Below are 71,363 nucleotides of genomic sequence, written 5' to 3'. Positions count from 1 at the left end.
ATTTTATTTATTTATAATATTACGTATTAGTTTACCTCATGACCTTAAGACGATGTTATTATCTGTTATTTCCTTCTTTTTAAACTTTTCTAATCATTATTTCCTAACGAATGTTTCTAAATACGAGCAAAGGCAACGAAGGTTTCTGTCGTGCCACTGTCAACTCGACTACTTCCTGAATCTTATTTCGTTTTTATTTTTATTTCATTCCACCAAAGATCCCATGAGCTAATTCTCGTGCTAGGAACATTACATTAAAAAGTTGGCACAGTTTAAATTAGATTATTGTTCGTACAAAGCTTAGAATACTATAAACAAAATTTAAAAATGATATACAACATATTTTAAGGAATCAATTATACGTAAAAATACATAAAAAGAAGCATAAACAGCTAAAAATAAAACCTGGTGACAATTTCATCTACATAAACTAAAAATCCAAGAGCATTACGTTGTATCAATAAGTTTTCCTGTTTTTTTTTTTGCAATATTTTGCTTTGCGTCGCACCGACATAGATAGATCTTATTGCGACGATGGGATAGGAAAGCCCTAGGAATGGGAAGGAAGCGGCCGTGGCTTTGATTAAGGTACAGTCCAAGCATTTGCCTGATGTGAAAATGGGAACTTACGGAAAACTATCTTCAGGGCTGCCAACAGAGGGTTTCGAATCCATTATCTCCCGAATGCAAGCTCACAGCTGTGTGATCCGCATCGCACGGCCAACTCGCTCAGTAATTGTTTTCTTAATATATCTTCTGAATTTATTGAAATTCTGGCAAGGATTTAGCGATTCTTTAGTAAGTTCATGAAGCAATACGCAATTCACCCTGATATTGTCAGCTATATATAACACATAATGTTTTCAATCCACATTCTTGTTATGCAGCTTTACAGGCTGTTCTAAAATTTGAATTTGTATATTTTTTAGCCACGAAAGTCTTATTACCTGTTCGAAATGACCAAACGCAGCAGGAACTAAAAATGTTGTTTTGTTCCCTACAAACCCAAATAATCGTCCATATTATACTTTACAGCTCCTTTTATACGATGTCACCAAATTGAAAATGCACGACCTTTTCTTTCTCAAAAAGTTTAAAAACATGCTTAAAGAAATATGCATTCCCATTCCTTGAAGGCGATATACTACAGCTGTGGCGAATGATCTGCTCTAATATCCTCCAGGGCGCGTAAATGACAAAATATTATTACTTAATCTTAAGACATCGTAGCACAGAGAATTTCAACGTGTACGAAGTTACACTGACATCCGACCATTTCTTGTGGGTGCTTCAAATATTTTGCCAGGCGGTGCATAACATGTTACCTCACGAGCAACGCTACTCTTCTGCTTGCTGTATAGATTTGATAACATCAACCATACCCAATACCCTCATACCCTTCTATGTAACCTACGTCACACCGATTATGCAATTCGCGCCTTCCATTAGTTCTACATGTTTACCCACTAAACTGAATCACATTGGCCGCGTGCAGTCATTCTTCTGCGCCATAATTAGAGCCAGAGTATATAGTTGTCGAAATTTGAGCATCAGTCGGATACTAGAAAAGTTAAACCTTCTGCCGATATCTACTCGCAGGAAAATAGCCGATCTTAAATTCCTATATATGGTTGTTAACGGTGAATTTCGTTCTCCTGAACCTGTATCCTTTTCCCCACATGTCCAAAACTGCAAACTGAAGACAAATCCACCCTTTCATATTTCCTATTCCTACCCCTCTTTTGTTCAAAGAACTTCATTTATCCGCAATCCAATCCTTCGTAACTATGTACCTCAGGGCCTCTCAGGGTGCATGCGCGTGGTGCATGCACTGTGCACGGTGCAAAAGACGACTTGGCTTGGTTGACCAGAGTGCAGACCCCCCACTCCTCGATTTGGAGCAATAGCGCTAACTCTCTCTTTCCTCACGCCTGTCTCGCTCGCTCCAGCTGTCTCCCTCTCCCCCACTTGCGCCGTAGCGCACCAAATCCGGGCTGAGTTGAGCCGAGTATAGCCGAGTAGAGTCGAGCATAGCCGAGTAGCCCAGAGACGAAGCGTTGATCCGAGCCATACCGAGCGGCACCGATGCACAGTGCACGGAGCTCTTGCGCCTCGCCCTGCACGCGTGAGATTTTGGGCGTTTGAGAGGCCCTGATGTACCTTCTGAAAGGAACTTGAACTTTTTTTCCTTCGTATGCCTCCTTTAATCGAATCCTCCTTAACTTAACCTAATTTCTTTCCTTCACATTCCTTTTTCCTATTCTCACTGCTGTCCCCTCTATTGTACATAATATAATATTTATTTACTTATGTATTTATTAGTGCACAGTACCGTTACATTTAGCCATTATTTTTATTGTTAACTAGCAAATGTTCCCGTGCTTCGCTACAGTATTCTACATTGTATACGGATTTCTCCGTAAATTACTGTAAAGGCAGTGAGTAAGTCTAATATATTAAATTGCACCTACAAACGGACTTCACCATCAGACGACTCGTTCAGTGTTCTACATGGTTGGTCCTATGACATTTTCTTGTATCTCCTATATTTATGGGTTAGATTCAGTTATTCATGGAATGGGGTGAAATTTGGTACAGTTTCATGAAATTCTGCGAACATATGGCCACTGCTCATGTGAACGTGCGTGCCCAATGTCATGATTGCATCTTTCCTATAAGTGTGCCAAATGATAACATAAGTTACACGTGTAAAAAGTACAAAATTAACTTGAACTCCAGAAATGCAATACTATTTAACGAATAAGGGATAGAGATACGACAAAATGCCATACGCCCAAAGTTGTAGATCTCTCGAAATTGAAACACGATCTGTTGTGATACGACTTATTACGGTTTAGCCACCAATTATTCCGAAAGGAAGGTCTGCACCGTCGTTAAAATTGCATCCACATTCCGTTAATTTCCGGGGCCAAAAGTTATACATTTGTATAGCCTGGAAGACGTATTTCCTCCAAGAAAAGATTGTCCAGATTTCGGGATTAGCATTCACATACATACGGAGTAATTAAAGAAGAAATTAATACAGTTGAGAAAGTTGAAATTAATAGGAAATAGGATTATAACTGAGGACAGCGGGATGAGTACAAATATGTAAATTCCAGGTGAATGTATTTGAAAATCAAATGCCCCTCAATAAATTATGCTGGTATGAGTTATGGATATAAGAAAGCGGTAACAGGAGAAATTTAGGCGCAGGGATACTTAGATAAACAGATAAGAAGATGAATAATGGTGTTATTATTTGAGTTATTCGAGGACGGTTATAGCCTAACCTCCAACGATATTCCGCCAATATCCCGCAGAATGTCCGATTGACCCCTCTCTTGCTTTCTACTCAAAGAACAACCATGAATTTACAGGAATTATGACGAAAATGGCAATACATTACTTCCCTTCTGGCATGCATGCAGTCAGAGACGTAGCCATGGTAACCTGTAGGTTCGTTATCGGTCTGTCGGTCACTCAATGCAGAGCATGATACACGCAGAAAATAGTAAATTTCTCCGTCATTTGGAGAGTAAGTTCAATTATGAACATAACGAAAGTTGTTTATAATGAAGATGCGATTCACATAGGTCCACGGAGTTTACATAAAATCAATAGTATAAGAGAAAATAGAGGAAAGCCGTCTGGTTTTCCTATAAACACCCCGTCTATTCAAAGATTTTGAAATGATATGCATATCAGAACCTTCCTTGGGATGGGTATAATCTAAGTATGAAGTTTGGTTGAGATCTATTCAGCCGCTTCGCCGTGATGGTGGAACAAACAGACACGAAAAATAAAAACCACCGATTCGGTCTTGAGTTGACCTAAAACGGATAAACATCTGAAAAATTGGCAAAACAAACGAAATTACGGACAGCGGACTCCCTACTACTTTATTTATATAGATTGTTGTTTACCTACATTTCTTCTTCTAGCGTTCCGGCCTTCTAAGGACCACGTTACAATACCAATTGTTCCTCCTTAGTTGTTCTTTCCTTTTCTTCCAGTATTCTTTCATTGTTTCACTGTGTTTATTTTTCCTGTCCTCAGTCCACTTTGTGCCTGTTTTCTTTTCCTTCCTCCCTTGGAATCCTTCCATTTGTAAGACTTTCTTCCTAAAAATCTTTCTTTCCAATAATTCTTCTTCTCGTATATTGTTCCTTTCCAGGTCTTTCTTGACTTCTTGAATCCAGGTTGTAGTTGATTTCTTTTCCCAAAGGTACTTGAAGATTCGTGTAGTTAGTCTATTGTCATCCATTCTGTACCTACATTTAAAATATTTGTAATTTTTTCCGCTACTTATGACATTAGTTTATTTTTTCGTTGTTCTTTCAATTTTTTTTTATTTTGCGTTGTTTTACTCCATTGTAAAATACCTTTTAACACTGCGAATTAACCTTAACAATCGACAACAGAAACTACTGAGAAAAATGTTTCTCTCAAAATATTTACACCTTTGTAATGTTGAAAACATACAACGAAAAAGGTAAAATCAAGCAATTTCCTCAATTGTGCCAAAAGTCCAAGGGATAAAGGGCCCGAAAAGGCTTCAATTTGTGCGTCTGGGATAGCTCTATCAAACTAAAGCAAATTTCGGAAATAACTTCCAGCCTAAAATCGCTTGTTTTTTTACTCGTTATCGTTTTTATTCAACTTTTTAAAACTTATTTATGTAATTCTTTCTGAAATGTGCTCCTTGGGTCAATACCCTCAGGCTTTTTTTGACTTTTCAAAAATGTTCTCACCGAATTTATTTTTAAGGGCTTAAGTGAAACTCTGCATTGACTCACATTAGCACTCGTAGTGGTAGAAAAAAAACGCAAACTGATAATCTAGTTGATCGGATAACGATTATTAAGGAATTGATTGTCATTCATAAGAACAAATATAGAATATTATTCTCATGCTTTATTATATTTTATTTCCCTAAAATTCGTAGCTCATATCCCTAGGATATTTTCAACACTGAGTTACTTGCCGGAAGGGCTAGAACTGTAAATTTTGAATTATGAAGGAGCACATTATATATAGACTAGCTGATGTACCCGTGCTTCACTACGGGATTCTCAGAAAGACTGACTTTGTGGTTTTCCTAACTGAAATCAACATAGGTCATTACAAAAACGTAAGTATGAATGTAGCGATTAAAAGCACTGCTATCATATAAAATACTCGATCAAATGGAAAGCCGCACGTTTTATCACATTTAACGAACAGTGCTGCGGTTAGATTGCGGTGCCAATCTAATAGGCCAAATTTCCAGAGCTGGGATGACCAGGCCGCAGATTGCCATGAACACTCATCTGCCATTATTCAGCTAAATATGCACACTGTCTATTCCAATCAGTGCCTCAGAGTAGGGACTGAATAGCCCGAATGCTATGATAATCCAGTGTGTTACGTACCAGCAGTATCAGAAAATTTATAAACCAGGGGAATGGCATGCTAAAGAAGAAAGTTATCTAACTCCCCAGCTACTTTCCATCAATATTCAGGCAGGCTGTTACACTCTGTACGACTGGGCGAGTTGACCGTGTGGTTAGCGTTGCGCAGCTGTGAGCTTGTATCCGACAGATAGAGGATTCGAACCCCATTGTCGGCAGCACTAAAGATAGTATTCCGTGGTTTCCCACTTTCACACCAAACAAATGCTCGGCCTGTACCTTAATTAAGGCCTAAGGCACTCCTAGCCCTTTCCTATCCCATCGTCGCCATAAAACATATCTATGTCGGTGCGACGTAAATCAAATAAAAATAATCTGTACGCAGCAGTAATCCTATCTACCGGAGATGAGGGGCAACAGAAGACACAAAGCACATCACGACAAACAATGGTCAATGTAATGTTATTGTTGATCAATGTTATGAGCTTTCTATATTGTAGGCCTACACATTTAGTTGTCTTTCGACTCTGTGGTTTGTAAAATATTTTATACCGTAAAGTGTAGTTTCTTATTCTCCGACTTTACATATCGATTTTCATTACTGTTTACCGATTTTCTCGTTACTCGGCGCTGATATGGACTGAGGGACAAAAATCCAAATTCATGAATATCTTTGTGATCATAGCCAGTACGGTAACAATGTATAAGACATGAATAATAGGAAATTTAATACTATATAACCTTACTTATGTAGCATTCATCGATTACACCTCTAATAAGAAATATTTGAGAATTACATTTTAGGCCTTCCCCTAAACTACCATTTCACTCAGCGTGAATAAAATAATTTACAGCCTAGACTATAGCGACTTATTTCCTGACTTTGCATACCGATTTTCATCAAGATAGGACTACTAATAATAACAAAATTTGAGAATTAAATTTTAGGCCTTTCCCTAAACTACAATTTTTCTCAACATTAATACAATTATTGACAGCCTAGATTGTAGCAATTTACTCTCCATCTTTGCATACCCATTTTCTTTAAAATACGACCACTAATAACATAAATAGATGAGAATTCAATTTTAGGCCTTCCCCTAAATTACCATTTCACTCAGCGTGAGTAAAATGATTTATAGCCTATATTGTAGAGGCTCATCCCCCGACTTCACATACCGATTTTCATTAGACCACTAATAACATAAATAGTTGAGAATTCAATTTTAGGCCTTCCCCTAAACTACCATTTCACCCAGCGTGAGTAAAATGATCTATAGCCTAGATTGTAGAGGCTCATCCCCCGACTTCACATACCGATTTTCATTAAATTCTCTTCAACCGTTTTCTCGTGATGCGTGTACATACATACATACAGACAGACAGACAGACAGACAGACAGACAGACAGACAGACAGACAGACAGACAGACAGACAGACAGACATACAGACAGACAGACAGACAGACAGAAATTACGGAAAAGTAAAAAGTGCATTTTCTTGTTACTATGGACATGACCGATACAGAAATACCATTATTTTCAAATTCTGAGCAATGTACAGACAAAACTCTTATTATATATATATAGATGCGTTATCGTCACTATTACAAATAGACCAGGATGTCATTAACTGTATGTCCCTGGAAAAAAGGACCTCATCTGACTGTCTTTGAACTTCCCGTATAAAATATAGTGCTTGTTATGATCCTAGATATTGACCGCCACATTTTATGTTACTCTTGCCAGATCTACTGATTAGATAAGAGTTGACATCACAGAGTATATAATAGACAACCCATGACATCATTAGAGGCATGCGATCCATGATTATAACCCTGTATAAAACTTGATAATCAGCGCTGTCTGAAAGTTTCATTATTTGGAGATTCAATATTCAACCTGACACGAGGCATCTCATGGGGGTTATTTTCCACCCACAACTTTGCAGACAAGCTCGACAAAAGCGTAGACGTCCTGTATTTCGTTTCCACATCCCGGAACATGTAAAAGTATTCATACAAATTATTACTATCAACAAATACATCGCAACTGGGAAATATCCCGCTAGCAACAATCTCTTACAGTAGTGTGATAATAAAGTAAAGTAAAAATACAATTGTCCGCCTCCGTGGTGTAGTGGTTAGTGTGATTAGCTGCCACCCCCGGAGGCCCGGGTTCGATTCCCGGCTCTGGCACGAAATTTGAAAAGTGGTACGAGGGCTGGAACGGGGTCCACTCAGCCTCGGGAGGTCAACTGAGTAGAGGTGGGTTCGATTCCCACCTCAGCCATCCTGGAAGTGGTTTTCCGTCGTTTCCCACTTCTCCTCCAGGCAAATGCCGGGATGGTACCTAACTTAAGGCCACGACCGCTTCCTTCCCTCTTCCTTGCCTATCCCTTCCAATCTTCCCATCCCTCCACAAGGCCCCTGTTCAGCATAGCAGGTGAGGCCGCCTGGGCGAGGTACTGGTCATTCTCCCCAGTTGTATCCCCGACCAAGAGTCTGAAGCTCCAGGACACTGCCCTTGAGGCGGTAGAGGTGGGATCCCTTGCTGAGTCCGAGGGAAAAGCCGAACCTGGAGGGTAAACAGATGATGATGATGATGATGATGAAAAATATAATTACACAACAAGTGTACAGCAAGCAATTTTATGGAAATAAAATATTACAGGAAATATTAATAGTTTTACATTCTAAATATAGAATCTCCATAAACAAATTCACACACAACTTAAGTATTTCCAGTGCTTAACATTACGGCTTACAATACAATAGGTTGACCTTACTACCAAAGTCAAAAAAGGTCATCTCCGTACAGGCCATAAAGGCCCTTGTAGGGGTCGAAGGTAAATGCTTCTACTATCCGTAACCTCGGCACTTGATGGAGTAGAGTGTTTAGCTCTACGCTCGGCCACCTTTGCCCCCAGGAATTAACCTGGTACTCATTCTTGGTGTAGGCTGAGTGAAGCTCAGGGCTATGTGCACCTCCGGAAGTGGAAATCACGATTCTTAAAATTTTACGACTTCCTGACGGGGATACGAAACCCACCTCCTTCCGGGGCCTTACTGCTAGCTTAACATTAAATATACAAATTCACACGCACCTTAAGTATTTTAAAATTTTACACTATGACTTAACAGTAGATTGAGCGGTCCAATACTAACGTATATCTTAGCATTGTAAATACAGCATGTTCATATACAAATTCACACATGCTTTATATAATTCAGATACTTTAATACTAACATTTAGAGTAGATTGAGCATTACTTTAAAGTATGACACCATCACATAGAAATGTACACACACAATTTACAGAATGCTGGAGTCTATTCTTGAAGCACCATACATTTTTGGGAAAAAGGCTCTAAGAGAGCTGCATCATCGAACATCAATTCCACGATTGACAAACGAATATTTACCATAGTTAGTTTTCTGCTGTCCAGCTTATACATTATGCTGATGATCTGTCCTACTTAAGTAACAGTGCTTTTCTAGTCGACTGTTCAACTCTCCCCAAGCTGACTTATTCGTGTAGGTATTATACATGGCACATAACTGTGTTCCTTTCCTTCTAGTCCCCAGTGTCTCCCACCCAAGTACTTTTAATCATACTTGTACACACTAGTTTTAGGATTGAAATCGTTAAGCAAGAATCTTGCAGCCTTTCGTCGTACCATCTCAAGTTCCTTAAAGAGTCCTCTTTTGTATGGATCTCATGCGGCTGTTCCGTATTTCACGCCCGGCCTAATGAGTGTGTGAGTGCACACACCCACCTACATGATCAGATGATCATCTAGTTTTCATTCTCAAATTATTAAAACAATTGCCAAATTTAAGAACTTCCTTGTTTTGAATGCGTATTAAGTCAGTTCATTATCAGTCTACCTCGGAAAGTAAAGCGATCAAAAAATATGATGTTGTTTGTGTCAGCAGTCCATAGACTCATAGACTGGTTTGATGCAGCTCTCCATACCATTACTGTCCGGCTCCATGGCTAAATGTTTAGCGTGCTGGCCTTTGGTCCAGTGGGTCCCGGGTTCGATTCACGGCCGGGTCGGAGATTTTAACCTTAATTGGTTGATTCCAATAGCTCGGGGGCTGGGTGTGTGTGGCGTGTTGGACACTAGAAATCATCCTAGGTAGGGCCCTCATCTTCACAGACATGCAGGTCGCCTACTAGGCCGTCCACGAGAAAAAGACCTGCACCAGGCCTCTCCGGAGGCCATACGCCATTAATTAATTAATGCCATTACTACTGCATCCACTCTAGTTTGCCATATTCATGTCTTGGTTTACCCCTACCATTCTTACCGCCTATACTTCCATCAAAATCTAACTGAACAAGCCCTGGGTGTCTTAAAATGTGTCCTATCATTCTACAGTTTCTTCTGGTCAGATGAGCAATCTCCCACCAATTCGATTCATTATCTCTTCACATTTTATTCGAACCTTAAGCATTCTTATGTAACACCACATTTCAAAACATTGTATTCTCTTTTTTCTGAGGTGGTAGTTATCCATATATCACTTCCGTACGATTCCAATCAATCAATCAATCAATCAATCAATCAATCAATCAATCAATCAATCAATCAATCAATCAATCAATCAATCAATCAATCAATCAATCAATCAATCAATCAATCAATCAATCAATCAATCAATCAATCAATCAATCAATCAATCAATCAATCAATCAATCAATCAATCAATCAATCAATGGGAGTTTGAAATTGAGGTAGAAAATAATGAAACAAACAGGACAGACATCTACGTCATTTTCAATTTACTTTGTAAGAAATAAGTTATGTATTTTGACCGGATACAATGAAGAGTAAGGCCCAGAACCTTAAATATTTGTATAATGTACAAAAAAAAAAAAAAAAAGGAATTACAATTTTGTACACAGAGCCCTTCACCTACTCGTCTGTAATTAAACAGCTTTACGAACGTCAGTGTTTACGAAATGTACCCATCATTATCCTACTCCTCATCGTCATCATAATTTATTTGTAAGTACACCAATTTTTTAGTATCCGGGACTCAGATGACAGCGTGTCGGCTTCTCACCGCTGGGTTTCGTGCTTCAAATCCCGGTCAATCCATGTGACATTTGTGCTGGACAAAGCGGATGCGGGACAGGTTTTTCTCCGGGTACTCCGGTTTTCCCTGTCAGCTTTCATTCCAGCAACACTCTCCACACTCATTTAATTTCACCTGCAGTCATTAATCATTGCCCCAGAGAAGTGCGACAGGCTTCGGCAACCGGCACAATTCCTATCCTCACCGCAAGATGGAGCTTCATTCATTCCCTGCCTAACCCGGTCATTGACTGGAAAACAGGTTGCAGATTTTCTTTTCACCAATTATTTAGTACTTCAGATAGCGTGCACTGGATACCAGTGAATTGCAACAAAAGCATTATCTTTAATATCAGTAAAAAACCCATTTCAAATTTTTCTCCATGTGTTATGCTTGACGTCGCAATTATAATCGGGATCACGAACACAATCAACGCCCATTATTATAAATATCAGCACTTAATATTCTCACGGAAGGTCGTTCTTATCACAGTTTACGAGCTGCAACCGTCATACAGAGAATCGCTATGCAAACGTGTGTTCGTATTCTGGCCTTCTGTGCAGTATGCGTTTACTATGTCACTGCTGGATCAACTAAATTAGCAGTAAGTAGTACAGAAAACCCATGGATGGTTAAATAATTGATAGCTCCAGAACAATATATAATTCATAAAATATTTACTTGCTGTTGATAGGTTTGTTTTTGTACAGGTGTGTCAGTAAAGCCAACAAACAGAGATGAGTGTTAGAGGAAGACTCAGAACTACACATCAATTAATAATGTTCAGTCAGTAATTTTTATTTATTTATCGAATGCTTTTGAGTGCCGGGAGTGTCCGAGGATACGATCAAATACCCTGATCCAGGCCTTTGAGGGATCAGTGGGTCTGAGTGTGGGTGGGTGAAAATGAGGTAGAGGGAGGGTGAAAACCGGTCTCTTACCGAGCTCGATAGCTGCAGTCGCTGAAGTGCGGCCAGTATCCAGTATTCGGGAGATAGTAGGTTCGAACCCCATTGTTGGCAGCCCTGAAAATGGTTTTCCGTGGTTTTCCATTTTCACACCAGGCAAATGCTGGGGCTGTACCTTAATTAAGGCCACGGCCGCTTCCTTCCCAGTCCTAGCCCTTCCCTGTCCCATCGTCGCCATAAGACCTAACTGTTCTCGGCATATAGCCTACTCCTACAAGAAACGGTCTGCTCAAACCTTTACAATACTTCCCTATCCTATGGACGAAACACCGACAACAGCATCATATCCCCTCACTCCATATGAAAACTGCGTTAAAATTTGGAATTGAACCCAGGCTTTCTTTTTAAGTTGCTTTATGTCGCACCGACACAGATAGGTCTTATGAAGACCATGGAGCAGGAAAGGGCTAGGGGTGGAAACGAAGCGTCCTTGGCCTTAATTAAGGTGCATCCCCAGCATTTCCCTCGTGTGTAAATGAGGAACCACGGAAAACCATCTTCAGGGCTGCCGAGAGCGGATTTCGAACCCACTGTCTCCCGAATACAAGATACTGGCCGCACATAAGCGACTGCAGCTACCGACCTCGGTAATCCAGTCTTTTTACACACAATATGGTGATTAGAAATTGCATACCAACAACATTCTGATGGTGAAACTTTTTCCACGTTTTCAACCATGGAGACTTGATGCCTTCCATCAGGCGGGATAGTCAGTGAAATTATACGGTATATTAGTTTAAGGGGACTAGGATATTTTAGCCCGTTATGCCCATGAACTTGAGTCTGCCCAAAGGTGTCTGAGAACACAGGTGTGTAACCAAAACACTATATAGAAATTTTTCAACTATTTGTGTGATACTTGTGAATGCTGAATGCGAAAATAACGTTAAAATATCCATTACGTAAGGTTTCCTTGTGAAATTTGTGTTTTGGGTGCACACTTTCTATGCAATGAACAAAAAATTGTGGATTATTACCGATTTTAAAATCCTTATTAAAAATGATTTCCAAAATGATGATGGGTAACTACTGCTGGATGCTAAACCGGTGAACTGGAAATGCTGGAAAACGAAAGTTCACCAGGAGAGGTATAAAAGAGAACAACAATTGGTTTCACAGGCCAACAAAGTGAATACTTAACATTGATCTATCAGTTGTATTTCATGGATGACAAATTTAACTGTGATTCACTTCATCACAAAATGACGATTTTGTTACAGATCAGTGTTGATTGAATATCTGTACCTCGGAGGTACAGGACATTCAATATATTTTATTTTTTCTCCCTAAATTTTTTTGCGTGTTTTTAGCATTTTCGTAACAGAATTCAAATTGTTACCAGCTAACTCTTTGTATGTTGTGCATGGTGGTGTTTCAAATCTAATGTTATTTGTTTCTTATATATTTATTGAACGAATCAACGACTTCCTACAATAACGGGTTGGCACAATGGACCAGAATACAGAAAATTTTATCATGTAGAAATATAGCGTAATAAAGGTTTTATAATTATGTTGTTTATGGACATGGTGTTGTATACCTGTCATGAATCTGTTGAATTATATGACGAAGTGTTGTTGATATTTAATAAATAAGCAGAAACATATTTCTCAACCAAAACTAATTTCATCTTTTTTAAATATTACATGAACAGAACATTTCAGACGATCGTATGACTTGTTGTAAGAACATAAATGTTTCATCTGGTCGCAAACCTCATCTATGTCATCTGCTGGATGGTCGCTTCTTTGTATTATTTGTAAGTTCTGAATGTTCATAAAACGCATGGAAAACTGAATTGACATAGATCAATAGTGTCAATAAATCATTATATTTCTACGAGGTATAAGGACACTTGAGAGCTGTTTCAAATTTATTGGAAATTTATTTCCATGTCTGTGAACCTAACGAAGTCAACCTCTTCGTTCTCACGATCAAGAGATGTTTCTAAATACAGAGTCCACATATTTTCCTGTTTCACTTCACATTTTGCCATTTGTCAGCATCATGTGAAGGGTTTGCAGAGTCTTTGTTTGACGTACACTTAGATGAAACTTTTAAAATCTTGAAGTTTCATATTATGAACAGGTATTTGCTGTGAGTTTATCTTATCAGTTGTTGCCACAAGGATGGGAAAGCGTTAGGATTGGTGTAAAAATAGGAAAGCACAGAAAACCACATTCGAAATGCTGACGGTGGGATTCGAACCCACCCTTCTCCGAGTGCAAGGTCACAACTATGTGATCCGAACCGTTTACCCAATTCGTCATTATTATTATTATTATTATTATTATTATTATTATTATTATTATTATTATTATTATTATTATTATTATCACGTACAAGTGTTTTCATTAGATAGCTTGGCCGAGGTGATAAGGCCGTGTTTGGTTCACGTGGAAGGACGTGGGTTCAGTTTACTGTTATAAATTCAAGTAATTTATAAAAGAGACTTCCCCTCTTGGTGACGTCGTAGATTATTCTGAGGTCCAATCAGGCTCCACCAGAAATGAGGAAGCAAAATCTGCTGGCATAGCGCTGACCATTGTATCCCTCTTGGCGTCGAGATTACGAACAACAGAAGTCTTCTTCTTCATTTTCTCAACAGGAGTTCATCACCGGTGTGGAAATGGCTTTACCCTTCTGCGTCACTTTAGTACGGGACACAAAGTTTGCCGGTAGCATTAAATCGTTCTGCGGTCGAGTTACCTACAGTGCCAATATTTTATTCCCTATGATTGAATCTTTATTACTTCTAAAGTGAAGTATAATGAGAACTTAATCATTCAGAGATTCGAAATTTATAAACTATATATTCCGAGGAAAAACTTAGTGCATGTATATTAACAACTGGCCTCAATTAACGGAGGCATTGTCGAAAACTTTAAAAGTAATTAGTGGAACGTAAAACCACTAACTTGCTCATATTATTCAGTTTCTTTCATTCCCCCTCTGTCAAGGCATGAACAGTGTCAGCCTCCATATGGACATAACCTTTTAGTAACAACTTCTGAGTTATGATCTGCAGAAATCCCAGTGCGTAACAGTTTAGGTTATATTTGCATCCTTAGTAAATATTCACTAATATAAGGACCGTAGAGAAAATAGCTTATCTACTGAACTAGTAATGGTGTATTACTGCCTTGAAGTAAGTTAATAAAAAATATCAATGAGAATTTTATTCACTTTTCTCAAGTCTTGTCACACACAAATTTGAGTTAACGACGTCAAATTACATGCAAATCTGACTGGACTGCAACTGTGTTTCCTTAGATCACAGAAAATCCACCGAACTCTGCAGAAGTATACAACACTATGTCCAGACGGTGTTAAATAAAAGTGGACTTGGATGTTCCCTTAAATACATGTGACAACCGTGCGAGTTGGCCGTGCTTGCATCTTGCACCTAGCTTGCATCTAGGAGATAGTGGGTTCGAACCCCACTGTCGGCCGCCCCGAAGATGGTTTTCCGTGGTTTCCCATTTTGTCACGAGGCAAATGCTGGTGCTCTACCTTAACTAAGACCTCGGCCGCATCCTTCCCACTCCTATCCCTTTCATATCCCATCGTCGCCATAAGACGTATATGTATCGGTGCGACGTAAAGCCATATGTAATAAATAATAATAAAACATAACTTGAGTAGGTCATCGTGTTGTATGTTAGAAGACAAGAATCCCATTTCAGTTAAAAAATGCACCTGCTGTAGTGTCCTATATAGATGAGGTGCAGATATAATCTCTCTTGTATTACAAGGTAACCGTTGACACTGTTTCCACGATAAAGCATTGGTATGACTGCATCAACAAATAAAATTATTTGGAGTTTTGATTGTGACAGATATTTCAAACAGTTCTTTGCAGTTGTTCCCTGTCCTGCTTGTTTTAGATCGGTTATCTTGTGTCCCGCCTTCTTTCTTTGTTTATGTTTTGTCCTGTTATGCATATCTTTTTTGGATAGGCAACTATTATTTAAATGACACTTAGGTTTATCTTCCTCACCTATTGGAAGTGCTGTACATCTCAAATAGATCGATTTTAGAGAAAACATTGGCACCTTACAGAACATGATGAAAAGTCCCCGGTCTTCTGGTTGTGATATATGTCAAGAATTCTTTCATCGTTCAGCCATCTGTAGTTCCCACATAGTGTTCTTAATCAGCATGTGAAGTGGACTAGCCCATTCTGACTGTGACGTCTGATGATTACAAGATTCAATCAAAGCCGGTCTAAATGTTTTGCCCTCGAATAATTTGGGTATCCTAATGTGTTAATACGATTAATTTTTGATGTTATGAGTGACAATTGTAGGTAGGAAATTTACCTTTGTTATTTAGGGAAAAGATTTGAACAACCAGAGAATTCTTTTTTTGCTGTACCGAATATGCCTTTTTCTGAAATGGACATAATCACCTTAATTACTCAGTTTGGTTATGCCACCAATCAATAATTATTTTTGTGAATATCAAACCATATATTAAATTCATTCAGAAAGTATACTATTAAAATTCCGTTTGCATTTTTTCAGTTATAAATTGCCTCTGAAATTTTCTGCGTAATCCTAAATGCAGTTTTAAGATTCTAACGCCATAAACTGGAATTTCGGTTCCATCGACAGCCAGGAGTTCACCTCAAGCACATCTGGCAAGTTTCAGAAAGCAAACACACGCGCGGGGTGCATTAAACCCCAGATTTTATCTATACACTGCATATAAAATAAGAGTTTTGTCTGTGGATGGCTCAGAATTTAAAAGGAATGGTATTTCTGTATCGGACGTGTCCATAGCAACAAGGACATGCACTTTTAATGTTCCGCAATTTCTGTCTGTATGCATGTATGTAAGTATGTATGTATATATGTACGCGCATCACAAGAAAATGGTTGATGAAAATTGAATGAAAATAGGTAAGTAAAGTCGGGGAATAATGTACTACAGCCTAGGCTACAAATAATTTTATTATCGTTGGATGAAATTGTATTTTAGGGGAAGGTACCTAAAATTTGAAGTCTTAAAAAGGGGCGTACTTATGTTATTGGTCCTATCGAAAAGTATTATTACATAATAAGAATGATAGAGAATATAACTTCTGATCATTTATGTCTTATACAGATTTGCCGTACCGACAATGCCAATAGCACTGATGAATTTAGACTTTTTTGCTTAGTACCGTACATATGAACGCCGAGCACTGATTATATGCTATTTTTATAGGTATTATCCCAATTTTTTTTTGCTATTTGCTTTAGGTCACACCGACACAGATAGGTCTTATGGCGACAATGGGATAGGAAAGGCCTAGGAATGGGAAGGAAGCGGCCGTGGCTTTAATTAAGGTACAGCCCCAGCATTTGCTTGGTGTGAAAATGGGGAAACCGGACGCCCAACTCGCCCGGTCATTGATAACATGGAAATATTGTCCAATCATGTTAACTGGCGATGGTTTCTGTCATGATTGTCTTAAAACTGCGTGGTCATCGGTCCATATCTACATGGAGAATATTGAAGATAATTATACAAAATGAGAAAAGATCTTAAAGGAATTATCGCTTGAAGAACAGGACAGGAAAGTAAGGGGTTGAAGGCCTACAATATCGAAAGCTCATAAAAATGATTAACAATAAAATTACATTGGCCATTGTTGTGATGTGTTTTGTCTCATCTACTTTGAGAGATAGGATGCTGCGTCCCGATTAAAACAGCGTGGGGAGTTAGGTAACTTTGCACATGTTTGTCCGATCAACAACAGCTAACATTCTATAAAATTATTATATTAATTGGGTGTTTTAGAATACATTTGGTATAAAGTAACTCTTCTTGCTGGCTATAATCGATTGGTATGCTCTGAAATTGTTCTATGACGATATAAGCTAAAACAAGTAACAGATATCATCAGGGAAAGAAGGCTGACTTTATTCGGTCATGTGTTCCGTATGTCTGACAGCAGACTGACGAAGCAGTTACAATGGCAGGCCCCCTATCCTATTTCCAGACAGATAACAGTTGAGGAGTTTTTATTATAATGATAGGCAAATACCCTACTGCCAGTCAAAATTGAGTTGTGCAGTTATCATTGTAATGACAGGCCCTTTTTCCTGCTGCCATCCAGCTTACTGCCAGTCACACCGAGTTGGTGAGTTTCCATTAAAATAGCACGCCACTATGCCTAATGCCAGTCACATTTTAGATGGTTACATTTGTTTATAATGGCGTGCACCCTGGCCTACAGCTAAATACAATCGGGTAGGGGAGTTTTGATCAAAATTTCGTGCTCCTTTGCCTTCTTCAAGTCAAATCGGGAAGTGAAATTCATTACAATGGTAGGCCCTCCTTACTAATGCCACTTACACAGGAGTTGGAGAAGGACCCCATTCCTACTGCCAGTCAAAGTCGGTGTGGGGATTATTGATTGCAATAGCAGACACACCCTTTCTCGATCGCTACAAATCGACATCAATGAATATATATAGATTGACATACGAAAGTATATGCATGTTTACAATATTGCAGACCTTCATTTACAGATTACCTGCTGCTAAATGGTACGTCATATCGACAAAGGATTGTACCATAAGACGCAGTATTTAGCGGCCTAAACGGCTGGTCCTATGATATTTTCTCGCATCTCATCTGTTCATGGGTCAGATTGAGTTGGAATCGTTGAATAGGGTGAAATTTGTGTAAGATTACCTTACACTGCATTACATTTCGGATAATTATGTGACATGGCATTTGGCTCACATATGGGTACTGGGTGGACCAATGTTCGTGTAGAGTTTGATGATTCTATCTTTCCTGTAAGTGATTGAAAGTATGAATTATGCATGTAAAAGGTCCAAATTTACTTAAAATCGAGAAGTAGAGACGAATCTATAGTATAAGGGATACAGATACGACAGAAAGTCATAAGACCAAGGTTTAAGATCACTCCAAATTGAACGGAGATTGTGCCATCCTTTTTGTGATAGGACTTACCGTTTAGTCGCGAAATACCCCGAAACGAAGGTCAGCACCGTCATTAAATTTCCTCCATATTTCGATATTGTTCGGCATAAAAAGTGAAAAATTTAAAGATCTTTGAAGTTTTCCGTAGGTTACCGGCTAAAATGTATAATTTTGCTTAATTTCAATTTTTAAGCTCGTGTGGCAGATTGTGAGGCAATCCTAATTTGGGGCGAAGGGGGTGGTAAAATTTAGGACTTTCAAGAAACTATACCTAAAAATATGCCGATGGTCATTATTACCCCTTAAACGGAAAGCTGTACGAAAATTTCGCCAAACTACTGAATGCACAGACACACGGTCGTTACGATTTGATTTATATAGATATACTAGCTGTACTACCCGGCGTAGCCCGGTTGGTTTAGGATGTTTACTTTTAAGATTAGTATCAGCAGTTAGTTATGTTAAAGTGAATTTTTATAGAATTCCTTTCTGGGGTACAGATTTTTACCATCTATTATATAGTTTTAGAGTTATTTAGATGTGTTTGATTTCAAGTTTTAAATGATTTCCTTTTTTAGTAAAATTTTATTCTTGTGGAAGCTCGAATTGATTGGGAAGTATTGGATCCTTTCAAAAATGTAATAAGTGATAACTTCATGTATTTATCAGTCACGGTATAGATATGATCTACACGATTTTAACTGTCATTGAAACTCTCGCCAATCAGCCTTGAGACCCCAAACGCAGTGGATTCAACACCAATCTCGGTCATTTTATACTATTCACTACAACACCCCGTTCAGTGTACAGTCCCAGTGGAGGCTGAAGGTCGACTTAAACGATATTCAGGGAGTCACAACAATGAATTCGACATTAATATCGGTTATTTTCTATTATTTTTAAATAATGGAAAATGTCATGCCCTCTCATTCCGCACCCCCAGCGGGGATTGGTGTTTTATCTCCATAGTATTTTTTTTCCAGATGGTAAGTCATATATGTACCAAGTTTTGTTGAGAGCTATTTTGGAATATACCCACATACACCCATTTTTGACGGTTATTTTTACATTCATTTTCACCCCTTCTCAACCTCCATACCAATTGCGGTGAAGTATAACTTATCCATCCAGAGTGTCACAGTTCAACTCAGTGAACTCGTAAACATTAATATCAGTCATTTTCGTTTATTTTTATATTTTGCCACCTCCACGAGGAGTGCTACTGGTGTTTTACCCAATAGTATTTTTTTCAGATAGTAAGTCATCCTATGTGTACCAATTTTGTATGAGGGCTATGTTGGAAGAAACATACACAGAACGACGCCCGGAGTATCAATATTCGTCTCACTACTCCACACTATTTTCGATTATTTTTACATCTCAGCCCTGCCACTCCAACCCTAGCGTGCTAGGTCTACCATACCTCCTCGCAGTTTGTCTCACGATAGTAAGTCATAAAAGTGTACCAAGTTTGGCTGAAGTCTCTCCCGCAGTCCAGAAAACTATGGATTCAACACTAATATCGGTCGTTTTTAGTTATAATTAAATTTTGCCCCCTTTCCTAGGGCTTCTAGGGGTGTCTTGCCCCTGCAGTATTTTTTACAGATAGTGTGAATTTATTAAATAAATTTATTATTGTACCAAGTTTAGTTGACACCTATCCTGTAACATGCATACAAACACCCAAAATCTTGGTCATTTGCACATTTTCTATTCTTCATCCCTTCTCACAATCCTGCTTACTGGGGCTCAACTTGGACTTAAACGACATCCGGAGTGTCACTACTCATTTCAACCATCCCGAAAAGTATGGATTTGACACTATTTTCGATTCATTTTATGTCTTACTCCCCCCCCCCCCCAAGGTCGCTGAACTCACTTCAATAGGGAACACTACGAAATTCTTTTCTCTTAACGCTGAACATGGAGTTTTAAAAATCCGGAGTGTCACTATACATCTTAGCGACGCCAAATTCCGGAGTGTCACTATTCATCCCAGCCACCCTGAAAATGATGAATTCGGCTCCATTTTATATTCTTCTCCTTATTATTATTATTATTATTATTATTATTATTATTATTATTATTATTATTTCAAACTCCCCTCGCTCCCGCCCCGAAGGGGACTGAAATTGGACTTTAAAATCCGAAGTGCCACTATTTATCTCAGCGACCCCGAAAACTATGAATTCAACACTATTTTCGATTATTTTTGTAATTCGCCCCCAAGGCCACCCCTTTAAGGGTGCTTGTGGTGTCTTTCCCCCACGAGGTTCGTTTCCTGATATTAAGTCATAAGTGTACCAAGTTTGGTTGAAATCGCTCGAGTGGTATAGGAGGAGATGCAATACATACATACCCACCTATAGATTACATAGACTCGCCTTTGCTCGTTGGGAACCCCCATTTGCTCTTCGGTAGGAGCGGGGGTGATAACTCTTATCATTCCATTGTTGATATTCTATATTTTTAACAGTTTCTTAAATATTTTACACGTCTAATACACAGCTACATTCTTCAAAATGGGCAGACCTATCAATGTTGGTACTATGACATGAAAGTACATCTCGATCACGGCATGTTGGATTGCTATTTCCTATCAAGAAAGCTATTTTGTAAGTCAATGCGGCGTGTTTTCATTCTCCTATATACAACAAATATTATCCTCATCACGACGCGCAGATCGCCTACGGGGGTCAAATCACAAGACCTGCACGTGGCGAGCCGAACATGTCCTCGGGCACTCCCTGCACTAAAAACCATACGCCATTTCATTTAGCGGACTATCATGGTATAGCGTAAGCTGCTGTCGCCTAGCGACAATCTGTCTATCAAGTCGATCCAATTTGCAATTTAGTAAAATTACATAAAATTACTCATAATAACAAAACTACCTTACCGATTTCGTTCAAACCACTTCATAATACCTTTCAAATGTAATAAGAACAAATTGTGAAAATTTCAGCGAAATAGGTCCAGTAGTTTTTGAGTCTATTAACGTCAAATATACCAACATCCAATTATATATATATAATATACTAGCAAATGTACCCGTGCTTCGCTACGGTATTCTACAATGTATACGGATATCGAAGTCAATTGCTGTACATGAAGTGAATAAAAAAAGTTTTAATTGCATGCCCCTTGGCGTTATCCGAGAAAAAGCATCGGGAGGTCCGCAGACGTTGTTTCCAATGTGAAGTGCGAGTTGCAGAGTTGTGATGATAACGACAGGTCCACTTGTCTGCCGCAATTCACTATGCGTAACGTCAGTCACATTCTGCTGGGTAAAATGGTTTATAATCTGGGGGCACCTATATCTAATGATAAAGAGAATCAGGTAAAAGAGTTTTTTAAAAAATGCACGCTCCCTTGCCTTCTGCTAGTCAAATCAAGAAGGGAATTATGCATTACAATTGTACACAGGCGTTGGAGAACTACCCCATTCCTATTGCTAGTTAAAGTCGATGTGGGGAGTACTGATTACAACAGCAGACGCCCTCCTGCTGAGAGTCACTATTGATTTGTAAAGTATTAATTACAATGTAAGACACACCCCTTTCTAGATCGCTACAAATCGACTTAAATTAATAAATGTAGATCGACATTCGGAAGTATATGCATGTTGACCTTCATTTACAGAATAACTGCTGCTAAACGGTGCATTAATATTGAAAAACGGATTGTATAAAAAGACGACTCTGGCCTCATTTAGCTAGCTATGATATTTCCTCATATCGCATCTATTTAAAGGCAAGTTTATTTTAGAAACGTTGAATAGGGTGAAATACGTGTTAGGTTTTCACACAGTGAATTACTTTTCAGATACTTATGCGACAGTTTCAAACATAGAATATATTCGTGTACAATTTGATGATCCTATCTTTCCTATAAGTGACTCAAACCATGAATTATACGTGTACAAAGTGCAAAATTTAGGTAAATCCAGAAATAGAGCCAAATTTATCATAAGGGATAGAGATACGACAAAAAGTCATAGGACCAAAGTTGTAGATCACTCCAAATTGAACGGAGATTTTGCCAACCGTTTTGTGATACGACTTACCGTTTAGCCACCTAGTACCTCGAAAGGAAGATGTGCACCGTCATTAAAATTGCCTCCATATTTCGATATTTTTTGGGGGTAAAAAATAAATTGTTTAAACATCTCGTAAATTTTCCATCGGTTACAGACAAAAAGCTATAATGTTGCCAATTACTATTTTTTAACTTGTCTGGGAGATTGTGCCGCCATCTTGATATGGGGGAGGGGGTTAAAAATTAGGACTTTCAGGAAACTTTTAAGCCCATGAAACCTATAGGTTATCATTCCGGATAAATATCACCGACTGTGTTCTTATGCAGATTTGAAACTCCCAACGTGTCCCTCTCAGAGAATTTTGAGAATTTTAGTATTTTCTGGGGATCCTGAAGTAATCAGGTTGTCTGGTACCAAGTTTTAAGTTTCTAGGATGCCTAGAATGGTCTCATTAATTCACGTCTGTTTTCATTTTTATGCCTTAAATTAATAAATGTAGATCGACATACGGAAGTATATGCATGTTGACCTTCATTTACAGAATAACTGCTGCTAAACGGTGCATTAATATTGAAAAACGGATATATAGATCGCGCCAAACTGACTTAATATGGATTATATATTTCACCCGCTTCCGAAGTGGTTCTAGGGGCGTCTTACTCCCACAGTATGTTTTCCAGGTAGTAAGTCATACTTGAAAGTCATACTGGAACATACACACGTCTATTACCTTGGGCATTCTTGACAATTTATTTTTTCACCCTTTCTCAACCTCTACGTCAAAGGGGGCTGAAACTGGATTTTAAAAATCGGGAGTGTTACTATTCATCTCAGCGACCCCGAAAACTATGGCTCGACACTATTTTAGAATATATTTAAATCTGAATCCCCCTCACCCCCACCAGAAAAAGGGATGAACTTGGACTTGTAAAATACCCGGGGTCTCACCATTTAGCTCAGCGACCCCGACAAATATGGATTCAACATTGTTTTCGTTTATTTTTATATATCACTCTCCAATTGCCACCCACCACGAAGAGGGCTGAACTTTAAAACATTCCGAAGTGCCATTATTCATCTAATAATTAATAATGTTATTTGTTTTTACGTCCCAGTAACTACTCTTTTACGGTTTTTGGAGACGCCGAGGTGCCGGAATTTAGTCCAGCAGGAGTTCTTTTACGTGCCAGTAAATCTAGCGACACGAGGCTGACGTATTTGAGCACCTTCAAGTACCACCGGACTGAGCCAGGATCGAACCTGCCAATTTGGGGTCAGAAGGCCAGCGCCTTAACGGTCTGAACCACTCAGCCCGGCCATTATTCATCTCAGCGACCCCGAAAAGTATGGATTCGACACTACTTTCGATGATTTGTATATCTCAGCCCCTCGCCCCCCCCCCCCGCACCTAAGGGTTCCTGGGGTGTCTTACCCCCACGTGGTTTGTCTCCTGATACTAAAATTTCGAAGTGTACAATTCACCTCGGCGAAATTGAAAACTATGTATTCGACACTATTTTCGATTAATTTTATATATCACTCCCCACTCGCCCCGATCCCAAAGGGGGATGAATTCGACTTATAAAATAACCGGAGTCTCGCTATTCATCTCAGCGACCCCGACAACTATGGATTCAACACTATTTTCGATTATTTTTATATATCATTCTCTCATCTCCCCCACTACGATGGGGGCTGAAATTGGACTTTAAAAAATTTCGGAGTGTCACTATTCATCTCAGCGACCCCAAAAAAATATGGATTCGACACTACATTCGATGATTTGTATATCTCAGCACCTCGCCCCCCACCACTAATGTTTCCTGGGGTGTATTACCCCCACGTGGTTTGTCTCCTGATAATAAAAATCCCGAGTGTCACTATTCATCTCAGAGAGCCCGAAAAGTATGGATTCGACACAACTGTCTTTAATTTGTATATCTGACCCCCTCACCTCCGCCCCAAAGGGTTCCTGTGCTGTCTTTGCCCCACGTGGTTTATCTCCTGATGCTAAAAATCCGAAGTGTACAATTCACCTCGGCGACGCCGAAAACTACGTATTCGACACTATTTTCGTTTATCTTTATATATCACTCCCCGTCACCCCCCAAAGGGGGATGAATTTGGACTTTAAAGATATCCGAAGTGTCACTATTCATCTCAGCGACCCCGAAAAGTATGGATTCGGCACTAATTTCGTTAATTTGTATATCTGAACCCCTTGCCCCCCCCCCCCCCGCACCTAAGGTTTCCTGGGCTGTCTTATCCCCATGCGGTTTTTCCCCTGATACTAAAAATCCGGAGTATACAATTCACCTCGACGACCCCGAAAAATATGTATTCGACACTATTTTCGTTTAATTTTGTATATCAGTCCCCACTGGCCCCCCACCCACATAGGAGCAGAAATTTGACTTTTAAAAAATCGGGAGTGTCACTGTCACCTCAGTGACCCCAAAACTACGGATTCGACACTATTTTCGATTTTTACCTCACCCCCTAACCCCCACTCCTAAGGGGGCTAGAGGTGGCTTACCCCCACAGTTCTCGTCTCCGGATAGCAGATAATACGTTTTCAAAATTAGATTGAAATTGCTCCAGTGATTTAGGAGGAGATGTGTCATTTACACACATACATACATCCATTTTCGTTTATTTTTATACATCACTCCATCCTCACCCTAAGTGTCACTATTCATCTCTGCGACCCCGAAAAGTATGGATTCGACACTATTTTCGTTTATTTGTATATCAGACCCCTTGCCCCCCCCCCCCCCTCCGGCCACAAACGTTTCCTGGGCTGTCTTACCCCCACGTGGTTTGTCTCCTGATATTAAAAATCCAGAGTGTACAATTCACCTCGACGACCCAGAAAACTATGTATTCGACACAATTTTCGTTTAATTTTATATATCAGTCCCCCTCGCCCTCCACCCAAATGGGAGCAGAAATTTGACTTATAAAAAATTCGGAGTGTCACTATTCATCTCCGCGACCCCAAAAACTATGGATTCGACACTATTTTCGATTATTTTCTATCTGACCCCCAAACCCGCACTACTAAGGGGGCTAGAGGTGGCTTACCCCCACAGTGCTCACCTCCGGATAGCAAATAATAAGTGTTCAAAATTTGATTGAAATTGCTCCGGTGGTTTAGGAGGAGATGTGTCATTTACATACATACATCCATTTTTATATATAGTAAGATGAGATGAGATGAGATGAGATGAGATGAGATGAGATGAGATGAGATGAGATGAGATGAGATGAGATGAGATGAGATGAGATGAGATGAGATGAGATGAGATGAGATGAGATGAGATGAGATGAGATGAGATGAGATGAGATGAGATGAGATGAGATGAGATGAGATGAGATGAGATGAGATGAGATGAGATGAGATGAGATGAGATGAGATGAGATGAGATGAGATGAGATGAGATGAGATGAGATGAGATGAGATGAGATGAGATGAGATGAGATGAGATGAGATGAGATGAGATGAGATGAGATGAGATGAGATGAGATGAGATGAGATGAGATGAGATGAGATGAGATGAGATGAGATGAGATGAGATGAGATGAGATGAGATGAGATGAGATGAGATGAGATGAGATGAGATGAGATGAGATGAGATGAGATGAGATGAGATGAGATGAGATGAGATGAGATGAGATGAGATGAGATGAGATGAGATGAGATGAGATGAGATGAGATGAGATGAGATGAGATGAGATGAGATGAGATGAGATGAGATGAGATGAGATGAGATGAGATGAGATGAGATGAGATGAGATGAGATGAGATGAGATGAGATGAGATGAGATGAGATGAGATGAGATGAGATGAGATGAGATGAGATGAGATGAGATGAGATGAGATGAGATGAGATGAGATGAGATGAGATGAGATGAGATGAGATGAGATGAGATGAGATGAGATGAGATGAGATGAGATGAGATGAGATGAGATGAGATGAGATGAGATGAGATGAGATGAGATGAGATGAGATGAGATGAGATGAGATGAGATGAGATGAGATGAGATGAGATGAGATGAGATGAGAGGAGAGATGAGAGATGAGAGATGAGAGATGAGAGATGAGAGATGAGATGAGAAATCTGCTCCACGTACAACAACTTTTGGGCTATGTCCGCTGGATTTAGCCTGAGGAAACGACCTTTCATGATATCTCCCTTGTTAATCCTCACACATACATACATACATACATACATACATACATACATACATACATACATACATACATACATACATACTTTATCATTATAGACTGTTATGCCTTTCAGCGTTCAGTCTGCAAGCCTCTGTGAATTTACTAAACGTCGTCAATATCCTCGATTTGTAACTAGTGTTGTGACCTCATTTAGTTCTATACCACTTATCTTTAAATCGTTAGAAACTCAATCTGAGAAACAAAAATTAGAAATGGATTTTCATCAAGTTTGGTCGATTTCCGGTTAGGTTGGTCTTGTACTGTGTATATTGTGGGAGAGTAAAAATCACCATTTCACTTCCCTATAAAACCCCAGTCTATTCCGGAAATTTGAAATGGTATTGACTTTAAAACCTGCCCTTGGACAGGTGGATGCTAAATATAAAGTTTGGTTCAAATACTTTAGTAGTTTTCAAGTTGTTAGAAATACGCTTTACACGCAACCGCTCTTGCGTTAAGTCCGGTGGGACTTGTACTAAAAAAAATCCGTTATTGATATCTCGCTTGTTAATCCTGGTCTCGAAATGATGCACATGAGAAGAAAGGTTTAGAAATAAATTTCCAGTAAGGAGGTAGATTTCAATTAAGTTTGGTTGTGTATAAGATATTTTGAGGGAGTGCAAAATCACAGTTTCCGTTTCGTATAAACCCTAGTAAGTTCAGGGATTTAGAAACAACATATGTCCTAAAATCTACCCAAGGACAGGTGGATTCAAAATATGAAGTTTGGTGGATATGTATCTAGTAGTTTTCAAGTTATAGAAAGGCAGACAAACAGACAAACAAGCAAAGAGACACCAAAGCTAAAAACTATGCAGATGCTCATTGTTACACCTGAAACTGATAACTGTACGGAAATTTCACCAAAGTAGTCAGTGTACAGACACTCGGTCGTTACGATATTATTTATATAGATAACTGATTACATACATACATACATACATACATACATACATACATACATACATACATACATACATACATATACACATTATCATTAAAAACTGTTATGCCTTTTAGCGTTCAGTCTGCAAGCCTCTGTGAATTTACTAAACGTCGCCACAATCCTCGATTTGCAACTAGTGTTGTGGCCTCATTTAGTTCTCTACCTCTTATCTTTAAATCGTTAGAAACCGAGTCTAACCATCGTCGTCTTGGTCTACCTCTACTTTTCTTACCTTCCATAGCAGAGTCCATTATTCTCTTAGGTAACCTATCCTCCTCCATTCGCCTTACATGACCACACCAGCGAAGCCGGTTTATGCGTACAGCTTCATCCATCGAGTTCATCCCTAACTTAGCGTTTATCTCCTCATTCCAAATACCCTCCTGCCATTGTTCCCACCTGTTTTTACCAGCAATCATTCTCGCTACTTTCATGTCTGTTACTTCTCACTTATGAATAAGATATCCTGAGTCCACCCAGCTTTCGCTCCCTGGTCTGAAAACATACCGATGTAAAGATAGTTTCGTCTGGGAGCTGACTTCCTTCCTTCTTACAGAATACTGTTGTACAGAATACTGTTGATCGTAACTGCGAGCTCACTGCATTAGCTTTACGACACCTTGATTCAATCTCACTTACTATATTACCATCCTGGGAGAACACACAACCTAAATACTTGAAATTATCGACCTGTTCTAGCTTTGTATCACCAATCTGACATTCAATTCTGTTGAATTTCTTACCTACTGACATCAATTTAGTCTGCGAGAGGCTAATTTTCATACCATACTCCTTGCACCTATTTTCAAGTTCCAAGATATTACACTGCAGGATTTCGGCACAATCTGATATTAAGACCAAGTCGTCACCATATGCCAAACTGTTTACTTTATTTCCTTCTAACTGAATTCCTCCCTGCCACTTAATACCTTTCAGCAGATGATCCATGCAACCTACGAACAACAAAGATGAAAGATTACAGCCTTGTAAGTACCCTGAACGAAAAACTCATTCTACCATCAATTCTCACTGCACCCCAATTGTCAACATAAATGTCTTTGATTGATTTTAATAATCTACCTTTACTCCCACAGTCCCCCAGTATTGCGAACATATTTTCCCCCGGCACCCCGTCATATGCTTCCTCTAGATCTACGAAATATAAACATAACTGTCTATTCCTCCCGGAGCATTTTTCAATTACCAGGCGCATACTGAAAATGTGATCCTGGCAGCCCCTCTGTGATCTGAAACCACTCTGATTTTCACCCAATTTCCTCTCAACCACTGTTCGCACCCTCCCTTCCAAGATGACAGTGAATACTTTGCCAGGTATGGTAATAAATTAGATACCTCGATTGTTGTTGCAATTCTCCCTGTTCCTTTGCTTATAGACAGGTGCAATTACTGCATTTGTTCAATCTGAAAGTACCTTACCAACACTCCATACAAAACTTATTACTCTATGAAGCCAATTCATCCCTGCCTTCCCACTATACTTCACCATTCCAGGTCTAATTTCATCTATTCCTGCTGCTTTATGACAGTGGAGCTTATTTATCATCTTTTCCACTTCCTCAAAAGTAATTTCACAAACGTCATTTTCCTCCTTCCAATGAGCTCGGTTGTTTGTGATTTCACCAGGAAGATTTCCTTTTACATTGAGAAGATGTTCAAAATATTCCGTTCACCCCTCCAGTGATTCCCTGGGATCTATTATGAGTTCACCTGAATTACTCAAACACTGTTCATTTCCCTTTTCCCTCCCTTCCTAAGATTCTTTATTACTGTCCAGAACGGTTTCCCTGCTGCTTGACTTAGCCTTTCCAGGTTATTACCAAAATGTTCCCATGACTTCTTTTTGGATTCAACAATTATTTGTTTCGCTCTGTTTCTTTCATCTACGTACGAATCCCTGTCTGCCTCGGCCCTTGTTTGGAGCCATTTCTGATAAGCCTTCTTTTTACGTTTACAAGCTGCTCTCACTTCATCATTCAACCAAGATGTTCGCCTTTTCCCATCTTTACACACAATTGTTCCTAGGCATTCCCTTGCTGTTTCTACTACAGCATCCCTGTATGCCACCCATTCACTTTCTATATCTTGAACCTGCTTACTGTCTACTGTTCGAAACTTCTCACTAATCATATCCATGTACTTCTGTCTAATTCCCTCGTCCTGGAGATTTTCTACACTTATTCGTTTGCAGACAGATTTCACTGTCTCTACCCTAGGCCTAGAGATACTTATTTCATTACAGATCAGATAGTGGTCTGTATCATCGAAAAATCCGCGGAAAACTCGTACATTCCTAACAGACTTCCTGAATTCGAAGTCGGTTAAGGTATAGTCTGTTATTGATCTGGTACCCTTAGCCTCCCATGTGTAGCGGTGAATAGCCTTATGCTTGAAGAATGTATTCGTAACAGCTAAACCCGTACTAGAACAGAAGTCCAGCAAACGCTTCCCATTCCCATTAGCTTCCATATCTTCCCCACATTTACCAATCACCCTTTCGTATCCTTCAGTTCTATTCCCAACTCTCGCATTGAAATCGCCCATTAGCACTATTCTATCCTTGGTGTTTACCCTGACCACGATGTCACTCAATGCTTCATAAAATTTGTCAACTTCATCCTCATCGGTACCCTCACATGGTGAATATACGGACACAATTCTAGTCTTAATTCCTCCAACTGACAAATATACCCACATCATTCGCCTAACGTGCCTAACAGAAACTATGTTGCGTGCAATGGTATTCCTGATAAAGAGCCCTAACCCAGACTCTGCCCTTCCCTTTCTAACACCCGTCAAGTACATTTTATAATCTCCTATCTCTTCCTCGTTATCTCCCCTTACCCGAATATCACTTACCCCTAGCACATCCAGATGCATCCTCTTTCCTGACTCAGCCAGTTCTACTTTCTTTCTTCCATAAACCCCATTAATATTGATAGCTCCCCATCGAATTCCATTTCGTTCACCAAGTTGTTTCCAAGGAGTCCCTCGCCTGTCAAATGGGAGTGGGACTCCATTACTCCCATAGGTCCGAGTCTTGCTTAAAATGTTCTGATCTCGGTAAATTCATGAAGCAGGATGCCACCTTGCTTACACATAGTCAAGTGAGGATATCTCCTCTAACAGGTTATGGACCACCGGTGAGTTGTATAGTCCTAGCCCCCTGTGCACAAGGAGGGCCATGCCGAAGAAAATGTCCGAGATGCCCACTCCCATTCCACAGCAACTGGTATCCCGTCTCTCAGGACCCCGTTGCTCATGGTTCACGAACTAGGACGTGATTACAGTAACCCACAAACATGAACCACTAATAACTGATATAGTCCAAAAATAATTAATATGGAATGCACCTGAAAATGATTTGACATTGTAATATTTTCACGTATTGGATAAAGTGTTCCTATAAATTCCTTTGTTGGATTTCTTTCTTTCCAGGGCCCATTTGAACTTGAGTTCCGTCGCATTGAACACTGCCAGGACGAAGGAACCAAGGAACTTGTTTATCACACTAAACTGAATAAAGTCAGCAAGTACGAATATGCGTACAATGGAGAATGCACAGTTCCCAATACCACTGGCGTGTCGGTAAGTACAGCCTTCAATAACAGAGAATAGAACACTCCCACCAGCTTGTTCCGGATCGCCTCAAACTGCAATTCGTTAAATTTGATACAAGCATTACATTCTCCTCTTACAATTATTTGACTGTTACTACACTAAATATGTTTTAGACTTTATTTTTTTGTACGTCCGGGCACGGTGCACATTTCACTTTCGAAGGTGGTGACGTGTAACTAGTGACTTGTTCCACCGTTTGGTAGCAACACACGCACAAATGCCAACGAATGCACTCCCCATTGTCAGGAACAGCGCTATACGAATTGGTTCCTATGGAAAGAACGCGTGACCACAGTAGAAATTCATCGGCGCTTAGTGGCACTCTGTGGAGAACATGCGCCGTCACGGAAAACACTTTACAACTGAGTTGAAGGTTGGAGAAGAGAGTGCACATCGGTGAACAACGGATCCAGTTCTGGAAGGAATGTGACAGTGTCAACACCAGCCAACATTGTCCGGGTCTAACAGGCCATCAAAGGAAACAAATGCATCACGGAAATGGAGGCAGCCACGGGAATTTGCCGTTACACTCTGCAGCGGATCTTGCACGGCCACTTAGCGTTGGGGAAAGCGTCATCCGTGGGTGCGTAGATTCTTGTCTGCAGACGAAAAGCAGAGGCGTAAGGACGTGTGCAGAAAACTTTTGCAACGCCATGATCAAGATCCTGCCGACTTCATGCTAGGCTTGTGACTGGTGATGAGACATGGCTCCATTACCATGAGCCACAAACGAAACAACAATCGATGCAAAGAAGGCATAGGGAAGTCCTCCGCCAAAGAAATGTCGAACAAGTGATTATCGGTAACATGAAGATACCTCTGTGTGGTCACCGTTTTGCAGATTTTGCACAACTGGTCACAGCTGTCAGGGCGTGGGTACGCAGCACTCCGGTTTCAGAAAGGTCTGGAGAGACTGACACATCGATGGCAAAAGAGCATACAGTTACAAGGAGATTATGTTGAGTAGGTGGACGTAATAGCTGATGTGCAATGTACTTCATTTGCATAGAAAAATAAAGCGTAAAACAATATAGTATGCCGTTCGTACAAATTATTTTGTTCTAGAAGTTAACAATGTTACATAGTCAAGGACAGCATGTATCTTTTCTTCTCCTTCCTTAGCTTATTTAGTGCTTACTTTGTTTTACAAGTCTTTTAGAGTTATCTTATCATTACAACATACATTATGACTGCACTGAATGAGTGGATGACTACATGAATGGTAAGTGGACGGTTTCGTTTTTGAATTGTGGTCGTGAATGAATGAATGAATGAATGAATTAATGAATGAATGAATGAATGAATGAATGAAAGTCTTGATGGAATGAATTGAGCATTTCATTATGAATGAGTGTATGAATGACTGAGTGCATGAATGAATGGACTGTCCTCTCTCCAAGGCCGAGATAACCACCAACTGCGGAGAGAGTTCCATGCATTATGAATAGAAGAATGCATACAGACTTCAATAATATTTAGCACATTTTATAGAGCTGAGGTGCTCAGCTGGGCGCCCGGTGAGACTAGCCCAGTGCGGCCGGGCTTGCTTGACGTAAATGCGGGCAGCTTACGTAGCAAGCATACGTCACAGTAAAGTGAGAGAGCAAACACGCTTGGCAGAAAAGTGAAATAGTGTCGTTCGAGTGTGATTACGAAGCTTCTCTCCACATCTCGGCGAAATGTTGATTGGGGTTCTGCATTATAAACCGACCTTTTCAAGATATTCAAAATATTCGATATAAAGTCAGTTTCGTTTTCTTATATTTATACATTCAAAGGAAATGGATAAGTTAACATTTTACCGGGCAAGTTGGCCTTGCGGTTAGAGGCGCGTAGCTGTGAGCTCGCATCCGGAAGATAGTGGGTTCGAACCCCACTGTCGGCAGCCTTGAAGATGGTTTTCCGTGGTTTCCAATTTTCTCACCAGGAAAATTCTGGGGCTGTACCTTAATTGAGGCCACGGCCGTTTCCTTCCCATTCCTAGGCCTTTCCTGTCCCATCGTCGCCATAAAACCTATCCGTGTCGGTGCGACGTAAAGCAAATAACAAAAAACCGTTAGCATTTTTATGTTACAATTTACAAAGATACGTGGTTTAAGCATACAAGCTACGATTTACAATTCCTTACATGAAAATGGCAATATTCCCATTTAAATAAAAATAAACTTCCTGTTATTCATTAAGCATAAAAGTAGTACATTTACATAATTCAACAAGTTTACTGCTTGATATTTCACAGTGTTGTTCACTGTTCGCTGAATATTTGAAAACAGTATTTAAAATTTAACAGGCATAGGATAATAATAGCTAGCCTCCGAATGGCGAGAGAGTTTACTATCCAAGATTTAATAAAACAGTGTAAATGCATCTACCAGATAGATCTACAGTATGCCTTAAAGTAAATTTTAGTCCTGATAAGCATGATTGGATTGTTGTTGAGTTTATCAGATAATTTAAACCCAAGCAACCACAAGCCGCAGCTTACCCACCTTTACTCTGTATTGTATTAGAAATGTTTCCAAATCACCTCTTAAAGTTTAATGCTGAATATTATAATTCGTTACATACGTTATAAAAATATTTGAAGTTGTAGGCCTAACTCTTCATTGTATCCGGTCAAAATACATAAACTGCAATGAACATAAATGACTTATTACTTACAACGTAAATTCAAAATGATGTGGATGTCTGCCCTCTTTCTTTCATTATTTTCTACCTCCATTTCAAACTCGGGTATCGCTGCAGTGATGGAGAGTGACTGGGAGAGCTTCCTCCAACCTTCACGGCCTGTGACGTAGACACAACGTCACTGGCTCATCGCCTGCCAGCCCACCCGCTTACAGTGCTGGGCACCCGCGGAACGAAACGTCCAGCGTGAGCACCTCTGCTCTACATAATATAGAAGACGTGCGTTAAAAGACCACTCATTCTCTGTTTCTTCTTTGCTTTTTATTCTCTTTTCGAGGGTACATAAATACCTTACATTCTAAGAACATCTTATAAAAATACATTCTTATACACTACATCTGATGTCTTGTTGTCTGCCGCATGCGCAAACATATTTTCTGCTTGTTCAGCACGGGATAATAATAATAATAATAATAATAATAATAATAATAATAATAATAATAATAATAATAATAATAATAATTGTATGGCCTCAGCTACCCGGTGCAGACATTTCAATTTGATGCCATCTGGCTGTCTGCTCGTCAATTTCGACGTTCCGTTTTACTCTAGGCGTACTAGATGGCAGACCGCGTAAACCGAAACTCTCTTGGGCGTCTATGGCTGCGATTTTAATGAATTTTGTCGGGTAAACACCAAATGTGTCACCAGAGATCTTTTGCATGCCGAAATCGTACGACATAGAGGGTCGAATGGACTTTTTCCCGCCCTTCAAAAATCGGACTACCTGTGCCGTGTTTGAACCCGCCGACACTCTACCACTGATCCACAGAGGCACCTACCGATACGGGAGAAAGCAACGTAGAACTGACCATGTGTAAAACAGGAATCCCTCAAATTAACTCCGCAATTCTGAAACTTTTGGCCCTTAGCCTTATTGATAGTCTTAATGTAAGCTGATCTCACTGGAAATTGTAATCGTTTGAAACAAAATGACAAATCGTTTAAGATCAGTGGACATCTTGGTATGAAAACCGATTTTCCTTTTTCGTTTCCGATTAGAATCACTGCCTCCATGATATTGTTAAGGAGCCGTTTCAGTAAGTATCCGCTTTATATTCAAGATTTACAGATAATACTCACATATGTACTCTGAAATCACCAATCTTGCCAAATGAATGAAAGATGGTATATAAAATCAAAAAGTACATGTCACAGCCTTCTAGAGTATATTCTCACTTCACTCCTTCATTGGAATGCATTCAATGACGAAGTCAGCCAATTTCAAGCCCCACATCTCCCACACCACCACAGCTACAGAAACGTAACCACTATAGTGTACGAGGCTACAACCACAGACGAACACCATTTGTCTGTGGTGAATAGTTTTGGATGAAAGGTGAAATATACGGACACACATATCTATTTTATATAAATATTCTCGTTTCCGTCAGAAAGAACTTACAAAACAATTCAATGAACATAACGCTTATTGTGAAACCCACTTGCAATTTTACAATCAACATAACGCCCTTGTATCCACCAACTTGATAACAAACATTCGTGTAGTAATCGAAATGAAACAAACAAAAATATAATCGGCATATAAACACGGGGTGTAAAGGTGTGGAGTCACGACGATATATCCCCTCGGGACTTCATATTCCTTGCGGTTGTAACTCCCACGTTTTTTTTTTTTTTTTTGCTAGGGGCTTTACGTCGCACCGACACAGATAGGTCTTATGGCGACGATGGGATTGGAAAGGCCTAGGAGTTGGAAGGGAGCGGCCGTGGCCTTAATTAAGGTACAGCCCCAGCATTTGCCTGGTGTGAAAATGGGAAACCACGGAAAACCATCTTCAGGGCTGCCACGTTTTCTGCCGATCAACTCTCCTCCTCTGGAAGTCCACTCTGCCGGTTGTGACTCTATAATCACATTGTCTCTGGTTGAACTGTTCACGATTTCAGATGATTTAAATGTTATTATATATATTTCAGGTTGAAGCTGACGTATTCAAGAAATTGAATAGTGGATCATGGGCCAAGACGTTTGACTACCGTTTAAACGACTTTTGCGAGGATTTCAAGGCAAAATTTTCGAAAATTTTCAGAACGTACACTGAGGATTACTTGAAAGTGGCATCTGAATGTCCTGTTCCTGCAGTAAGTATACTTTTTACAAGTTACTGACATAACAGATAACATTTGAAGCATATTACCTTCTCAGTAAAAAGACCCACGTAAACGCCACAGGCTCTAAAAGTTTACTGAATTAAGAAGGCTGATTTGTTTAAACTTATACTTCCAAAATTTAAATTATGCACAGAATAATGTTAGGAGAAAATGCGTTGCATTTACGTTGAAATCCATACATTAAGGGTTGCCAAACGACCAGTGGCAAAGATTTGAATATACGTAGGTCAAGTCGTAAGTCATGGCAACTACTTTTTTTTTTTCTCGCGAATAGGAGACAACACAGAAAATCTAAGATATGCATTTGAAAACGTACGGTATGTACTTGCATATGATGCCACTAGATGGTGTATCTAAACAACTGTGTGGGTCTAAGCATGCCCCCGAATTCAGTGTGTCCGGGCGAGTTGGACGTGCGCGTAGAGGTGAGCGGCTGTGAGCTTGCATCCGGGAGGTAGTAGGTTCGAATCCCACTATCGGCAGCCCTGAAAATGGTTTTCCGTGGTTTCCCATTTTCACACCAGGCAAATGCTGGGGCTGTACCTTAATTAAAGCCACGGCCGCTTCCTTCCAACTCGTAGGCCTTTCCTATCGTCGCCATAAGACCTACCTGTGTCGGAGCGACGAATGCCCCTAGCAAAAAAAAAAAAAATCTGTGTGTGAGTGAGAGCGTCACAAAATGGAAGTCCACAAGCCGGAGCAACGATCGTATATTAAAATAGCAGTTCTCCGCGGCAGAAATGCACGCCAGTGCCATGCAGAGCTGCGGGAAGCATTAGGTGTGCATGCCATGCCCTATAGAACAGTCGCAAGGTGTGTGGAAGCGTTCAAACGGGGTTGAGTATCAACTGCCGATTTGCGCCTGCCCCCCACTCCCCCCCCCCCGCTGGCAACGCACAGTTGAAACCTTGGGTAATTATTTTTTCGAAGGTCTGTATTCAGTGGAGACCTGTCCTTTGTACGTGGTTTTGTGTATTTGCTGTCTATACTATAATAAAACAATGGTTACCAATGATGTCAAAATTTGTCTTTAGGGACTATGCATAAGTACATGCCCTATATTTCCAAATGCATATCTTAGATTTTGCATGTTGTCTCATGTTCGCGAGAAAAGAAATAGTTGCCATGATTTATGACTGGACCCTCGTATATAGGGTGGTCTGAAACAACGTGAAGCGGATATATGAGCGTTAGTGGTTGGCCGCACTGATAAATAATTTGCAAAAGCATTTCGATATCTCACTCCTTTGTATTTTATACGTCGCTGAAGTTAGCCAGTCAGATCGCTTAGCGGACGAATTGAAATGGGCATTACAAGGCGGTGTTGCAAAATCTGTACTTGGCTTAGACCTCCTTGAGAGCCATGCGGAGAAATTAGCATCAAACACAAACACATCGGTGTCACGCTCATCATCGTCATCATCATCATCATCATCATCATATTCCAAAGGGTAAGCCTTATCGCCGCAGCCATGGATGTCTATCATGAGCCAGTCTTTTCAACTCAGCATAGGTCTTGCAGTCCATCCCCAGAAGCAGGTTCCTGAAGACACTATGAGTCATCGTCGTCCTCCTCCTCTTTTCCCCTGTAATTCTTCCTTGAGTGCTGTTAGGAAGGAACTCCTCACGTTGCAGAATTTGAACAATAAGTTTTATTTTTCCGTTTTTCAATTCAGTTACCAGATTCCGTTTTTTTTTTTTTTTTTTTTTTTCAACTCTCAGTGAAGACTTCGGTATTGCTCTTCATTCCAGTCCAATTTATCCTCTGCTTTCTTCTCCAGATCCACATTTCAGTTGCCTCTAGCCTTTCCTTTTCCTGATCTCCTAATGTCCAGCTTTCGCAACTGTACAGAAGCACGCCCTTCCGAATTTGAAAATCTACAGATTTGTTGGCTAGGAGATTTTTTATTTTGGAAGGTTCTCTTTGCCCCTTTTCGTGACTTCTGATATGCTCCGATTGTCACTCGTGAGTAGAGTTTCTAGGTAGAAAAACTGTTTCACTCCTTCAATTTTACCAGGGCCAATTGTGATGTGTGTTATAGGTGTTTCATTGGATTTACATATTGTCATGTTTTATTTCCTTGCATTATTTTTGAGGTTCCATTTGTCTAAAGTTTCTGTTAGTATGTTGATCATTCTTTGCATACCTTTAGCTGTTTCTGCTACTATGCCAATATTATCAGCTAATCTTATAGAATGTACTTGTTTGCTGTTCATATTGATCCCAGCAGTTTTTGCTTTCATGATTACGATGGCTTCATCGATGAACATATTGAAGAAATGGACATACTTGCCCAACTCCTCTTCTTATTTTGGCGTTTCTCTCTGTTCCATTGTCACCGTAGCGTACTTGATATGGCGCATTCCAGTCAACTTCGGAGCTTCGTGTTCCATTCCCACCCCTGGCGAAGTCCTTCTTTGATTGATGCTCTCAAGCGGATCTTAAACCACGTGCGGACCTAGCAACAACGCTTCCCAGAGACCATTACGATTCGCTCATGAAGAGGTCTGATTGGCTAACTTGATAAGTTGATAAAATGACAACGTCGAGAGATATCGAATTACTTTTATAAATTATTTATCAGTATGACCAACCCTATAACGCTCAAATACCTGGTTCAAGTTCTTTATGACCACCATCTCCAGTAATTTAGCACGAGCACCAAACTCTACAGTGGTACATCCCTGATGGGCTTTGACCAACCAATTGACCCCTGCACGACCCGGAGGCCTGCAGTTTACGAGGCGTCACAGCCTCAGTGAGACGGATCTTTTCAGCCGTTATTCCTGGATTTCCAGAACAGGACCGCCATCTCACTGTCATATACACTGCCGGAAAAAACATGGAACATCCTCGAGGACAAGGCCATTTTATTCACAAGCGATGTGATAGATCGTTCATCATTGTAGACCAAATGAAACACACATGTCACAGTGAAGGGTTCCCAAACAGTCGCAACAATACACAGTTGCGGTAATGCAGGCGTGTATTCGTGGATGCAAACGAGCATAAAAGTCCCGAGTGACATCCTGGGATGGACTGTCCCAAGCACCTTTTAGCTCTTGATGCAATTCGGCCATAGTTCTTGCAGGCTCTGGAGAACGCGAAAGTTCCCACTTCACCAACTTACAAAGGTATTAAATTGGCGAGAGATCCGGTGATATCTCTCGAGAGGGCGGTTGATGTACACCACGTCGATCTGCATACTGGGGGTGGTTGTGTTAGTGATTCATGGTCACGGACCTCGGCCATTAAATGGCGCTCAGGAGGCATGTCGGTGCGCACTCTGTTTTGAGTCTGCAGGCAGTAACTGGGCTAAGGTTAGGCGTAATTAGTGTTTGCAACCTTCATTATAGGCTACAACAATGCCCCGCCAATGAGTACGTGCTCCTATTGAAAAACAGAACAGGGTAGCATTGTAGTCCTGCAGGAAGCTGGATAGACGTATGGATAGATTGCTGCTCATGTTGGGCACAATGTATCGGTGGTGTGTCGTTGCTTTCAGCAGTGGTCTGTGAAACATTCCCAAACCCGTAGACAAGGCTCCGGACGTGCGCGTAGTACAGACGCAAGTCAAGATCGACGCATTGTGCGAGCAGCGGTGTCCAACCGAACACTATCCAGAAAAGGAATCCGGTCATATGTTGCACCTGTTTTGTCACCAAGGATCATATGGGAACCGGCTGCTTGCAGCAGGATTACGATCACGTATGCCTATTGACAGGCCGCCACCGACAACAGAACAACGCCAAGCACGGCTACTCTGGTGCTGAGTGGCACTCTGCTGTTTTCAGTGACGAGAGTAGGTTCTGTCTGTGTGTAAGTGATGGACGTACACGTGTACGGCGTAGACCTGGTGAGAGGGGTATGGCACTCTGCTGCCTTAAGTGACGAGAATAGGTTCTGTCAGTGTGTATGTGATGGACGTACACGTGTACGGCGTAGACCTCGTGAGAGGGGTACGGCACTCCGCTGTCTTCAGTGACGAGAATAGGTTCTGTCTGTATATAAGTGATGGACGTACACGTGTACGGCGTAGACCTGGTGAGAGGGGTACGGCACTCTGCTGTCTTAAGTGATGAGAATAGGTTCTGTCAGTGTGTAAGTGATGGACGTACACGTGTACGGCGTAGACCTGGTGAGAGTGGTATGGCACTCTGCTGTCTTCAGTGACGACAGTAATTCTGTCTGTGTGTAAGTGATGGACGTACACGTGTACGGCGTAGACCTGGTGAGAGTGGTATGGCACTCTGCTGTCTTCAGTCACGAGAGTAGGTTCTGTCTGTGTGTAAGTGATGGACGTACACGTGTACGGCGTAGACCTGGTGAGAGGGGTGTGGCACTCTGCTGTCTTCAGTGACGAGAATAGGTTCTGTCTGTGTGTAGGTGATGGACGTACACGTGTACGGCGTAGACCTGGTGAGAGGGGTATGGCACTCTACTGTCTTAAGTGACGAGAGTAGGTTCTGTCAGTGTGTAAGTGACGGACGTACACGTGTACGTCGTAGACCTGGTGAGAGGGGTATGGCACTCTACTGTCTTAAGTGACGAGAGTAGGTTCTGTCAGTGTGTAAGTGACGGACGTACACGTGTACGTCGTAGACCTGGTGAGAGGGGTATGGCACTCTACTGTCTTAAGTGACGAGAGTAGGTTCTGTCAGTGTGTAAGTGATGGACGTACACGTGTACGTCGTAGACCTGGTGAGAGGGGTATGGCACTCTACTGTCTTCAGTGACGAGAGTAGGTTCTGTCAGTGTGTAAGTGATGGACGTACACGTGTACGGCGTAGACCTGGTAAGAGGCCTATTCCAGAGAGCCTTCGCCCATGACATACAGGTGCAACGTCAGGCTTCAATGTGTGGGGAGGGTGAAGGCATTAGTTCGAACTCGCAGTCACAGATGGTGTTTCTGAGGGGTAACGTAACCAATGCCCGCTACATTGCATGCACATGCTCTTGTCCCCTTGCTACTGCCAGAAAAGCGATGTGCTTTTTCAGCGTGTGAATCCACGTCCACATACAGCTGTGACGAAGCAATGTGCTCTACATGGTGTACAACAACTGACCTGGTCAGCGAGATCCCCAGAATTCGCGTAAATTGAACACGTATGGGAAATGATGAAGCGGGAACTGACGCGTTCTCCAGAGCCTGCAAGAACTATTGCCTATTGCATCATTATCGTTTGCATGCGCGAATATACGCCTACATTGCCAACAGAGGGGGGAGGGGGATGTACACTGTTAATAGATGCGACTGCTTGGGCACCCTTTCATGTGACATGTGTGTTTCATTTGGTCTGAATTCTGCAATGATGAACTGCCTGTGACATCCCTTGTGAATAAAAGGACCTGATCCTGGAGGATGTTGCACGAATTTTTCCTGCAGCGTATATCCTATCCTCCTGTTTGTTTTTGTTCTGATGTTGTTTGGTAGTATAATGTCGCACTGACATATCGAAGGATTTTGACGACGCGAGGATGGGAAAGGACTGGGATTGGCATGTTACCCACCGTCGTCTGAATAAGGTGCAGCCTGGTGTGAAAATGTGAACCCACGCAAAACCACCTTCAGAGCTGTCAACAGCGTGATATGAACGCAAGCTCGTAGCTATGCGACCCTAAATGCACGACCAACTCGCTTAGTCTCTATACTCTTATCAGGATGCGTAGATAATTTAGCCGAAAGAACGCTTGTGTGTTGAGCGCATGTATCCTTCCATATTACAATATTAAGGACATTGCATGCTGCCGACCTTTCATCTGACTCTGATCTTCGCTATAAGAGGCTGGCATTTTAACCAATCGAAAATTCAAGTGTTTTGTGGTGTACTATACTATATTATTTCCTTTGTTCTAGGACACCTACACAGCTGATAACTGGGTCATTTCTATTGAGGAATTTCCATTGGAGGAGCTGGAATATGGATTATACAAAGTAGAAGCCGTATTCCTACGTGGCGAGGAAAGAATTGGATGCATTCAGGTGTATGTTGACGTGGAAGAGAAGCCTGCCGATTAGCCAGGAGGAGTGATTCACACAGAACTGAAGAAAATCAACTTGCATGTTCAGAAAGAAAAATAATTATGGGATATATGTGCGAGATGTAGTACTTGAAATATATGACGATGGTCCTAAAATTTATCTAAAATATTTTATTTCAAGTAGTTTTTTAACCCGCGAGTGGTCGCTAGCCGAAATGTAACGTGAGTGGTCGCGCGTGAGATTTTCTCTCACATTAAAATAAATATGACATTTTTCACAGTTTTTTGGGGGCGTAAGGCTAAAATTTACTACTGAAATGAAACGCAAGTTCTACCTTATATATTTTAGATAAAAATGAAATGATTAGCTGTGAGAGAGAGAGAAAGAGAGAGAGAGAGAGAGAGAGAAATGGCGTTTGCTTTTAGCGCTGGGAGTGTCCGAGGACAAGTTCGGCTCGCCAGATGCAGGTCTTTTTATTTGCCGGCCGTAGGTGACCTACGCCTCATGATGAGGATGAAATGATGATGAAGACGACGAGTACACCCTGCCCCCGTGCAGCGAAATTAACCAATTAAGGCTTAAATTTCAGACCCCGCCGGGAATCGAACCCGGGACTTCTGTGACCAAAGGCCAGCACGCTAACCATTTAGCCATGGAGCCGGACATGATTAGCTGTTCATTAAAGACACAAATTACTACTTAAAATAACATATGCAATGCACATAAAAATAACTTCCGTCCTGAAGTTGTAAAAAATAAAATCTAACACATGTATTATATCTAGTAACATTTACGTACAAAGCAAAGTTCCTGAACACAATTACATTTTCAAAAACAAGAAGTACACATAATACAAATACTAACGCGTACAACAGGAGTAAGTTTCCCGCTCCGCTTCAAAATAACACCAACGTCATTAGTCGCGCGATGAGAGAAACTCTCACGCAGCGCGCACGGACACATAGGAACCTTTGTTCTGACTAGGACAGGGGGTGCTTACCCTTCAAATGTGAATCGCTCTACTGACGACAGTTATAAACTCAGCTAGAAGAGGGAACAGTCACCTACCTTTCATCACTGTAGAGTAATATCACAATAAAAAATAATGTGAGAGAAAATTTCATATAGCAACCACTCGCGGGTTAAAGAATCTTACCTAGAGACACTGGGCTCCCTTCCGTTCAGTGAAATTATTTCAATTTTGGGCTGATGACTGGAACATGGTCTACCCTGAGAGTCCATAAGTATAAAAAATTTGGCGATCACAATTGTTGCTGTCTTCTAACCCGTAACCTAAAATCTTGTTACAATACCCCGGGTTGGGGAGAGGGGCCGATGATTTTCTGAACTTTAGTAAACGCGGGAGTTCGCATAAAGCTAGATCGCAGGAAGCGGGCCAATTAATCGATTTACAGTACTTGGGTATGTACGAGATTTACGAAAAAAGGCAGAACACAATTTAATGGAAATGTGTATTTAGGGTCAAGGTATAATCAAGGATAATATAAATAAGATTTTTCACACTGGGCGAGATAGTAGTTTGGTAAATATTCTTAAACATTTCCCTTAAAGCACTGTTATCGATCAGAAATACCTTTGGCAATATATCCTAATTGGTCTTGGCCTACCCAGTGACCACCGCTCAGTTATATTACGTAGGTTTAGGGGACCTCAACGCATGCCTCAGATTCCGGGGAATAATCCCTGGCTTGGCGTAATTGTACCCCGTGTCCTACGGGTAAGAGCGGAAAAACAAACGCCTCATCGCAAGCAACCCGCAGCTCTCTTCATTTCTTAGAAACTATTGAAACCCATCCTCCTCTTCATATCATCCATGCTCCGTACTTGCTTCGTCTTCCTCTTCCTTTATTTCCCAGGATCTTTCCTTCAATTATCTCGTAACTATCAATGCCACAATGTGTGACCTACGAACTTAAAATTCCTCGTTTCTATTTCTACCTAGAATCCTCTCATTTCCTTCACTTCCCTTAACACTTGTGTATTGGTTTTCTTCTCCGACAACTTGTTTCTTGTCATTTTTACTCCATATCCACATTTCAGCACCTTCCAGCTGTCCACCTTTCCAGTCTGTCCACTCCCTAATTCTCGCAGCTGTATAATCAAGTGTTCCAAACAAACGTTTTAACAAATGATTTTATAAATTCAATATCCCAATGACTACTAGTTAATGTGTTGTATTTTTTGTTAAAAGCTCTCTTTCCAAATCCCTCCTCTTCTGATTTTATCTCTGCTTCAGCTGTCCTCCGTGGTTAACCTCACAAATAACGAATTTTCTTCATCTGAACTATTTTTGAATTTCTTATCGTTATATTACCCACCAAAAGAGTTTGGTTTTGACATAAATATATATCATGGCTGGGGGTCGTATGAAAATTTGCGTTACAGAAGTTAGTGTCACAAAATATATGACGGAAGTATAGCCTAGCAACCGTGCAAGGTAAGAGTGAACGGCCAGATAACTTATGTTACCTAGCAACCGCACAGGCAATATCTTATGGCTTGTAGCCATCTGAAATTAGCACCCGTTAATGGGGCCATGATCGAGACATATTTTTATGATAATTTGATTTTCGCAAGGGGAAACTGGTTCCTTCTTCTCACGTTCAGTTTTCAATTTTGATTTTTTCAAGGATGTTAAGGGTATCCCTAACATTATATTTACCTCCTCTTCTGATTCTCCCATGACTACAATATAACCAGCGAACCTCACAGCGCATCTTCATCCTATTCGCCTTTACGCCATTAGTTCTGACTTTCATTGTTCTAATCGCTTCTTCAACGAATGTATTCATCAGATACGGAGACAGAGGGTATCTCTGTCTTGCCCCTTTTCCAGCATTTGCTTCTGCTTCGTATTCATTTATAACTATTTCTATTCTTTGATGTTTGTGAAGATAAGAAGTCACACTTCTTTCTTCGTAATCTATACACGCAATTTTTCATAACTTGGAATATAAGAAGCATCTTAAATGTGAATTTTCATAAAAATGCTTCGTATTTCATGGATTATTCGTACCACCAGTAAAGACGTCTCAGTCGAATGGGAATAGTCTAAAAATGATTTTTTAACAAGTTCTTTTTTTACGTCAAACCGACACAGATAGGTCTTATGGCGACGATGGGACACGAAAGGGCTAGGAGTGGGAAGGAAGCGGCCGTGGCCATAATTAAGGTACAGCCCCAGCATTTGCCTGGTGTGAAAAATGGGAAACTACGGAAAACCATCTTCAGGGCTGCCGACAGTGGGATTCGAACCCACTATCTCCCGAATACTGAAAACTGGCCCTCCTCAGTCCGTATGTACTCTACATTTCATTTTAATTACTTGCAATAATACAATAAAATATAAGGAAGAGATTAATAATGGTAGAAAAATCAACTCTTGAGTCCTGATGTAGCATATATGCTACAAGTCATTAAAAATCTAGCAAAATTTCATTTTCTGTTTTTGAACATTTTAAAGTTATTTTAGGAAAATATAACATATTGAATTCGAAAACAGGTTCGGGACTGAAGAGCTTTTAAGCGACTGCAGCTATCGAACTCGGGCGAAAACTGATGAACATAATATATAATAGATGGCGCATCTCGGTAATATCATGAGAAATGGCAAATGTAACCTTTTGAAGCTAAATTTAGAACGCAAAACTGAGCGTCAGGGTGTCCGAGGTCGAGTGGGATATTCATTGTTGAGGAACTCACCATACTTATCAGGACTAAATTCCTATGGCCTACTGAGGCCAGCAGAAGATCAATAGGATTCTGGCCAACCTTCATTAATGGAGAAGGCACTAAAAGAAGAAGGAATATACCTTTCTAGTCCATGAAATCCAAAGCCTTTTCCATATCAGAAAAGCGATCGGGATGACTGGAAATATTATCAGTCGTACCTCTGTACCGGGAAGATCTGAGGACAACGGCCTATGTCGACTCTGTCACAGAAAGGTAAAAATATTTGCGCAGGTCCTGGGATCCCGTCCACATTGTGAATTGCTTCGCAGTACTTGTCATCATAACACCAGGTTCCTGACTGCCGACGGCCTAAAATTAAAAGATTATACGAACTATGAGGTGGTGTATTATCTCTAAAATGACGGGAGCAACAGGCTAATGATGAATAATACGAGGAAGCGTAAGTGTTCTGATCTGAACGATGAACGCTGTACTCCAAAGAACATTTAAAAAGTTGAGACCCACTGTCGGCAGCCCTGAAAATGGTTTTCCGTGGTTTCCCATTTTCACACCAGGCAAATGCTGGGGCTGTACCTTAATTAAGGTCACGGCCGCTTCCTTCCCACTCCTAGCCCTTCCCTGTCCCATCGTCGCCATAAGACCTATCTGTGTCGGTGCGACGTAAAGCAACTAGCAAAAAAAAAAAAGTTCTGAATAAAGGTGATGACCCAGTAATGATATATTGTAACCTATGTGATGCTGCTGTACTTATCTCTAACTTTCATAGTATTTTCAAAGCAATACACCTATACATTGAAATAATGCATGCAGTGAAACAGATGATAGAAACAAACAGGAAATTGGTAGTGTTCGAGCAGACACTGGTTTCTGTTTGAAAACGCAACAAGGTAAGCCTCTACACAAATTTCTTACTTCTAGCTCGTCATATAAATTTACTACAAGTTCTGTCACCGTGGCAACGTCTCAAGAAGAAAATAAGTAGAATGAAGAAGACGAAGAAGATTTCAATAATCTCTTTACCATCAAAGCATGTTGAGTATTTATCAACAGACGACTATTTATAAACACATACTATGTCAAAACAAGATCTACCTTCCTTGCCTGAGGTCATGAGCACACCATATTACCATCATTAGTTAAAGCACTTTATTGGAAACTCCTACGGTTCGCTCCTTACACAGAGAAAATCTTTGCAGCACAAACCAACACCACCAACGATATTCTCTAAGAAGACGATCTTTCTCGTGTAGGTAATGCTGACATTAAGATTGATAATAAGAGTCTTGTCGTAAAGAATGTAACCTATAAACATACCAAAGTTCTCTCTCCTCCTCCCATGGCTACATGACAAGAAAATAATTTCGCAAGATGACTTCCAAAAATAAGATCTAATATATTTGATACTGATGCCCCTCGAAGTAATTACATGAGGTCAGAAGCTATAAATGAAAGTAAGAGTCTCAAGTATTGAGATTTTATTTCTAAACTGCTTCCTACACATCAAATATCTGCACGGGGTTCCAATATTATCTACTAGCCTCTGTTATCGTATGTAGACTTTAGACACTGGAATGATCCAATCTACTCGTGGAATGTTTGTTCTTGCTAAAAGGTCTCTCAAGGTGCTGGTCATGCAGAGTATGAAGTAGAGACTCTAGCAATAGGATAAAAGTGCGTTGTACGGGTATTATTGAAAAATGGCTCCTCAAAGCAAAACCTCACCTGAAATCAATCTCTCTCTCTCTCTCTCTCTCTCTCTCTCTCTCTCTCTCTCTCTCTCTCTATCTATCTATCTATCTATCTATCTATCTATCTATCTATCTATCTCTATCTCTCTACAGTGCAGCAAAGCACGCTAAACAGTTCTTACAGACTCACTCCAACACATAACAATACTGTATATAGCATATGGTAGTTCGAGAAGCATAATGTTGCAGCCTCCTTAATAACAGCCTTTCCCTCAAGGAACTAACTCCATCTCTAGCTGCAGAGCCGGACTCAAGCCCGGATAAAGGAAGAGAGGCATTCTAAATAGTGTAGCATAGTATATAAGTCTATTAGTGTAACAGTAAACATATAGAAGCGTTAACTAGGGAAAGTTAGATAGACATGAAGGAGAGGAGCCTGACGAATAGTAAGCAGACTCAGGTAAAGGTCCTGGGTTACACGTTGCACGACACTGAGGATATTTTAGTCAGGAGCGGCAAAAATCTTGCCCGTTAGCCCCTGCGTTAGCTCCCTAGAGTTAGTCTCAGAAACCAATGTATAGCATCCAACTCGCACATTAGCCCCAGTTCTAGCTATACGAGTTAATCCCATGAGACCAGCGTATAGCGGCTATCTTGCACATTAGCCCCTGTGCTACCTCCCTAGAATTAGTTCTTAAAAGACCATTATATAGCAGTCATCTTGCACATGATCCCCGAGGGTGCTAGTACTCTGTATTATATCATGTATAGCTGACAGTGATAAATGTATAATGAAATACTTTTTAAGCTAAAGGCGTTTTATTTGCTTATCACTTACCCTATCATTTACAAATTTGAGAGAATGGTTCATGGTGTGGCTTACTGTAGTCACGTCCTAGTCGAGAACCATGGGTAACGGCTGAGTGGCCTAGTATGTGGTCCTGAGGGTCGGGATACCAGATGCTACGGAAAGGGAGTGGGCGTCTTGAACATATTCTGAGTCATGGTCTTCCTTGTGCTCAGGCTGCTAGGACTATACAATCCACCGCTGGTCTCTAACTCGTTAGGAGATAGATCCTCACTTGGACTATGTGTAAATAGGGTAGCATCCAGCCTCGCGGAATTTACCGAGCTCAGCATATTTTAAGCAAGCCTCAGACCTATGGGACTAACGGAGACCCACCCCAATTTGACAGGAGAATTACACCTTGCAAACAACTTGGCAATCGAAATGGAATTCAATGGGGGGTATTAATATGAATGGGGCTTATGGACGAAAGAAAGTAGAACTGGCTGAGTCAGCAAAGAGGATGCATCTAGATGTGCTGGGAGTAAGTGTAATTCGGGTAAGGGGAGATAACGAGGAAGAGATAGGAGATTATAAAGTGTACTAGACGGGCGTTAGAACGGGAAGGGAAGAGTATGGGGTAGGGCTGTTTATCAGGAATACCATTGCACGCAACATAATTTCTGTTAGGCACATAAATGAGCGAATTATGTGGGTAGATTTGCCAGTTGAAGGAATTAGGACGAGAATTGTCTCAAGTGGATTTACGATGTGAGGGCGCAGATGCCGATGAAGTTGACAAGTTTTATGACGCATTGAGTGACATTCTAGTCAGGGTCAACAGCAAGGATATGATGGTGCTAATGGGCCATTTCAGTGTGAGAGTTAGGAATAAAACTGAAGGATACGAAAGGATGATCGGTAAATGTGGGGAAGATGTGGAGGGTAATAGGAATGGGAATCGTTTGCTGGACTTCTGTGCTAGTATGAGTTTGGCAGTTAAAAATATATTCTTCAAGCATAAGACTATTCACCACTACACATGGGAAGGTAGGGGTATCTAATCCATAATAGGCTATATCTTAAACGATTTCGAATTCAGGAAATCTGTTAGGAATATACGGGTTTTTCGGGGATTTTTCGATGATACAGAACACACTATTTCATCTGTAGCAAACTAAGTATATCTAGGCTTAGGACAGAGAAAGCGAAATATGTCCGGAGACGAATAAGGGTACAAAACCAGCAGGACGAGTAAATTAGACAGAGGTACATGGATATGATTAGTGTTCGGAACAGTGGACAGTAAGCAGGTTCAGGATATAGAAAGCGAATGGGTGACATACAGGGATGCTGTAGTAGAAACAGCAAGGGAATGCCTAGGGACAACTGTGCGTAAAGACGGGAAAAAGCGACAATCTTGGTGGAATGATGAAGTGAAAGCAGCTTGTAAACGCGAAAAGAAGGCTTATCAGAAATGGTTACAAACAAGGGCTGATACAGACGTAAATGAAAGAAACAAAGCAAAACAAGTAGTCTTTAAATCCATAAAGAAGTCCTGGGAAGATGTTAGTAATAATCTGGAAAGGCTAGGTCAAGCAGTAGGTAAACCTTTCTGGACAGTAATAAAGAAAGGAAGGGAGGGAAAAAGGAAATGAACAGTGTTTAGGGTAATTCAGGTGAACACATAGTAGTATCCGAAGGAATCACTGGACACGTGGAGAGAATATTTTGGAAATCTGCTCAACGCCAAAGGAAATCTTCCTGGTGGAGTCACAAACAACCGAGCTCATTGGAAGGAGGAAAATGATGTTGGTGAAATTACTTTTGAGGAAGTGGAAAGGATGATAAAGCAGCAGGAATAGATGAAATTAGACCTGGAATGGTGAAGTATAGTGGGAAGGTAGGGATGAATTAGCTTCATAGAGTAATAAGTTTTGTATGGAGTGTTGGTAAGGTACTTTCAGATTGAACAAATGCAGTAATTGCACCTGTCTATAAGCAAAGGAACAGGGAGAATTGCAACAACGATCGAGATATCTAATTTATTACCATACCAGGCAAAGTATTCATTGTCATCTTAGAAGGGACGGTGCGAACAGTGGTTGAGAGGAATTTGGGTGAAAATCAGAGTGGTTTCAGATCACAGAGGGGCTGCCAAGATCACATTTTCAGTATGCGCCTAGTAATTGAAAAATTCTCCGGGAGGAATAGACAGTTATGTTTATATTTCGTAGATCTAGAGAAAGCATATGACAGGGTACCGAGGGAAAAGATGTTCGCCATACTGGAGGACTATGGAATTAAAGGTAGATTATTCAAATCAATCAAAGGCATTTATGTTGACAATTGGGCTTCAGTGAGAATTGATGGTAGAATGAGTTCTTGGTTCAGGGTACTTACAAGGCTGTAATCTTTCATCTTTGTTGTTCGTAGTTTACATGGATCATCTGCTGAAAGGTATTAAGTGGCAGGGAGGAATTCAGTTAGAATGAAATGTAGTAAACAGTTTGGCCTATGGTGACGACTCGGTCTTAATGACAGATTGTGCCGAAATCCTGCAGTGTAATATCTTGGAACTTGAAAATAGGTGCAAGGAATATGGATTGAAAATTAGCTTTTCGAAGACTAAATTGATGTCAGTAGCTAAGAAATCTAAGAGAACTGAATGTCAGATTGGTGATACAAAACTGGAACAGGTAGAAAATTTTACGTAATTAGGATGTTTGTACTTCCAGGATGGTAATATAGTAAGCGAGATTGAATCAAGGTGCAGTAAAGCTAATGCAGTGAGCTCGCAGTTGCGATCAACAGTATTCTGTAAGAAGGAAGTCAGCTCCCGGACGAAACTACCTTTACATCGGTCTGTTTTCAGACCAACTTCGCTTTACGGGAGTGAAAGTTAGATGGACTCAAGATATATTATTCATAAGTTAGAAGTAACAGGCATGAAAGTAGTGAGAAATATTTCTGGTACAAACAGTTGGGAACAATGGCAAGAGAGTACTCGGAATGAGTGGATAAAGGCTAAGTTAGGAATGGACTCGATGGCTGAATCTGTACGCATAAACCGTCTTCGCTGGTGGGGTCAATTTTTTGTACGTTTTAACACAATTAACCAATATTATTATTCCTATTATATATCTCCATCTTCTATGGCTCTACAGTTGTCACGTTACGTTGACAAACACACAACCACTACGATAACGGCAGTAAAATGAATGAAATAAACTATACTAGACTTAACTAAAGTTGGCGTCTGACAGGTAAGGTTGGAGGGAGGAGCACTGCACGTGCCATTTCACGATGTTGCCACATTCCAGCATTCCTTTCTACATTCTCTTACCCCGCGCTTCCGGCTCACTTGTTCCCTCCTTCATTCTGACCGCTGTGATCTTTTGTAGACTACCTGGCCAGGCGGTGTCGTCCCATTTGCGATCACCCTTATACAAACAATCAGGTTCTTATCAGTGACAGGTTTGGCAGCTCCCAGCAAGACGAGCTGCCCTGAAGTTTTATCTCCATGACAACCGCAGTCGCCACACCCCCGTTTCCATGGCAACCACACAGGCACTCCCTTTATCCCGCCTCGGCAGGCAGTAAACGGACCTTCCTCTAAGAAATGTCAGACAACAACTCTTATTATTAGCATTATAGCTGGTACACAAATGAGCTAGTTTCAAAAGGCAAAACAGGAAGCGTAATCAGACACCCTCAAACATCATCAAAACAAACTATAAAGAAACTTACCTGAACTGATGGAAGAGTGTCTTATCTAAACCCGTGGAAAATTATAGAAGTACCTGGTATCAAATTGCCAACTATTTAAAAGAAGAACAACATATCTTTGAAAAGGAAAAAAATAGGATTTATTGAGTAAATAAAATTATTTGAATAAGTAACAGGAAAAGCGTCAACGCAGGAAAATTAAAAAGGGTCAAAATTAAGTTAACATACCAAGGAAAAGTTTAATATGATATGGTCGACCACCGCAAAAGGAAAATGAATTAATCATAACACAAATTAGGCCTCAACATACCAGAGAAAAGGGGAAATAAAATAATATTTGTTTATTATTTTTCTGTGAAATTATTTTCGTAACCACAGAGTTCTCACCAAGGGGAAGGGTCACCGGCAGTCCAGATAGAATAAACACAACGACTCTTCACATCGGTAGCAATAAAAACAGAAAATTAAAATAAAATAGCTCCAAAGCGAGTTCAAAATTTCATTAAAGTAAGGGGAAATCAAACCATAAAATAGAATCGTCTCACAAGATAGGTAGTCTCCGAGAAAGCAGAAGAAACATCATCATCCTTCACTTTATTTATCATCAACAATCCCAATAATCACCCTTCGTCATAGTAACGCACAAACACCATGTACCAAGCATAACCAAAGGTTGCCACGGAAACAGTAGCCCAAACAAGGAAGGAGAAAACCCATAAATATTACAAGAAAAGAACAAGAATGAACCAAGAAAATGAAAATAAGGAGAGAGAAAAAATTAAATATAACTACCGTCCTCTTGGTTAGAATTCAAATGGTTTAAAACTCAAACTAGTTAAACATTACAGGGTCTTCAAAAATTTTCTACACGATTAATTTGATAGTTATCTTCACCTCAGATTTATATAGAAAATAATAAATCAATAACCCGAAATGTTCCATTGCCAATAGTAATTCTTTCTTTTTTTCTTTTTTTTTTAAAGCCGACATCATTACGACGGAAAGCAACTTGAGAGTCCCACACGCCACGCAATAGTTTCTCAAAATTGATGAAAGCCTAAAGGAGACCAAGTTCATTAAGGTGGCGAAAAACTTCCACTGGATTGAGATGACGCCGCGGCGCCATTTTCATACTCACGTAGATGAAAAAACATACAGTCTGGTGACGCTCCCATGAAGTTAGAGTTCACATTTAAAACATTTTGAGGGCGAGAGAAGGAGCCCTCTCACCATGTTCTTCAACCGTATTCCATGACGCACGCCGAAATCCTGCCGCTCATGAGACACACGGAACACAGGTCCATCTCCTACTACTCACAACACAATAATGGCCGCTCTCACCCTGAGCAAGGATCGACAAGGAAAAGCCTGCTCCGCAGAGAACTCTAACTGGTTAGGAGGCGGAGCATTGTAGTACGAACACTCATTGCAGAGTTAGAGCACGTACATGGTCCTTCATTTCACGTAGGTTCAATGAAGCTAATGAGCGCGATGCTCAAAGTACATGTGTTTTAAATTAAACAGGAGTGGGAAAGAAAAGAAATGCAGATAGTTTGACACTAATTTCAGCGGCGATTAGCCCACAACCAAAACGTTGGGAGGAGGGGAAGTAGAATAAATAATGACATCTCGGTGTCACAGTTGATTGTAAATCTTAGCCTCTTAAACCATCTACCGTCATTTATCTCGATCCAGCGCTAAAGCTTTCCAATTTCGATAGCTCATTTATCGAAGATCTTAAATCACTCCAGTCATCTGGTTCTCGATCAACCTCGTCCTCTCTGTCCCCCTGGATTTCCATTTAATATCCTATCAGATACTTCTGTTTCATTCACCCGTGTTACGTGCCCGGCCAACCTCAATCTGGCTATTCTTCTAACAGCTGGATCTTTATAAATGCTGTATAATTCATTATTGTACCTTCTCGTCCAGTTTCCTCTTTCACAGATTGGGCAGATAATTCTTCGAAGTGTATTTATTTCGAAGGCTTACAGTATTCCAGTATGTTTTACTTTTAATGGCCATGTTTCCTAAGCATATGTAAGCACAGTTCTTGTAAATATTTTGTAGATGGTTAATTTGGTGGTACGAATCAAGAGCCTTGAGGAGAGTAGTCTTATTACAGAAAAGTATCAATATCTGTTTAATTTCACACAAGCTATCTCTTTTGGTATAGTATAGTACCTTTGTTTTCTCCTGATCCATACAGAATTATCCAACTTAGATCATTATCGCTGGAGAAAATATTTAAAAAAACAAAAACAAACAAGGTAAGAGGAGCAATTCTACGTCTTGCTGCACGTTGCCAGTCGCTGATAACCAGCAACCTGGGGGTGGAGCCCCTCTTAAGCAGGGAGCACACTATTTCAGTTCTGCACGCTTCAGTGTTTCTCTGCCCACCATCCGTTCAGTCGAACTTGCCTTTACAAGCAAAGTTGACGGAACATGGAAGGTAGATGCCACCTTGCGAGCCTCCGGCGAAGTGTTTTATTTGAGTTCATTGAGTATGATCAACGAAGAACTGCGTACAAAGACATTTTGGTATCGTGATATGGCAAGGAGAAGATTAAGTCAATCGGCAAGAAGTGATACTGAGGCAGCAACTCCGTCCACGGTTTCTGTGCAAAGAAAGACATCAACTACCTCTGTGGCCAAAGAGTGGGACCTTTTTTTAACTGACAAATATGCAAAAGTGGATGGGAAGCCCGCGGATTCCCGACAAAATGTTTTATGAAACCGTGGAATAAATAGTTAGTTTAGTCTTCTGCTAAAAATTGAATTTAAGTCTAATATAACTACTCTAGAGAAGACGGAATATGACATACGGTACACTGGCTTATAGTATTACACAATTCTAATTACTTTGACCATGTATTGTTAAATAAAATATGAAAGGAAATCAATAGTTACTTCATTGTTACTGCTAGTCGCTCACCAGGTGATATTGGTTTTCTGACATTGGTTTATTTAGGGAGGGGAGTGTAGAACGCTTAGCAGTTCAAAACATGGACAATGATATTCTGAAATATTTAAAGAAGTTGTGCTCATTAAATAGCAAGTCCGGAAATTGAAGGTAATATTAACCACAGTGTTCCCTTTTTAAATGTATTTCATGTATACAAAATCTTGTATTTCCTCTCTTCAACTTCACAGTCTATAATTTCTCTGTCTTCGGGCAAAGAGCTTGACATTACTACAGGCGTTGTTCCAAGCCGGATTCACTGACAGCTTCCGAAAGAGATGGAAGGTATGCGCGACAGGCGAACTGATGCGAACGGATACGCGGGAAACTGAACTGAACTGAACCAAGCCGCCAATCTCCTTCCAACAACCACTCTCGCTTCCCCTCTCCCCTCCTCAAAACGGTATCCAGTACCAAAGGAGGCTTTCATAAAATTAAAATAAAAAGCATTCATGCTTACGGGTACCTGCTCCTACCTCAACAATCACAGCTGGCTTGACGCTCCCAGCCTTACGAATAGCTACTAAGAACCGGTGCAAGTCCACCCTCCCCTTCAACTCCTTGTGTCTACAATCCTCCCAAAATCTTTTCGTATAGGTAAAGGAGGTATCATTTGAGTAGGTGGATTTAGATCCCAAATATTTAAACTGCTCAACTCTCTCAAATGTATAATTTCCCACAGATACTGAGGTTGGCATGTTCTTCTAACATATTTTCCCAGTAGCCACAGCTATAGCTCATTTTCCGAAGATCTTCAATCACTCCATCCATCCATCTGGTTCTCGATCAACCTCGTCCTCTCTGCCACTCTAAGTTTCCATTTAATATCCTTTCAGGTACTTCTGTATCACTCACCCGTGCTAAGTGCCCGGCCTACCTCAATCTGGCTATTCTTCTAACAGCTGGATCTTTTCTGCTGGTTGATGTTCAGGCCTGGCCTGTTCAAGGGCGAATAACGTCTCTTCAATTGCCTTTCGAGTTCTTGCCAGTATATCTACATCATCAGCATAGGCATCTGCACTGATTTAAAGAAAATGGTTCCCCTATTCATGAGGTTTGCATCTCCCATAACCTTCTCCAAGGCAACATTAAAAACGAGGCGTGTCAGCATATCTCCCTGCCGTACCCCATTTTGAATATCTAATGTCTGAGACATCATTCCTCCCATTCTAATACTACTTCGTGTCTCATTCATTGTCATTCTCACCAGCCTTACCAATTTTCCAGGAATTCCCACTGAAATCATCGCGTGATATAATTGTTCTCTACCTTACTATCATATGCTGCTTTGTAATCAATGAAGAGGTGATGCGTTCCAATCTCAAATTAATTTCTCTTCTCTAAAAATTATCTTAATGTGAAGATCTGGCCTATAGCTGACTTTCCTGGGATAAATCCGCATTGATGTGATCCAGTCTCTCTCTGAACAGTTGGGAGATGACGGTAAAATTGTACGTTGGAGAATATTTTGTATTCTAAGTTAAGTAATGGAATTTCTCTATAGGTATCACACTCAAGCTGATCTTCTTTCTCATATGTAGGACATATAATTCTTTCTTTCCATTGCTGAGACTTTTCTCCTCATCCCATACTGAAGTACTATTTTTAGGAAATCCATTCCAATTCTCTACCACCTTGTTTGAGTAGCTCCGCTGTAATATACTAGGTTCCTGTTAGCTTGTTGTGTAAACTTATTTCACATAATAACCCGTATTTCCACAAAATGTTTATGTAAATAAACATTTTAAGAAAATGTATAATAAGCACATAAATCGGCAATATTTTTTTACTCATTAAAATTTACAAAGCTTCTGTATTATAAAATGATACTCATATTAGCTTTTTACGATTGCATATTGTATTTAACAGTGTATCTAACATCATATTTCTAAATTCTGTGGCGATTTATGCACTTCCCTCCAGAAGTTCGAAGACTTACTGGTCACTGGCCATGTCGTTACCTTTAGACAACGGTTTAATTTGCTGCGCAAGTTGTTTCCCTCCATGATTGAGTTAGCATTCTAGCTCACTCGTATTAATCAGCCACCTCGAGGTTTTTGCATATATGATATCTACTCGGGCACATCAAAAATTAATATACCATACTATACTTTGCCATACAAAGGCATCCATAAGGAGCAAGTTAGGCAGTACCATATTTTAATACAAAACTTTATACTTCTTTACCGCTTGAATGCGAGTGGTTATGTGACATTTAAAGCAGAATATTTTAAAGTTTATCAAATATTTTTAGGTTTTTGATGATGATGATGATGATGATGATGATGATGCTTGTTGTTTAAAGGAACGTAACATCGAAGGTCATCGGCCCTTTTTAGGTTTTTAGCCCAAAAATAAATGTGTTTCACTTTTCTAGCCCATACAAAATCCCCTCCCTAATAATGAAGCAGTGTATGTCATAACGCCAGTGAAGCCAAAAAAAGCGGCTTTTGCGAAGACAAGTCTTTTGTGAAATGTTGTCATCGTAATCACTAACATAATCAGTAATAACATCATGCATTATTTGGAAGCATAACTACGCTTCGGTTAGCTTACACTGGTTGCGAGTGAAAATCAACAAAAGACTTCCTCTCATAATACAAGTAAAAACACCATTCAACAGTGTTTTTTTTTTTTTACTTTACGCTTGACGTCAGAGTGCTACCTCTAATCATATATCTCATCAACACATAGTATTATAAATATGAGCAGTGTATATTCTCACACAACGCTTTTCTTATCAAGTTTAAGAGCAACAAATATCGTACAGACCATCGCTATGTACTCGTGTGTTTATCTTCTAACTTTCTCCGCATTATGTGTTTCCTATGTGTCTGCTGGAACGACTAAATTAGCTGTAAGTTATTTTAAAAAATCAATGAGTCAATTACATTATGTGGATTTTTAAATATTTTGTACCCTCAGGGAAATTCTTAATTCATAAACTCACTTTTACACTTCAATCGGTTAGCTTTTGTATAGTTGCATAACTAAAATCTTCCCACATTGATGAGCGATAGAAGAAGACACATAACTACACAACAATTAATAATACTCGTTCAGTTTAACGATAAGCTTGACTAGCTTAAAGGGTTTAAAGCATTATAGCCCTTTATTCCCATGTATTTGAGTTCGTCCAAAAGTGTCCGATAATTGAACCAATAGTCTGAAAAATGGAATAAACGTGAAATGTCAAAAATCTAATTGTTAAAAGGTTATATTAAAACCTTAACATATCCAACGGCTTTAAGGAAGTAATGGAAACTGGTCTCATTCTGGATATATAGGGTAGGTAATTAAGTGACCGTGAAGGGAATGACTGTTGAATTTATTTATTTCTTAAAACACTTGTAAGTATCTGTAGAGAAAAAGTCAGCATTCATGGTTTTCAAGTATACGATTTGGAAGAAGGAATATCTTAAAAGTTTCCTGTCAGCATCAGTATTTACTGCTTAACTGATCAAGCATAGTTTTTCTGATGAAACCTGGTATGTGCCGTGTATTCATCACGTCTTCCTTGAATTTCTCGAACTGAATTTTGGCTTCTCTGTCTATTGGATTTTTAGTTTGTTAATCGTACTGTCTCCTTTCAAATATTAATTTAGTTTGAGCAACATTCTTCAGATAAAGACTTCAGTATAAAGTGACAGACTACCAGTCGTGTCCAAAAAATATTCAAAATTATTGCATATTTTATGGATGACTAAAGGGGTGGGCTTTAGGATAACTTTGTTTTGCAGTCGACCAATGCAAGCCTGAGCCCATTTAGGAACATCATTTTTCATTTGCCATATAAATTTAGATATGACGTGCTTAACAATAGTTTTTACACCAGCATGTTCGAAATTAGAATTTTGTTTGATGCGAAATGATTTCATAAAAATGGAACGAATTAACAGTGTAAGAATATCTCACCACAAAATGTTGTTTGATGTCAACTGGCACTGTTTAAGTTTTAGAGCTATACTTTCTTGGCACACCTGATCTAATTCGACGTCGTTTTGTTGGTGTCTTGCTAATGCCCAGGTGCGTCAACTTCTTCTGTTACGATTTAACTGAATATCTTACCATGGTTAAGTTGAATTTCTGTAGCATCAACAGCGGTTTTGGAAGTTTTGGCGTTTTACCGCGGTCATAAGTTTACCGGTCGTGAGTGAGTGTTTAAGCAGCTAACCGAGGCGTTAATTCCTACATACTGAACATAACCTCAGTCGTATTTTGCGTGCATCCAAAGTGCCGTAATCTTATACTTAAAATAGATTTGGCAACACATTTCGAATATCTGCAGTATCTTGAAGATGACGAACACAGAGAACCAGGGGCAATCCATTTGAAGATTGGATGGACACGTCGTTTGAAAACAGGTTTAGGTTTGAGGAGGAGACTACGAATGGTCTTGTTACAAATAATAGGTGACCGACTCGAGTTCCCTTGTCGTATAAAGAATTATTTTTCTACAATAAATGAGCATTCCAGTTTCAAATGTACTAAATTTTGCCTCTCTGGCTCACCCTTCATTCTCCTTATCGGTTGATACTGTTAAGCTAACGAAACAAAATTAATTAATCTTACACACAAACGGCTGTCAGGATCAGATTTTCAGTATGCCCCAGGTACCTCAAAAATGCTACGATAGAAATAGCCAGTTGTGTTTTATGTTTCGTTGATCTAGAGAAAACATATGACAGGGTACCGAGGGAAAAGATGTTCACCATACTGGAGACTATGGAATTGAGGGTAGATTAATAAAATCAGTCAAAGGCAATTATGTTGACAATTGGGCTGCAATGAGATTAGATTGTAGAATGAGTTCTTTGTTCAGGGTACTTACAGGGGTTAGACAAGGCTGTAATCTTTCACCTTTGTTGTTCGTAGTTTACATGGATCATCTGCTGAAAGGTATAAAATGGCAGGAAGGGATTCAGTTACGTGGAAATGTAGTAAGCAGTCTGGCCTATGCTGACGACTCGGTCTTAATGACAGATTGTGTCGGAAGCCTGCAGTGTAATATCTTGGAACTTGAAAATAGTTGCAATGAGCATGGGATGGAAATTAGCCTTTCGAAGACTAAATTCACGTTAGTAGGCAAGAAATTCAACAGAACTGAATGTCATATTGGTGATACAAAGCTGTAACGTAGATAATTTGAAGTGTTTAGGATGTGTGTTTTTCCAGGATAATATAGTAAGTTAGATTGAATCAAGTTGCAGTAAAGCTAATGCAGTGAGCTCGCAGTTGCGATCAACAGTATTCTGTAAGAAGGAAGTCAGCTCCTGCACGTAACTATCTTTACATCGGTCTGTTTTCAGACCACCTTTGCTTTACGGGAGCGAAAGGCGAGTGGACTCAGGATTTCTTATTCTTAAGTTAGAAGTAACAGACATGAAAGTGGCGAGAATGTTTGCTGGTACAAGCATGTGGGAACAATGGTATCCGGAATGAGGAGATAAAGGCTAAGTTATGATTGAACTCGAAGGATGAAGTTGTAGTATAATCCGGCTTCGGTGGTGGGATCATGTGAGGCGAATGGAGGAGGATAGGTTAGCTAGGAGTATAATGGACTCTGTTATGGAGGGTAAGAGAAGTAGAGGGAGACATAGACGACGATACTTAGACTCAGTTTTAACGATTTAAAGATAAGAGGTATACAACGAAATGAGGCCACAACACTAGTTGCAAATAGAGGATTGTGGCGACGTTTAGTCAGTATACTGAGGCTTGCAGACTGAACGCTGAAAGGCATAACGGTCTATAATGATGTATGTACGTATACGGGAATGTAATAGAAGTTATGATTAAAATGACTACAATGATTCTAAGAAGGGAAAATGATTATACAGTACAATATTTATACAAGTGTAAAATACGGTTATGTTCATATTGTTTTCGTCCTAGAAATAAAAGGACGGCTGACTGTTCCAAACAAAACGAAAACAACTCGATACATTAGAGACACGTGACCGCCAAAATTGTCACTGCCTTTGGGATAAATTAAGGACAAGTGACTGTCGAACTCATCACCGCTTTTTGGACACTACTTTGAATTCCTTCTGAGAGGAATAGTAGCGAGATAAATGAGCGTCAAGAAACCGCGCTTTCGAAACTAAGGATTAGTAATGGTGCAACAGGTTAATGACAATACCACAGTACGAGTTTTACCATGGTTTGTACCACCTGACATTTACAGAGAATGTTGCACTCGGGCATATGTCTTCGTAACTAAGTAAATAAAATCTTAACCATTGCGTGTCTGTACATTGACTATTTGGCGAAATTTCCGTATAGTTATCCTTTTCAGGTGTAATATTGACCATCTGCATACTTTTATAGCTTTGGTGTCTGTTTGTTTCTTTGCCTGAGTTCTTATAACTTGAAAACTATTGGATAAATTTCTACCAAACTTTATTTTAGAATCCACCTCACCTTGGGTAGGTTTTAGCGACAATATTGTTTCCGAATACCTGAACTTACTGCCGATTTATCCGAAACCGAAACAATGATTTTGCACTCCCACAATATATGCAGATCCAAAATTAATGGAAATTTACCATCCTTAATGGAAATCAATTTAAACTTTTACTGGTGTGCATCATTTCGATAGGAGGATTAACAAGGGAGATATTATTAACGGACGGTTTTTCAGCACAAGTCCCAACGGACTTAACTCAAAAGCCGGAGCGTGTAAAGCGTATTTCTTATGACTTGACTGAAAAATGTTTCAACCAAACTTTATATTGAGTATCCACCTGTCAAAGGTAGGTTTTAAGGTCCATACCATTTCAAATTCCCGGAATGGATTGGGGGTTTATAGAGAACCGAAAAAACGATTTTACTCTCCCACAATATATACGAGACCAACTTGACTGGAAATCAACCAAAATTCATAGAAATCCATTTCTAAAACATTTTTCTCATGTGCATTTTTTCCGACAGGAGAATTAATAAGGGATATATCATGAACGGTTATGTCCAACGAACATAGCCAAAAAGGTGGTGTACTTGGAGCAGATTCCTTATCTATCTATCTATATAAATAAAATCGTAACGACCGTATGTCTGTACATTGACTATTTTGGCGAAATCTTCGTACAGCTATCCGTTTAAGGGGTAATAATGACCATGTGCATATTTTTTGGCTTTAGTCTCCTGAAAGTCCAAATTTTTACCCCAAATCAAGATTGTGGTACAATCTACCAGACGGGCTAGAAAATTTAAATTTGGCAGAATTATACGTTTTTGGCCTGTAACCGACCAAAAACTTCCAAGATGTTTCAATTTTTCACCTTTTATCCCCGAAGAATATCGAAATATGGAGACCATTTTAACGATGACGCAGACCTTCGTTTCGAGGTATTTCGTGGCTAAATGGGAAGTTCTATCACAAAACGGATGGCACAAGCTCCGCTCAATTTGGAGTGATCTACAACTTCGGTCTTATGACTTTTTGTCGTAACTCTATTTATCTCTATTTCTCGATTGCATGTAAATTTTCCACTTTTTACACGCATAATTCGTACTATGAATCACTTATAGGAAAGATAGAATCTTATTATTATAATTAATCATATACAGTCGTATCAATACACTAAATACACGACTGTATAGATTAATTATAAGGGGCTGCCTGGGCGAGGCTCACCCGGAAGGACGTGGGTTCGATTCCCCGTTAGGAAGTCGAAAAATTTAAGAATCGGGATTTCCACTTTCGGAGGTGCATATGGCCCTGAGGCTCACTCAGCCTACACCAAAAATGAGTACCAGGTTAATTCCTGGGGGCAAAGGCGGCCGGGCATAGAGCTGACCACTCTACCCCATCAAGTGCCGAGGTGTGGGACCCTTTACCTTCCACCCCTTCCAGATTAATTATAATGATATGTACTACCATCAGCACTGTTAATAGATGGCTTTATTATTATTATTATTATTATTATTATTATTATTATTATTATTATTATTATTCGTTTAGGCCTACGATGGACCACGTGGTTCTTAACTCTGGTGAGCTCTTTTCTTCCTCTTAGCCCAGTATTCCTTCATTCTAGCGCTATGGATGGCTTTTCTTTCTTGAGTCCATTTCACTCCTACTCCTGGACGCAGTGATTTAGTTGTTAGTGACTGGAGAGAGTCAGATGTCTTGACTAACTTTCTGAATTTATCTCGGTTGTAAATGTCAATGTGATCAATGTTTAGGTATTGTAGATCTTTCCGCACTAAATTCGTCCATTTGGCATTTGTTGCTTTCCCTGTAGATACAGTGTTGAAGATTCTTGAAGTGAGTCTCTGGCTGTCCATCCTGACTACGTGACCATAGAAGATTAGTCTTCTCTTCCTCATAGCTGCTGTAATGCTCTCTATTTTACTGTACAGTTCCTTGTTGTGCCTGATACTGTAGCCATCTCCTTCTTTAATGGGACCCATAATCCTTCTGAGAATCTTTCGCTCTTTCAGTTCTAGTTTTCTGAGTTGTCCTTTCCGGGTCATGTTTAGGCATTCTGAGGCGTACAGTACAGATGGTCTTACTACGGTGTTGTAGTGTCTAAGTTTAAGATTCAAGGAGAGGGATTTAGACTTGTATATGTTCTTACAAATATGATAAGCTCTTTCTAATTTAGTGAGATGGCTTTGTTGTTTTAAAATGATTGTAATTAAAGATTCATAAAATTCTACACGAATATTGGCCCACCCAGTAGCCAAATGTAAGCCAAAATTCACCAAATCTTCTTCGCATTTCTCGAACTGCACCTTGGCTTCTTCAGTGCATTGGATTTTTCGTTTGTCATTTTTCGTTGGCCCTTCCAAGTATTTATTTAGTCTGAGTATTATTCTTCAGATAATGACGATCATAATGTATTAAGCCGAGGAAGATGCGGTGTTCTCGCACTGTTTCAGGGAACTTCTAATCTTGAATAATCTGAACATTCTCTGGAAGTGGTCTAGAGGCACTTGGTGTGATGGGGTATTTTTTTTCTAGTTGTTTAATCATAATGTTATTGGCTTTACGTCTCACTAACTACTTGCACGGTTTCAGCAGACGCCGTGGTTCCGGAATTTAATCACGCAGGAATTTCTTTACGTGCCAACAAATCTATCGGCAAGAGGCTGACGTATTTGAGTACCTTCAACTACCACCGGGCTGAGCCAGGATGGAACCTGCCAAATTGAGGTCGGGAGGTCAGCACCTCAGCAGTCTGAAAGACTCAGCCCGACACTAACACATCGAAGGTTTTCGGAGAAGCAAGGATAGAAAAGGGCTAAATGAATAGCGTGCTAGCCTTTGGTGACGGAGGTCCCGGGTTCAATTCTTGGCAGGGTTGGGAAATTTAACATCACCGGTTAATTTCGCTGGAACGGGGGCTTAATGACAATTTCATCCTCTTCACGACGTGCAGGTCACCTACAGGAGTCAAATCAAAAGACCTAAACCTGGCGAGCCGAACATATCCTCGGACACTCCTGGCACTAAAAGCCATACGCCATCTCATTTCATTTCAGGGGCTTAGCCTGAGAATAGGTAACCATGGAATACCATTAATGATGTATCCATATCAGTATGTGACTGGGAGGTATGATCAGTCTGAAGGGAAATAATGGATAGGAAGGGCATTGTTATAACCAAGTTTTTACCACAACAGCGGCGATACAAATATATGCGCGGAAGAGTGATAGTGTGCAAACGTTTAGAAGTAACGAAGTTCTATTGTTGTCAGTGCCCTAGCCATAGAGGATTTAGATTAAATTATTTATAGAACAGTTGTGGTTAGTCTAGCTTTAGAATATTTCCTTTATTCCCTTATACCGATGGTTTGTAACTATGTTGGGGTAATAAAGATGTTGTATCTAAAAAATTAAAAAAAAATATCTATTGTTGTCAGTGAAACTAATTTCTGAATGATTAAATTTGTGAAGTGTATTTATATGTCCGCCTCTGTGGTGTAGTGGTTACTGTGATTAGCTGCCACCCCCGGAGGTCAACTGAGTACAGGTGGGTTCGATTCCCACCTCAGCCATCCTGGAAGTGGTTTTCCGTGGTTTCCCACTTCTCCTCCAGGCAAATGCCGGGATGGTACCTAACTTAAGGCCACGGCCGCTTCCTTCCCTCTTCCTTGTCTATCCCTTCCAATCTTCCCATCCCTCCACAAGGCCCCTGTTCAGCATAGCAGGTGAGGCCGCCTGGGCGAGGTACTGGTCATTCTCCCCAGTTGTATCCCCGACCAAGAGTCTGAAGCTCCAGGACACTGCCCTTGAGGCGGTAGAGGTGGGATCCCTCGCTGAGTCCGAGGGAAAAGCCAAACCTGGACAATAAACAGATTAAGAAAGAAAGTGTATTTATGTTACAAATTGTATGTAAAAGAGATTGTGTTAGCATGTAAGCCTAAAATTCTTAGGAGGATTACTACGCTTCTTCTTTCCTGGCCGTATATGCACCCATAAAACGGGCACTTCCGATATTACTCAGTGTCGGCTCGTCTTACTCGTCCAACGTTCTTGCACCAGATCTAATGGCATTTCACTTTTCCTTAAAGCAGCCACAGCAGTATGTCTCCGTGTTGCCTTAGGAAGCCCTCCTCCTCTCTTCGGCTCTTCGATGACAAGAGCTTTCTGTACTAAATGGTGCTCATTTCTTCTTCTGACGTGACCATACCAGCGGAGTTGTTTTTCCTCCATCTTGTCACTGATGGGCACAAGATCCGCACACATGTCAATTGCGCCCTTTGTTACGCAGAGTGTCGCCCACCGACCATCGCAACATCCACACCTCTGTGACATGCATTTGCTGGTCATGCTTTTTCAGCCTTGGCCAACATTCAGAGCCGTACATGAGGGCAGGCCAGACAGTGAATTACTATGCTATTCATAATAAATGTTTGCACTGATAATCATGTTTGTTAATATGGTAGGGCTAAACTACGAGGTTATTATTATTATTCGTGTCAGAGGTACCAATATATAAATCAATTCAAATACAATAAAAAAATTAAATAATAAAAATATGAAGAATGTTAATCACTCAAAATGAAAGACTTATGAACAAATTATTTGTAAAAAAATAAAAAGGATTACATGAAAATATCTACACCATATATACATTATTTACACAAGTTGTGACCAGTATTTGGCTACATTGATGGCATTGTTTCCAGCCAATGCCAATTCCAACCCTGTACATGAATCTGGGCATAGAAGACAGTGCAAGAGGTGCGTAGAAGTCTGTTCCTCTCCACATTCGCATAATGAGTCCCCACCATGCACGATGCCCCATTTGACAAGATTGTCCTTAGATCTTGCAACGCCGGTCCGTAGTCTGTTTAATGACTTCCATATACACCATCCCTCTTTGTGACCAGGTGGCAACTTCTCTTCAATTTCAACACGTTCCGGATGATCGGGGTACCTTTGATTCCATAGCTTAACCCTGGCCTTTTTTGGGTCAGAATCAAGTGGAGCAGAAGACTGTAGAAAACTCTTCCTGGATTTCAGTCGAGCTGGTGGTGGCTGATGTTCATGAAGGGGGTGGGCTGAGATGCTGCAAACCTTGTGTCTCTCGATATTAGCGGCCACCTCACGTCTAATATCAGGTAGGGCTAAACTACGAGGTAATAGGTGCCGTAGACCGTCACTGCCTTATCAACTGAAACAAGGTCTGTAACGAATTCCATTATTATTTGAGGATTGTCTGCCTCCGTAGCGTAACGGTTAGTGTTATTAGCTGCCTTCCTCGGGGGCCCGTGTTCGATTCCTGGTACTGCCAGAAATTTAAGGAAGGCAGGAAGGTTAAAATATTACATGCAGCTCACCTCAATTTGGGTTGTATGTCTGAAAAAGACCTGCACCACCTCGGGATAAGACACAAGTTTACTTACTTTGCCTTACTTTTTTGAGGATTTATTACGATGTCGTGTTAAAGTGTGTATAGTAGCTAATTTTATTCCAATACATTTTGTGGTGTAACGAGTTAGCAGCTCTTTTACGAATCAAGATGTTGCGTGTGGATAAAATTTGGAATATTTTTTTTGGTTTACGTCGCACCGACACAATCAATCAATCAATCAATCAATCAATCAATCAATCAATCAATCAATCAATCAATCAATCAATCAATCAATCAATCAATCAATCAATCAATCAATCAATCACTACTGATCTGCATTTAAGGCAGTCCCACAGGTGCCAGATTCCCTACCCGTTGTTTCAATAGCCATATCTTAAAGGATTGCAAATAAATTGGAAATTTATTGAACATCTCCCTTGGTAAGCTATTCCAGTCCCTAACTCCCCTTCGTATAAACGTGATGATGATGTTATTTGCTTTACGTCCCACTAACTACTTTTACGGTCTTCGGAGACGCCGAGGTGCCGGAATTCAGTCCCGCAGGAGTTCTTTTACTTGCCAGTAAATCTATCGACACGAGGCTGTTGTATTTGAGCACCTTCAAATACAACCAGACTGAGCCAGGATCGAACCTGCCAAGTTGGGGTTAGAAGATCAGCGCCTTAACCGTCTGAACCACTAAGCCCAGCTCGTATAAACGTGTATTTGCGCCAGTTTTTCCTCCTGAATTCCAACTTTATCTTCATATTGTGATCTATCCTACTTTTTTTTCTATTTGTTTTACGTCGCACCGACACAGAATGGTCTTATGGCGACGATAGGTGAGGAAAGGCCAAGGAATGAGAAGGAAGCGGCCGTGGCAGCATTAATTAAGGTACAGCTCAAGCATTTGAATGGTGTGAAAATGGGAAACCACGGAAAACCACCTTCAGGACTGCCGACAGTGTGTTTCGAACCCACTATCTCACGGATACGAGCTCACAGCTGCGCGCCCCTAACCGCGCGGCCAACTCGCCCGGCATTTGGGATATCGTGTGTAAAGACGTGTAACTAAAAATCGTGCAATACAAAATAAATATTGCAAAAATGTATGCAACTATGGGAAAAAGACCATCCAGATCCCTATTTAAATCATTAGGAATGCTCCGCGTGCAATACTAATAACAAGGATAAAATTAATGTGTTAAAATTGTACGGGTATAGGATAAAACTATCCGCTTTTGTGGTGTAGTGGTTAGTGTGATTAGCTGCCACACCCGTAGGCCCGGGTTCGATTCTCGGCTCTGCCACGAAATTTGAAAAGTAGTACGAGGGCTGGAACGGGGTTCACTCAGCCTCGGGAAGTTAACTAAGTAGAGGGGGATCGATTCCCACCTCAGCCACCCTGGAAGTGGTTTTCCATGATTTCTCACTTCTCCTCCAGGTAAATGCCGGGATGGTACCTAACTTAAGGTCACAGCCGCTTCCTTCCCTCGTCCGTGTCTATCCCTTCTAAACTTCCCCACTGTTAGCATAGCAGATGAGGCCACCTTGATAAGGTACTGGTCCTCCTCCCTAGTTGTATTCCCGGCCCAAAGTCTCACGCTCCAGGACACTGCACTTGATACAGTGGAGGTGGGATCCCTCGCTAAGTCTGATAGAAAAACCAACCCTTGTGGGTAAACGGATTAGGAAAGGAAGAAGATAGGATAACATTCCCGTTAAATTATGTACAGATTCGTATCAGTAACAGAATATCAATATTAATATTTAAATACCTTATATTTGTGGTCTGCTTTTATTAATGTGGGAGATTAATGGTCATAAAATAGGAATCCACAAGTGATGGTCCATTTAACTTTATATTTGTATTAATTTAGGATTGTTTAACACGACAAAGTAATGCTATTTATGTACTATTAATTTCAGACCTTAGCAAGCAGCTTATTGTTCAACATTCGTATAATCGAAGATATCATTAGTTCGATCTACGAGGATTGGGGCAAAAGTCAAGGCAACTATTTTTTTCTTGTAGATATGTGAACGGATCACAAACGTATATGTGTCGCGTGGAAGTTCTGCAGGCATAGTGTGTATGCAGAACAACAGGTGGCTCTGTGATAGGTGGTAGTAGCGCAGCGAGGGCTGTGAAATCAAGTCATTTGGTGAGAGTCGTAACCCGTGTTGAGCAGCGAGCTTACATCAAAATAGCCGTTCTCCGAGGGAGAAATGCGATGGAATATGAATTAGTGGAAGCCCTTGGCAATTATGCCCTACCATACCGTACAGTAGCACGGTGGGTAGAAATATTTCAGCAAGGACGTGTGTCAACCAGTGATGAGCAACGTTCAGGACGACCTGTCAGCGTGCGGACCGACGTGTCACGTGCCGTTATCGAGCAGCTCCTGGATGAAGACAGACGATGGACGCTACTGGAGTCAGAGAGAGCAAGTGGCATCGAGAAATGCACCGTCCACAGGATATTGCGTAGTGACCTGCAACTGCGCGAAATCGCATAGCGGTGGGTACCGCATGCACTGACGGAAGTTCAAAGGTGGGTGCGCTATGCAATATACTCCGACAAACTTGCACGCTGGCAACAGGACGGCGATCAATTTTTGTCACGAATAATCGCCATCGATGTGTTTTGGGCCAGGGCATACGAACCAGAAATGAAACATCAGTCCGCGGAGTGGCGACATGCTGGATCACCAAGGAAGCACAAATTCCGTCAGAATCCTTCCCCAGTCAAATTGATGGTGATCGTCGCGTAAGACGTCAGGGGTGTCATTGTTTGCCACTTTGTTCCACATGGCAGAACAGTGAGCGCACAGTACTACAGGGACTTCCTGGTGCGACAGGTACGATGTGCGTTCGGGAAAAACGTTCGGATCTTGTGGGCAGTGCAATAAACCTACACGACAATGCAAAACACATAATGCAGAGTGTGTAGGGCAGCTACTGCGACGTTGGGGATGGGTATTTAGGCCCAAGTTTGCCATGTCAACTTTATCTGTACTGTGTTGTCATTCTTTTGCACCGGGAAGGCCATACTGTCCTGTATACTACCGTAATAAATTAGTGTGTTACGATATTTCAGTGCTATTAATTGTTCGCACATGTAGTTATCATCTTGTCCTTTCGTCTGTATATGTCACATTTTCCAACCGGCCTGGTATCTTGAAGAAAAAGAATAGTTGCCATAACACTAATGGCGGATAGTGTATAGTCACGAAATACGAGGCTCGTGGTTTGTGTGGCATTAGGAGGTGAATTTTAGCAGTTTGACAGTCGCAAGTGTGATACATTACTCTAACTCGTACAGTTATTCACGTCAGAGTGTTCGTGAAGTGTTCAGTGAAACCTGAAGCGAAATATCTACAAAAACAACCATGCCACCCAAAGTTAAAGAGGTGCCAATGGAAGCCATTGTGAAGCAAGCAGTGCAGGAAGCGCTGTGCAGTAAGGAGACTCTCAACACGCTTGCCAACCTCATCCAAGATCAGGTGACGAAGACAGTTGTAGAGCAACTGAAAGAAACCATAAATTTCAATACGAGCGTGATCGAGGAACTAAAGCGTGCGCTGGAAGAAAGAGACACGACCATAAGGGAATTAAAAAGGGAGCTGCAAATTAAAACAGACAGTTTAGAGCAGTACCAAAGAAGACAGTGCTTGCGTGTGTTTGGTGTGGAAGAAACTGCAGGAGAAAACACCGACAATATTGTCATTGATATTGCTCGTGAAATTGGGGTGGATCTCTCAGTGGACAAAATAGACAGATCGCACAGGGTAGGGAAAAGTCAAACTGGCCGTCCAAGACCCATAATTGTGAAGTTTGTTTCGTACCGGAAAAGAAATGCGATGTTTATAAACAAAAAGAAACTCAAGGGTACAAATAAAACAATTAGAGAGGACCTAACCCCAGAGAGACTGCGGCTTCTACAGGACGCTATAAGTAAGTTCAGTGTGCGGAACGTGTGGTCGAAGGATGGCATAATCTATGTTAAGCAGGGAACTCGTAAAATACCTGTGTCAAACCGCGAAGATCTCGATCGTATTTGCTAACCATGAGCCGACATTCTGTAAACTAAATACCGCTGTATAGAATTTTAATCATAATTTCAACTCTAGCTATAGCCTACATTTTTATCATTAATTTCAGTTTTTAGTTTCTTAATTTTATCTAGTGTAGTTTTTCCTTTTATAACCACAGTTAAATTTTAAGTTGGCAGCAACAAGTAACCAGGAAACAAATGCCTCTAGTTTCAGCCTCTCCAACCCACAGTCCCAAGCAGGTCACTACCTGTATCTCCCAGCCCCCACCCCAAGTACCGCTAATCACCTTCAAGACATTCTTTCGCCTTACCCTACCTCCTTACAAATAGCTCATGTAAACACTCAGAGCATTCTCCCGCATTTCCCGGAATTCTCTGAAATATTCTCAACCTGCAACCTGCATGCCATACTATTCTCCGAGTCGTGGTTGCGTCAGTCTATCCCTTCATCTCTTGTTAGTATGAATGGTTATTCATTAGTTAGGAATGACAGGAGCGGTAAGCTCGGTGGAGGAGTCGGTATGTACATACGGGATGATGTGAAGTATAAGGTGATATTAAAAT

At 40.4% G+C, this 71,363-nt stretch overlaps 1 protein-coding gene across 1 annotated transcript; it reads left to right on the top strand.

Moving 5' to 3' along the window:
- Positions 1-10,976: 10,976 nt before the first annotated feature.
- LOC137502710 (uncharacterized) lies at positions 10,977-42,192 on the top strand. Its single transcript, XM_068229707.1, has 4 exons — positions 10,977-11,083; positions 31,066-31,215; positions 35,875-36,039; positions 41,928-42,192. The coding sequence occupies exons 1-4, from the start codon at positions 11,006-11,008 to the stop codon at positions 42,087-42,089; spliced, it is 555 nt and encodes a 184-aa protein (XP_068085808.1). The 5' UTR covers positions 10,977-11,005; the 3' UTR covers positions 42,090-42,192.
- Positions 42,193-71,363: the final 29,171 nt, after the last annotated feature.

Source organism: Anabrus simplex, chromosome 11 (genome assembly GCF_040414725.1).
Source record: "Anabrus simplex isolate iqAnaSimp1 chromosome 11, ASM4041472v1, whole genome shotgun sequence".
NCBI classification, from domain to species: Eukaryota; Metazoa; Arthropoda; class Insecta; order Orthoptera; family Tettigoniidae; genus Anabrus; species Anabrus simplex.
The sequence above is the reverse complement of the archived record's forward strand: the minus strand, read 5'-3'. Positions and strand labels throughout refer to the sequence as shown.

Excerpts from the sequence above, each read along its gene's own strand:
- LOC137502710 (XM_068229707.1), top strand. The coding sequence starts at position 11,006 with ATGCAAACGTGTGTTCGTATTCTGGCCTTCTGTGCAGTATGCGTTTAC. Across the intron at positions 11,084-31,065 it reads CTGGATCAACTAAATTAGCA|GGCCCATTTGAACTTGAGTT; the intron begins GTAAGTAGTACA and ends CTTTCTTTCCAG. Across the intron at positions 36,040-41,927 it reads CTGAATGTCCTGTTCCTGCA|GACACCTACACAGCTGATAA; the intron begins GTAAGTATACTT and ends CCTTTGTTCTAG.